This window comes from Xylaria bambusicola (genome assembly GCF_022495145.1).
Source record: "Xylaria bambusicola strain CBS 139988 unplaced genomic scaffold F5B22scaffold_82, whole genome shotgun sequence".
Classification (NCBI taxonomy): domain Eukaryota; kingdom Fungi; phylum Ascomycota; class Sordariomycetes; order Xylariales; family Xylariaceae; genus Xylaria; species Xylaria bambusicola.
This window is the reverse complement of record NW_025953635.1, coordinates 37,523-104,653: the sequence shown is the minus strand read 5'-3', so window position 1 is coordinate 104,653 and position 67,131 is coordinate 37,523. Positions and strand designations below refer to the sequence as shown.

Here is a 67,131-nt window from a genome sequence, read left to right as displayed (position 1 = left end):
TATGTATGTGCACTGCGTATTCGGGTTTTGCTCGACTTGACTCATTGCACACAGCGTTAAATCAATCTTTTCACCCCTCTATTCTCTTTAAGAATTTCAGAAGAAGAAAGGGCAAGATTAGACGAAGATCAGTTCCCTTCCCCCACAATAACTACACTTCATAACATATACATACCATATTAGCAATTCTGCCTTGCGCCCCGCCTCGCCTCATTTCGAGACAGACCGACCTTTCTCCATACTTCGTTGCTTATTGATTAGATTGACTGACCACCAAACAAACTGACCTTAGGCATGAAATATCGTCTCACCTCACTCAATACCGAGATACCCGACATACGCGTAGCCATGATTCACGGCGTCCTCCTCACTCCGTGGTTTAGAGCGGAGCGGCCTGAGCGGACGTGCGCGTACATACATAATAGGAAAGCCTTAAACAGCTGTCGTGGAACCTTGGCGTCGCCGAGGTAGGCGATCGAGATTTAGAGTAAGGCGTACTCACTCACTCACTCACTCGCTTCACTGATTGCCTTGTTCTGGTAACGATAACATGTTCGGTTTGGGGGTGATTAGAACCACATTAATGAGGCATACGTGGAACATGTAGGTGGACATTCGCTCAGATAGTGTCACACTATAATCTCGGAGAGAGGAAAGCACTATCTACATAGTATTGACCTGTAAGATGGTTAAACAGGGCTCCTTGCGCAATAAGAAGAGACGTTTTGCGCCCCATGAAATCGCGACAAACGTAAGATATGTGATTCTCATCGATTTCCTTCGCCTTCTATACCTTAACCAAAGCTTAGTTGCTGCGAACTCCGAAAAGTGACAATAGAGCTGGTATATAGCAGGTGGTAGGAGGGTTAGGTTAGCATAACCGTTTATCTACAGCAAAGGTCTACTTATCACATAATATGCAACGGTGTCTAGAGGAGAGAAATAGGTACTACGATGAACATAGGGGCCAAGACCCATATGTACCTTGCCACGACATTCAAATTCTCACCATCCGCAACTTGCTTTTTTTATCCTCACCCAACACAAACACCAGGCACCTATTGAATATAACCAGCAGCGATGAACCTACAGTCTGATGCCGCCCCTAGAAATCAAAACCAACTTTTGAGGACCAAAGAAGAGATGAGGAAACCATTTTGGCAAGACAAGAACATCATAGGCTCTAGTGGTATCCGCCCTATCCAAGACGCCGTTACATAACCCGCTACCCAACCCCTGCTTTTTGTTGATCCTGAACCCAAATTTTGTATATACACGAGGACAACATGGCTTATTTATGCTGTGTTTGTGAATTTTCCGAATTTGATTGATATGATGCCCACTTCGAGAAGTTAAGACTCTCGACTAACAAATCCGCTACTGTAGACGGCAAGGTCTCTGTATTTTCTGTAGCTGCTGTCGAGAGCATTGATGAGCGGTGTGAGTTCTGCTCGCTCGAATTAGTGAAGAATGTGGCGACTGAAGTCGCTACTGAAGACCTTCTGAGATTGTCGCGGACCGTGCCCCCTGATCGAGAAACATCTAGCTGCGCTCCGATCCCGGAGGTTGCTACATTGCTATGGCTTTGAAGAGGTGAAGGTGTTGGGGGTCCAAGAGGAACCTTTCGGCCATACTTTTCGCGCAACTGATTGATACTCCTCAGTCGATTGCCCCAAGAAGAAAGGTGCTCCCCGCCTTCGCGATTGGCCCAGACCTGAGAGAAGAACGATGCATTGAGTGCGAGCAGTCTGATAAAAATGGGCAATGCCTTAAGGCTAACAATTTTAGTCTCCGAAGCTGGTGATATCTCAGGAAAACCAGGCCGGCTCATGAGTTGAACTTTATAAAAAGAATCCTCGACATCCTTCGGTGTCCTCTGTCTAGTAGCGACGAATGACGCCCGAGATTCCGGGGTAATGACGATGTTGACATAGTTAAACTCTGAAGGAAATGTGTCAAATCTGAAAGGAAGTCCTGAATCATTGAAGATGATGTTAACAAAGTCGTTGCCAATATGCCGCTTCTTCGAAGTGCAATGGGGGTCGTTCTCCAGATCTGTGGGCATTTGAGTCGTGACATGAAATACAAGTTCCGTAACACGGTCTCTCCAACAATAGGTATACTCCCCATCAGTACCATACTGCCTGTCGAGACCCTGTAGATTGAAAGTTGCGCCTTTCAGCTTCGTTAGGATTCCAAGACCATTCAAGAACTCCACATACTCGCTGCTACCAGAAACGTTTGCCAGTATCTCGGTCTCATCCACTTGGTTTTCGCCTATATAGACGACCCCAACTTTGTGTCCATCCACCGTTGAATTACGGTCGAACACCCTGATGGCCATGTCAACAGCTTCACCGTCGGGAAGTGGAATCGGCTTGCTCATAGTGTTATATTGCGGCATTGGTGACAGAAGCTGTACAAGCAAGTGGTTCGGTAGCACAGAGTTTGTGGAGCCTGTGGTACTGTCTCGAGCACTATCGTCGACAGGCTGCTGGTGTGCAGGGGGTGGACGAAATGACTCGCAAATTGTGAATGATGAGGTACCCGACGGCTGTCTTTTCGTGATCTGAGCCCAGCCTGAAGTTACAGCTTGTTCAACAGTGACGATGCTATTGCCAATCAACCATCTCTTCTTGATGATTTTGCCAAAAAGATCAGCATTGAATAGAGGGTCTGCAGTAGACTCATCAACGTCAGCATATGTCACCCTCTGCATGAAGTCAATGGATGTCTGAGCCTGTTCATCGATAACTTGGGAACCATCAACGTCTGTAAACAGATGTTTCGCAATCCACGGAACATGGTTTGCACGATCTTCAAGTTTCACCGCTAAAAACCAAAATATTATAACATGATACGCTAGAGTGTAGACGTATTGAGGAAGGTCATCAGATGCATTTGGATGTGAAGGATTATCAGCCGGAAGGAACTGTTTTCCGAAGTGCGTAGCATCGCCAACAGAACTCGGCCTGTAGCTTTGTTTTTTGCCTCTAACAAATTGCAGATAGCGGACAGAAATACCGAATATGATTCGGTAATCCTCTTCGCGAAAGTTTACGTATAAGGATGGTAGCCTACTAAGGCTGGCCAAGAATTCGAGAATGTGCATTGCCACATATGGCTGCGTGATGATTTGAGCCATTCGCTGTAGTATAGGGATCAAGGCTTTGCCCGCGGATGAGGGAAGTTCATGACAACAGATTGTGAGCGCATGTATGCAGCACTTTGCACTACGCTCCCATGTTGTTATAGCCTGTACAAAGGTCCATACAATTTCATCTTCTTCTGACTTTTTGAAATGTCGATGATAGCTCAGTATCATCGTAAGGGCGTGAAGGAGACAGATTGCAATATCAGCTTTGCGCAATCCAGAAGCGCTTGGAGGTTCCTGTAAGATGCCCTGTCTGATCTGTTCACAGACCACCCTCCGCAGTTCTTGCAGCTGGGGTACAGCGCTGTTAAAAACAGCGTGGTTGCTTAGCTGCGAAGGGAGATGTACAAGAATGAAACAGTATACTTCCCAGTCGCAGCCACTTTGTATTAGGTGTAAAATTGTCTCGAGCCATAGTCCCACAGGTAGAAGGGCCTCACCGCCCTCCGAAGTGGCCTCCATTGAAGTGTCACGGACGCTGGAATAAAGTATACGACTAGCGACTGTAGATGGCGCTTCTGGCAGCGCGTCCGAGTCAGAGGCAACCCATAAGGATTGGTATGTAGCGCCTGCTGCTTTTGTTCCACTCGCTCGGAGTGGAGGAGTTCGGTCCGGCAGCTGTGTTTGGGAGAAAGACACACCCCGGACAATCCTAGCAGAGCCGCCAGCCTCTGATCTCGACAGCCTGGCTTGCGGCGATGCCTCTTCGGACAATTTACGCGCTATGGCTGCTTCTGTGCGACACAGTGCTGTCGCTAAACTATTGCTTTCTGTATATGTAGTGACGAAGATTCGATTCGCCCAATCAGCTCTTACGCGAAATAAGAGTTTCATTGCGGTGAGACGAGCATCGGTTTCGTTGTTTGACTTCGCTACCGAAACAAGTGTGTTGAACAGACGGATTGCTTTAGCAGTATCCGTATTCATAATACGAAGGAAGATTTGTACGAAGCCTCTTGTGACAACATTTGCCGGCGTCTGAGGCACTGATATTCTAGGGGTTGGTGGAAATGGGGCGGCAGAGTTTTGTGAGGGCGAGAAGACGACTGGTCGGGAGCGATTACTACCAATAATGCTGCGTAAGGTGTCTGCAATATAACAGAACCCTGGAAAGCTTATAGTAGTTGCAACCGATGCGGCAAATGACACTATCTCTTGCAAGACAGAAATATCAGCCTCCTCATCTATCCCCGTGAGCAAACGCTTCACGAGGTTTAAAACAAAGTCTGGCTCTAACTCCTGACTCATAAGCTCAACCATGTCATAGACCTCGGTGATCACGCGCAAAGCTCGCAGCCTTACATCTGTAGAGCGCTTCCTATCTTTAAAGAAGGCATCTAAAACCATGTCTAGATTCATTTTCCACTGTGCATCCGAAGGGAAACAACAACGGAACTCCTTGAAATAATCCAGAATCAGGGTGCTCGCCGAGTCCGGGACTACTAGGTGGATCTTGGTGAAGAACAAGACACAGTCTTGCCGTTGAATTAAAGGGCCTTGTTGAGTATTGATGATGTTCTCGATTCGGGAAACTAGCACCAGCAGTTCCCTGATTAGCGCTGCTTCAGTGTGATCGCTATCTTCCTGGGACAACGGAGAACCAACAGCTTGGCTAGATTTTGCCAAAAGAGTAACAGCCCCCGCAGAACAGGCGACGGCAACGTCGAAGATCAGTGACCAGTCTTCATCTACAACCATAGTGTTGATATTACCGTGGCTATCACGAAACAACGCATTCGCTAGTTTCAGAATGTCCAGATAAATCTTCCAGCTTGATGTGGCCTCCACGACGTTAGACAAGCCGCTCATTAGGATATCATAAGGTATAGGTGGGTAACCTTTCTCAGAACTTTTTATCACAAGCTTCTGGAGGACTGAGAGAACACCTCGAATGTGGCGTGTATCATTCTTCTTGCCTTCAGTAGCTCCAACATCAGTCAGAGTATCAAGCAGCACTCTCACGGTTGCTTGACCATTGTGCGACCGACACAGAATGCTAATAGTATGCCATGCATCCTTCTGAGCATCCGGTACCAAGCAGTGTATAGCAGAAAGGACTCGAACACATTGCTTGAGCTTGTTTCCGGGAAATACCCCAAATGTGATGATGGCATTTAAGATGCCACTGGATGCTCGCATATCATCGGCAGTGCTTGTGAATTGACATATATCCAACAAGCTATCTACCAAAGCTTCCGCTGCCCCGTCATCGGCAAGAACGGAATTAAACTTGATGGCATCCGCTACAAAGGAGAAGAGGTCTGCAAAATCTTGGCTCTCCTTCGTGACAATTGATTTGTTCTTTGAGCGTGAGCCTTTCTTCTTCGCTGTAGATCTGGCAGAGCGCACCATATGAAAGCTTGAATGTAGCCATGATGACAATAATGGAAATAGGTCATAATCAAATCCCGAGATATCTCGGCCGTGGCTGGATAGATTGTCCAGCGCAGTGAGTTGTAGGTGAAAATCATCTGGACTTGCAAGAGCTGAAATAGTCTGGAAATACTCTTTTCGTTCCAAGTCGGACGAAGACGGATGCTTCACACACTCGGCTAAGAGCTCCCACCCCGTGACACGAGTAGCTTTGGGATTGGTTGGATCAATAAGATCTTTTGCAGCATGCCAAATACCCAGCACCGGATTGTAAGGATGTTTAGACACCATCGTGCGCAGTGCGTTGGCCGCGGCCACTCGTTCATTAATTGTTCCATCCTTCAGTTGCTCGAATGATGCGATGTACTGAAGTGGTAGAGCGTGCACAGTGGGTGCAGAGCTTAGTTGATCGGCGATTTCGGCGTGGATTGTGGAAGGGCCCGAGGATTGAGCAGTGATTGGTGAGGACTTGGTCAGCTTGGCAGCACCCGCAAGACCTTTGAAGACGCTCGCAAGACCGCTAGCTTTTGAATCTTGAGGTGGCGGATGCCTATCGCCGGGAGACGGGGACATTTCTCGTTCTTCGACAAAGTACTACGCAGTTGGCGGCTAACTGGGAGACACTTCTGAAGCATGGCATCAGCTATAGGAGCTTCAACGTGAAGAAGGAAACGAGAGCCACGACATATGTGCAGCAATAACTGCGCAAAGTAGGAGTAATAGTAGACAAGATAAAAATGATGAACGTACAGGCAGAGGAACTACCGGGTGCAAATAGAAGCCATTCAACACAGCGTCGATACACTAATCAAGCATTTGCGAGTACAGAGAAGATGGTGGAGTTTTGCGCGCTGTATTCGAAGTGGGATTCGGGAGTGCCAAACCCCACTCCCCAATCTGGTATGAAGTTGCTTGTCTGACTATATGGTCCCAAAATTTTGCCCTTATATCCTTCACTTCGAGATCTCCAAGATAGTGGTGATACGGTGGGGTTTATCTCAAGATTCGCTGGGAAAGATATGGTAGGCGGGTATCAGGGGCGCACATTGGGAGACGGAAAAAAGGACGTGACGAAAATCTGCAAGTTCATGAGGAGAGACGAGAACGCAGAGCTGGCAGTACTTCGGAAGCGGCTCGAGTTTTTGTTTCGATAGGATCTAGACGTTGGACGCAGGCGGAAAAAGCACGGGGGAAAAATGAATGAGATGAAGTTGAGATCGAAATCCTGGTAGAGCTAAATGCTGTAGAAGATAGCGGATGGCTTGATGTGGATGAACCCACATCTCCACAACTAGTTGCCCTTTTAGTGACCATGCAGCAGCACCATCTTAGGTACATAATACCTATAAAAAGGCTTGCCCTTACTTCAAGTACCTAGGTACCTACACATACATGTACTATGTAAGGGTACCTCATCCACCGCCGACCGGGTAGGCATGCCCAAGCTATCCCCTATATGCACACCTTGAATAAGTACCTAGATACCTACACCATCGAGATCACGTAGGTACATACTAATGTATTTCAAGCTCTTTCTTGCTCTTCTACACCATTTCAGTACAATCAAGGGTAAGAAATGCTTTGGGGAAACTGGCCATCTGTTGCCTTTATCGTGTTGAAATTCAAGATCGAAACAGCGGAGAGCAAAGGCTCTTGTGTTAGGTAAGATCAACTATCTACCTACCTATCTACTTGAGATGTCTCACTTAAATATTGCCCGGCCTCTGTATGCCCCGGCCATTTATTCACCTTGCACCTTGTACGTACCTTCTTAAGTACTTAGCACAGTACTTACTTAAGTACCTAGGTAGATTGATCTAGGTACTTAAGCTACCTAGCCCTGTCATCTGTACCCCATACCAAGTCATGCTAAGAATAATACCTACCCATGAAGATCTTTGCGCCGTTGGCATCTCCGACAAAACAGGGCCTGGTACAAGCTACATTAATGATGGTAAATTTTTCTACTATAAATGTATATGCAAGGGACAAGTTGAGTGAAAAATTCGAAAGTCTCCTACCTAAGCAGTACATCATGTGACGTTACGCATCAAGTACCTGCTTCCATCAATAGGTATTGCTTCATCCCATGCTTTGATCTACCTACCAATGACGGGACCTGTGTCCATGCGTCCCATCTAACTTACCTAACTATATCTGTCAAACTGTCAAGCTAATATTGGTTTTCTCCCGTAAATGCTTACTACTAGTACCGTAGAGACACAGTTACATGCTTAATTTAATTTGTTATATTACGGAATTACAGGATATATGTACAGTAGGGCACATTACATGTACCGAGCTGCCCCTCAGTCTACCAGAGATTAGGTCGCAACAGCGGGGTTACTGTACCTATTGAGTACCCCACCTAACTTACCTAGGGCACCTACCTACCTATACAAACCTATTTAGATTAGCGTATGCCACCTAGCCCGATGTAGGTACCTATAGTGCGCTATAGTGCGCTATGCACTTCCTAGGGTCCCTCTAGGTAGGCATGGCGTTGCCTAGAGCCTTCTCTCATGTCAATAAAAAGTTGATAGCTGCAACATCATCTCTCAAACAAAACATCAAACCACGTACCTAGGCAGGCGACTCTTTTTGCGCCGTCTCAACCTACGACAGCACCCATCTTCACCCTCCCACTTTGCTGTCTCTCTTGTCTTCTCGGCACAAGGTAGTCAACATGGCTTCAGATATCAGCCAGATTGCCCAACTGCTGGATGCAACGCTGGACCCCGTCCAGCACAAAAAAGGTACCACACGAACGCAGTTCTACCCCGCCGCCTTCGCTCATCGCCTGTCTTTCTATCGCCTACCACAACTCCCAGTCTGGCCGTGATTATTAATTGTCCTTGCAGCCGAAAATCTCCTCAAGGCTGAGGAAAAGAAGCCTCAATTTTCCTTACAGCTTCTCAAAATTGTCGCTACCGAATCTTTCGAACCGAAAACCCGTCTTGCTGGCGCCCTCTGCTTCAAGAACTTCATCCGACACAACTATGTTGTACGTTAGCTACTGTCACCTGTCACCCTTTACTGCAAACACTATGTGGTGATCGCTAACGATGGTGCTGCGCAGGACGAAGATCGTAACTACAAGCTACCCCTTAACGAGGTCAATACGATAAAACAGGAGCTTATTGGGCTCATGATCGCATGTCCCGCTACCATTCAGACACAGCTAGGAGAAGCTATCAGCATAGTGGCAGACTCCGACTTCTGGGATCGATGGGATACCCTAGTACAGGTACTGTGGCTACTTCCCCTACCGAAGATTTTAGATTGTCTCTCTGACATGATTACCTTGATAGGATCTTGTCTCTCGGTTTACTCCCGACAACTACAAGGTCAACAACGGAGTGCTGGAGGTTGCTCATTCCATCTTCGTAAGATGGAGGCCATTGTACCGATCAGATGCCTTGTACACAGAGATCAACCACGTGCTGGGCACATTCGCAGTACCATTTCTCAATCTACTCAGTGTGAGTGTGCCTTAGTTCACGTATTTTCAATCAGACGTTAATCCCCGACACGGGTAGGCAACGGACCAGCAGATCAACGCGAACCAGAATAACAAAGAAGCCCTTAAAGGTTACTTCGACACAATGAGCCTATTGATCAAGGTGTTTTATGATTTGTCATGCCAAGAAATGCCACCTCAGTTTGAATCTAACCTAGAGGATATTTCGACGCTCCTTCACAAGTATCTTGAGTACGACAACCCGATACTAGCAACCGATGAAGACTCGGAAGTGGGCATCATTGAAACTGTGAAAGCCGATATCTGCGAGGCGCTGCAGCTCTACGTTCAGAAATACGACGATGACTTCGGTCGGTACACCCAAGTCTTCATCTCCAAAGCCTGGAACCTACTCTCCAATATCGGGCCCGAAACCAAGTATGACAACTTGGTTAGCAAGGCTCTTCACTTCTTGACGGCTATTGCTGGAACTGCGCAGCATTCAGGTGCTTTCAATGATGAGGCTGTTCTCAGCCAGGTGGTGGAGAAAGTGGTTCTTCCTAACGTGGCACTTCGAGAGTCGGATATAGAATTATTTGAGGACGAGCCCATTGAGTTCATCCGCCGCGATCTCGAAGGGTCGGACACAGACTCCCGACGGCGAGCTGCGACAGACTTTTTACGCCAGCTTCAGGGCAAATTCGAACAATTAGTCACATCTGTGACCGGAAGATACATCAACCATTATCTAGAGCAAGGCAAGTCGAACTGGAAGGACAAGGACACCGCGATATCACTTTTCTTGTCGATTGCGGCCAAAGGTGCTGTCACAGCATCACATGGTGTGAAGACAGTCAATGAATTGCTCAACGTAGTCGATTTCTTCCAGCAGCATGTCGCGAACGATCTGATTGGTGACGGTGATGTTGAGCCCATTGCGAAAGTTGATGCGATCAAATACCTATACACCTTCCGAAGCCAATTGACTAAAGAGCAATGGCAGGCTGCTTTTCAACCCCTTATACAAAATTTAGGCTCTTCCAATTATGTGGTATACACATATGCAGCTATTGCTGTTGAGAGGTTGTTATACCTCACAGATAGCTCTGGCACTCGCATCTTCGGCAGGGCTGACATTGAACCATTCGCGAAGGACCTGCTTGAACATCTGTTCAAGCTCGTCGAGAAGGAAAGTTCACCCGCAAAGATGCAAGAAAACGAGTTTCTTATGCGTTGTATTATGCGAGTCCTTATAGTCATGAATACGGGCATCCTCAACTTTGATGATATGGTTCTTGATCACCTAATATCGATCACCAACGTTATCAAGGCAAACCCGAGCAATCCTCGATTCTACTATTATCATTTTGAGGCATTAGGTGCCGTTGTCAGGTATTATTTTAAATATTCCTCGCATTTCCATTTTAGACCTCGCTAAACAACTGTAGCTGCGACTCACCCTCTGGAACCTCGAAGTTGGAGGAGCGCCTGTGGGAACCTTTGAACCTGATAATTACAGAGGATGTGAACGGTGAGACGAAATAATGCATTTGCGTAGTATATCGCTGACATATTGCCAGAGTTCATGCCTTACGTATTCCAGCTTTTCGCCAAATTGTTAGAGCTGAACCCATCAGGGGCACTGCCTAACCACTACCAGGCTCTCGTTCCCCCATTGATGTTACCTGCTACTTGGGAAACCAGGGGCAATGTTCCTGCACTCACCAGATTATTAGTAGCCATAATACCCAGAGCCACACAATATATTGTAGCCGAGAACCAGGTTCAGCCTATCTTAGGCATATTTCAGGGCCTTCTGAGAGGCAAGAAGACTGAACAAAATGCGTTTGATCTCCTGGAAGCCGTCGCATTGTCGATACCAAGGTATGTCAAATGCCAGTCATTCCACCAATGGGCGATAATTAATGTATCACAGTGCTACATTGGAGCCATTCTTCAAGAGCATCTTGGAGCTCCTCTTCACCAAGCTCCAATCTAATCCATCAGATTCGTTCAAACTACGGTTTGTACGATTCTACCACCTTATATCAGCCAAACCAGAAGCTGGTCTTGGAGCTGATTTCTTCGTCAGTCAAGTCGATCTTGTGCAAAATAACCTGTTCACACAAATTTATTTGACCATTATCTTACCGACATCGGGACAACTTGTGCGCCCGGTAGACCGGAAAGTAGCCGTAATTTCCTTCGCGAAATCGATGGGAGACAGCAGCGCCTTCGCGCAGCGATATCAGAAAGGCTGGCGATTCACATGTGAGGCCATGCTCAACATGCTTATGAACCCCCCCAAGGTGACTATGGGTGCTGGTGACGAGGTTGTCAACGAGGCTGATGTTGACGATATCGGTTTCGGCTTGGGCTTTACAGCCCTCAACACGTGCAAAAAGGCGGCACGTGACGACTTCCCCGAGGTCCAGGATATACAGCAGTGGGTGCGTCAATACCTCATGGACGCTAACACTAGGCATAATGGTGCTATTGCGAGCTATATGGATCGCCTAACAGACGAGGGCAAGCAGGCTTTGGCTATGTATGTGTCTTAAGTGACGCGTATTCCCAAGGCATAGGGCTAGTGGAGTACCTGCAAAATCTTCTAAAAGGGTGTGTAATCATTGATGACAAACTATACGGGGATAGTAAGAGCATAGGTCCTTGAAGCGGCTGTTAGTGGTTTCCAAAATGATAGCTTTCAGCTCAGACTTCACACTACAATAGTCCACATAAGAAACGCCATGTTCGTTCAGAATATACGTTAATGTCATAGACAGTCGTGAGGTGGATCTCGCGAATAGTTGCGATATTTCTAAGATGTAGTTCGACTCTCAGGTCGTAGTTGTGAATCATTCTCTATTGGGGTATCATATAATTAATTTCATCGCTTTGTTTATTCTCCTTTGCCGGTGATCATGAATCGTGCATTCCTGGGATCACCAATGCGTCTTCCTTTCCCATGTCATCATCGCCTGCTCAGACATTAACCTACTACTTGGATGTCTGCTTGAGTTTCGACCCTCTGGCCGTCCGCATCGGTGTGCCCTGCCCGAATGGCGTGCGGGGCGTGACGCTAGCCGAACTCCCGATCTTGCTCCACAATCGCTGGGCAGCGGGCGTCAGGCCGCCGGCCGCGACCCGCGGACTACTCGGGAATTTCGGGACGGGGGTCTTGTCCACCTTGCCCGTGGCACCGAGCTTGGATGAAGTGCGCTTCGACTGCGATATGCGGTCGACCATGTGGTGGTGTAGGGCCTCTCGACGGCTCTGCTCCTTGATCACGAACGGGTTCGGCGTCGCGTCGCCGGGGCCGAGACTAATCTCCGGCACAGTGGGAGCGCGGGGGACTTCATATTCGGGTTCTTCGTCATCAACAAACGCGTAGCCGTTCACCCGGGGTGTCTCGCTGCCTGCGACTGTGGAGGTGGCTTCGCTGTCCGGTCGCCGCCGGCCGGCGATGGCGTCGCGGACCGCAGAGAGCGAGGGAGAGGGAGGGATCGACGCCTCCTCGCTGATTGGGTGCGGCGGAAGACGTGTGTTCTGGTAGTTCACTGCTTTTGGCGGAGCGCGTGATGCCGCCTCGGCTACCTGGATCTGCGTCTCCACGTCATCACCGACGCCATCCGGCGCGAACATAAGGGTGTTGTTGGGCTGCGACTTCCATGTATCGGGCTGCGACGGCCGAGCATCTTTATCCTTGATGGCGAGTCTATCCCTCCTGAAACCGTCGTCTTCTAGACTCCGTCCCGACTCCAGCAGCTTCGTCTCCACCCGCTTCTGCGCCAGCTGCATCTTCGAAGGCAGCTTATTCCCGGCCCAGAGCCATGCGTATTTCTCGGCGCGTTTCGAGTTCTGCTTGTCTAACAGCTTGTAGAAGCTCTCGTTGTCCTCACTCGTGTATTTCGACTGGAATGCACTGAGGCTCATGTTGGTATCAATCTCCGGCTTCTCGTCGTCATCTTGTCGCAGGGCGGCGCTCGACACTGCGGACACGGAGACCGGGGTATCGCCTGCGAATCCGCGGGGTGTCTGGGCGCCTGGTGCCAGCGACGTGCCCCTCCTCGCTCGCTTGCGGCCTGGCGTCATCACATGTTGAAGACGTCGGCTGGCACTCGATATCCACTCGGGATCTTTTGAATCCAGCGCATCGAGATACTCCTGCTGCGTTTCGCTTTCTAGTAGGCCTGGGAAGAAGTCCCGGGCTATGATTTGAGATAGTGCGTCTGTGTAGCTATCCTCGTCGATGACTCTCTTCGGCCGCTTGATCCGTTTTGGTGGTGGTGGCGGTGGCATTAGCTCGAGGTCATCCCTCTTGCGGACAAGGGCGGTAGAGGTGTTTTCGCTAGGCTCCATTATTGTTATGATAAAGGTGAGCGGATCGTTTTTGCAGAGTTGGATAAACAGCCAGACAGAGAGAGTGCGAACAATGATGATTGGATTCGGCATGAGATATGTCGACAGTAACAGGCCGGGGTAGGGGTGGCTGTTATCGATAACAGCTCGCAACCTAGGTAACATTACGAACCAGGTACCCACATCTACTTACATATGAAGTAGGAGAGAGGTGCATACCTAGCTTCCATCCATGTTACCGACTACCTAGGTACATATGTATGTAGGGACTAGGTAGTATCTACTTGATGTCAGGTCTTTTGAGGCAATGCAAGAAGACGAGATATCACTGTTACTTATGTTCATATGCAGAGATTCTGAGGGCGTGGGGGATGCTAGCGCAATACTGAACGCAAAGAGGAGCACGGTATGGAGTCATGCAAATTATGTTGGCTCTGCTTACGACTTGGCAATGGACCAGACATCTTGCTAGCCATAGAATGGTCTTAATAACAGTCTTCTACGTATAGACTCATGTTGATTTTGTCCCTAAATTATTCGCTTCCTGAGAGTGGTCTTGTCTTGACTCAGCCAGCCAACTAGATTCCTTCCCGCTGCCAAGACATCCGTCTCGACTTTCCTTGCAATCGGCTCGCCTTTCCCCCCTCTGCCCCTCATATCCAGACGAAGGAGAACCAATCAGCATCGTTAGCGCGCCTCCCCACAAACGACTTCATCGTGTCAGTCTTAGGTTGCCGTACTTCTGTGTCTCCATATTAGGTTTGTCAACCTCGAGCTCAGTGTATCAGAAGATATCCTAGTGTCCACGCTCAAAGTACCTTTCTATATATCAAAACCTCCATATGGATTTATAATGTTAACACTCTTACAAATCAGATGAGATCTTTTCCTACTTCAGCATGTAGGTGGATAGGCTGGAGCATGCACTCCGATGGAGACGTCCTTGAGAATAAAATGTATATAGGTCGACGATGTTGAGTTTATAGAATAGAGAAAACATCCAGCAGTTACCTTTAGACTCAAGGAGACTTATTAAATACTTTCGTTACTCTTCCTACTAGCGTCCCGAAATAACTATCGCGAGAATGGCGACGAAATCTGTTGCTCTCATCACTATGAGCCTGCGTCCCGCTCGGATCGGAGCAAATGTCGCTGCCTTCGTCCAGCCGATCTTTCAAAAGGCGTTCTCGGCGGGCAACGTGGATTTAGCTCCAGTCGATCTGCGAGACTTCAACTTGCCCATTTTCAATGAGAATGTGGTTCCCGCAAGTGAGTTGCCTGTTCCTGAATGTATCCCTGCTATTGAGAAAAGGGGGGATACGAAGGCAAATTCCCAAGTACTGCACAGAGCCAACTGAACAAGAAGCGATCAACTACATGTCTCGTGGTTTTTACCGTCGTAATTAAAGGATAAATTGGAAGAAGCCCGACTAACCGTATGGATAGTGGTTCCCGCTTTCGCACAATTCGAGCACGAGCACTCCAGGGCTTGGAGCGCTGAGATCGCGAAACATGATGGATACGTGATCGTCATTCCTGAGTACAACTATGGCTGTATGTTGTAATCCCGCAATGATGTGTATACCTTCATTCACCTCGTCCCTGGTTATACTAATACAATCTACATCACGCAGTGGCCGGTGGCACCAAGAACGCAATCGACTACCTCCTCAACGAGTGGAAAGGCAAACCACTGGTAGTCGTGAGCTACGGCGCTCATGGTGGTTCCAAGGCCAGCGAACAGGCCAAGGATATTCTAGGCGGTCTCGGTTTGCGCATCGCCGAGACACGCCCTCAGCTGGCCTTCGCGGATCCTCATGGAGAGATGGCCGGCATCTTGGCCGAGGGCAAAGTGGCGGATGCATCCCGAGCGAAATGGGAGGGCCAGACTGATCAGATTATCAAGGCGGCCGAAGAATTGAAAGAGCTCCTGCTTCAGCCCAACGACCCAGCCAATGCGCCGACGGCGTAGGTGATGGCAGGTTGTGTGAAACCAGTGGTTTCAGTATACAGTGCAAGAGCTGTCTATATCATGTTATAAGGTCTAATTTATTTTATACTGGTAAAAGTAGTTAGAAATTGAGAATATATTCTTTCAGCTTAATTATATTTCACTATACGTCGACCCTCAAGAGGCAGATGACCACCCAACCTCCCGGTTCCTTCAATCATATAGAAATATCTGCATGCCTCGTATGGAGTTCCAATAATTCTGAACGCTTATTACAAGAATTGGTTCAAGTATAAATCTCAATCCAGCTACAGAGTTCTCTACAGCTTGGTAAGATCTTGAAAGAGAACGTTACAGGTTACGCTGAAAGCTAGTTTACTACGTCGTTCCATAGCTCCTTTTTGGGGCTTGAGGTGGAAGCTGAGTTATGACCTGCTGTACATTGCATAAAGTGATTCACCTCTGGGACTGGTCTGTCATCGTAGACGGAATAATCGATACCTATGCACTTCTAGATTAGCCTCTACCTGAATACTGAGCCAATTGATACAACACGAACCTCATAGATTACTTAAGAGATGAGACATCATCGGTTGAGTAACATATACTCACTGGCCACAGAGACCAGGGCTGAAGCTTCGGTTCAAGACCACTTTGGAGCCGATGACCAGGATATGGTCATAGATGCGGATATTTCCTTAGCTGAAATCCGCCTTGCATTCTATTGCAAGGTCTCATATGTGTATTGCTCGTATGCATTATGTTCATAATTTATGCATCTATGTCGCAGATATTGGAGTCTCAGCTAACCAGTCCTCGACACGGCTGCTAACTATCAATAGATTAATCCATGTTGCATGCTTTGAGGAACACCTGTTATCCTCCCTCAACTTGAATTATGAGGTCAAATATCCTCAGTCTCAATGACCCGATGCTGAGTTTCGGGGGGAAGTTAAGAAAATCAATGGTCCTCTCGATTTAATTTTGGCGTAGTCATAGAGCCCCGTTCGTCTTGACAAGGGTCCGGCTGAACTAAATGTGTTTGGTCTTATTACGATAGTGTACTTCTCGAGAATCTAGGGGCTGTTTGAAGTACTGTTAGGCTATACCTCATCCGCCTTCTCGGCATATATTTTCGACATCATAGTTCTCCCGCACTAGTTGTTGCTTTGAATCCCGAAGAGGTGAGTAACCATAAATAGAATCAAGCATACGAAAACGCCCCAGGTTAAGCAAATTCCGACGCTCAACGAGAGTACTACAGTATGCCATGGTGATCGTATTTCTAGAGCATAGTGCTATGACAAGTAAAACTAGAAAAGCGTTGCACGCTGCCATGGGCTAGGCATGAGACCCTGTTAAGTTCGCAAGCGACTTTGACCTTCAGGCTGTATACTGGTCGCATCACATATTGTAGCCTTCTCCAATTACAAAGACATTAGATCCAATCGGAAGGTCTCAACCTCTTCAATTAATGGAAGCAGGCCCGGGATAGGCTCGCCAAGGTGGCAGTGGTATGTCGCCTGTGGTACAGGTTTTCTTCCCTGGTGGGCTTACACACGAATCAGGGTGTCCGGGGACAATGCGCCTTTTCGTTTGCTTACTCGATAAACTTGATAATCGATTAAATGTCACCTAGAATTGATCTAGAGACGTGTTAGCATCCAACAAGACATGTGTCTGCTTGTCAATGTTCGCTCGACCGGGTGAGCGGTGATACGAGACCAAAGTTCGTTAAGAAAAGACAAGTATGCATCCTTACCTAGAGTCATGCTCATGCTCACGTCGGTGTTCTCGACCATCTTTGTGAACTCCTCAAAACTGATCTTCCCATCCTTGTCCAGATCGGCTTCCATGATTGTTTTATCCACGATTTGCTGCAGCTGTTGGTCCTTTAAGTTGCTACCAACCATCATCTTGAGGACAATAAATAACTCTCCGTTGCTGATGTAACCATCCCGGTCGATGTCATAGACTTTGAAGGCGAATTGTAGCTTTTGTTCCTTGTTACCCTTGCTACTGAAGGCACTGAGACCGGAGACAAATTCTTGGAAGTCTACGTCGCCGCCACCGTCCTCATCAAATATAGCTATTAGTCTGTTGAGAATAGAGTTGTATTAGCTGGTGTATATTCGGCGCATGTACAGAGTGTGCCCGAAGGAATGATTGCTGGCACTGAGTCATGAAAATAAAGGTTCGGAATTTGTACCTCGTCGCAAGCGGATTTGATGATATTTGTGGTAGCATTAGGAACTCGTCACGCTCGATTGTGCCATTCTGATCCTAATTCGAGAAAAAGTCGTCTCAGCACCCATCTTAATTCGTAGCATAGTGGGGTTTATGTCTTACTTTGTCAAGCTTCATAAACCTCTTCTTTAGTCGTTCTACTTCTTCGCGATCGACTGCAGACATTCCCATTAGCGTTCGTCGTGAGACAAAGTTCAGGACCTGCACTCACAATTGGTTCCTTGGACAATGTTGTCCAGAGTACTGGCGTTGTTGCCCATGTTGTTATCTCTCTCGGCCTCAAAGAGGTCACACGATCAGAGAGCTGGTTCTCCGGTGTTGAGGTGAGCAGTAAATTCTCAGGCCGATGACAGATAAATATAAAGAATTTCTAGCCAAAGAAGCTGGTTTCGGGTCTTAGCTTTAGTCTTAAGCTCGGATTTGGATAATTCTGGTGTTGTATGATGGTAAGGCTGAGTGGGTTGGAGGGTCTTGGGGGAAATCGTGGGGCAGCTTAGATGCCCGCTCTCAGCGCTTCTCCCTAAGTACTCCGTACCTACTTAATCTAGGCAGCCAAAGCATAGCTACCTAGGTACCTAACCTACCTTAGGCACATTGACGCCACAACGCCACAGCATCCTGCGTGAGCCACAAGTCCGAAAGCAACACAGGTAATTAAGGTATAAAGAATTGCCAGGTATATCATGCCATCTAGGTACACGTATATGTATGTATTTTGTCCTGCCTTTTTGTCTTGTTTAAAGTTGAATGACTAATTGGAGCTGGTTGGCCCCTTAGTGCGATTTAGGTAGAGCAAGTATGGAGCCTACCTCAGGGGCTTCGGGCTCTACCGACTGCTGAATACATTTCACATATCATTAGTTTCGTAACAAGAATGATGGCTGCATATTAAACATGCGAAGGAAGCTACCTAGGTATCCAACGAGTCGTATATTTGAAACAAACCAAGCTCAGTCAACATGGCTGTTCAGCAACCTGTCATCGGCTCTTTCTAGCAGCAACTCCTGTCGCCTAGAACTTATTCCTTTTCAAAGTCTCGTACTTAGATGAGTCGTATATACAGGAGTAGGCAAATGCTTATCAATCTTTGGGTTTAAGGATACTCCGCTTGAACCACTCTACCGGGTCAGAGAAACCTTGCAAAATGTATTCGCCAATACTATACTTATTTGACAAGGTAATTGCTTGTTGATGTAAAGTGCATGCGCACCTTATACTGCGTTCAAATACCGATGGCCTTAGCGACTTCGAAAGGATGACATGATGATTTTATATATAAGAGAGATTGATTATTTAAACAGACGCACAAGGAGGTCTAGAATGCCAAAAACTCAGAGCCGTTGAATATCATAACAAGACAATAAAATGTAAGCGTCATTCTTAAGTCGGTGAGACTATAGTACAAAAACAGTATCTACACAGTATGTTACTGCCATAAGCTGTGTTGACCAATGATAATCTTGCATCTGGTGCACTGCCTGAGTTAGTCAACCGATAAGACTTTCCAAGAAAGCCAGATAAGGTGCCATGCCTTCTTAACCCCACCGCAGCGCTTTGATCATGTTGCAGCGATTCCCTAGTTAGGTATCATGTATGCCCCTTTCTCTCGTACAGTATATTAAGAAACATTGCACTGTGCGTGCCATTGTTTACCTCTCTTTAGGCAAGGCCTCCATTCCCGAGGTCCTTTGCCACCACAAACCTTAGGTAGGTAAGTACCTAGGGATGTAGCCACAGGAGGCACCTACCTACATACCTAAGGTAAGTAGGTACCTAGTAATTTGCGCTACCCAGGCTGGGGAAGGCTTGCTTTTTGCCTATTGCTTGCCTACTACCTCCCTAAGCCTGCTGCACTGCATCTGAACCAACCAACCACGCCAACCACTGCACGCTACCTGGGCAGGTACCTACCTAACTACTGCCTACCTAGCCTATCTCCCCCCCTACAATTCACCTCGCCCTCCCCCAAAGAAACGCCCGCACCACCCGACAACAGAGGAGTCCCCCAGCAAAGCCAGCGAAAATTTGCGCCCCAAACCATATCCAACGTCACGTCGTCAACCCGCGATACTTTGGCCATCGAAAAAACCGCCTCAACACCCCTTAATCAATTAAAAAACATCATAGACATTTGTCGCATGACTTGAAATACCCAGCACCCGAATTTTTTCGGGGTTTTTCCCTCTCGGTCCGCATCTTTTCCGCCTCCACCCCTCAAGCCCTCCGCCCGCCTTCCACCATGACCACCAGGAAAGTGCGATACAAGAAACTCAACATCAAAACACCCCTCCCCGTCCTCCGAGAACACCAGATAGATGCCAACGAATACGAATCCCTTACAAACGAAGCACAAATAGTCACTGGCGTCGAGTTAGGTGAAGAAAATGTGAGTATATGCCCTTTCTTTGCCCATTCCAGGCTAAGTCACGTGCATGGTCACGTGATTAGTAGCTTCCGTGCCTCTGCATGTAGTATCATATAAATCACATATATTGTAGAGATGCCCATATCTCTTCTCGCATCAAGCCCTACTTACCATGTATATCTGCTGACACTTGTCTGCGACAATAGGAGTACCATCTTCAGGCCGCCCTTAAGGGTGTCGGCGCTAGCGTGGACAATGAAATCCCCGTCCCCCCACCACAAAAGAGTGTGGAGGCCGATTATGATGAACTATATCCCACGCCATATGTAGAGCCTCGCAATTATATTAAGTTTTCAGATACGGTCGAGGAGACCTTGAAAGGGAGTCTTTATGACATGACCACTGAAGACGACGAGTTTCTTAGACATCACAACTCAAAGAGACCTGCTAGTGCTCACCTATCTGAGGATGATTTCGAGCGTATCATGGAGGTATTTGAGGATACTGCCGCCGAGAGCGCACCGTATGCAGACGTTGACAACACGTTTGTGCCATATGAACTGATGTCTCAAGCGATAACTCATCATATACGAGAAAAGTCTGTCCAGGGCCATGCCAAGGCCATATATGAGTACTGGAGGGGTCGTCGACAGGCTACTGGCAATAAATCTCTTCATCCTTCACTCAAGTTCGAAACACATCAAGAACATGACGATATGGATCCTTATGTCTGCTTCCGAAGACGCGAAGTTAGACAAACAAGGAAGACGAGGGCACGGGATGTGCAAGTTGCCGACAAACTGAAAAAGCTCCGTAGAGAACTGGAAGACGGACGTCAGCTGGTAGTATTCGCTCATCGGCGAGAAGTTCTCAAGCGCGAGTTGCTTAAGACCGATAAACTGGTTTATGAGCAACGAGCCAAGCTGAAGGAAACCAAGATAAAACTTAACATCAAGGCGGACGATGACGACTTAGTTAACACCAAGCCGCAAAAACGTCCCAAGACGGAGGCTCAACAGCCACCGCGTGTTGCCCCTCACAATCAGCTTCGTATCGCTGTTCGTCCGGATGGTGGTCGTTCGATGGAGCCTGTCGAGCTCAGCCTTTTGCGAGATAAGCAGGCTGAAAGACAACTTGAACTTCTTAACAACATTGAGCTCAAGGTCCAGGAGCACCGCCGGTGGAACTCGAATTATATTGACTTGACAGCTGACCCGCTGCCTCCTGTGAAGGAAGAGCAGGAACAGAAATTCAGACCTGCCAAAACAACATATTTAATGACACCTCCAGCCTCTGCGTCAGATTCAATGGAGACTGATGAAACGCCACCAGCTCCCGAAAAATCAATAGCTCCTTTTGTCTTCAAAGCTGCCTCCGTAGAAGATTCGGAAGAAGAAGAAATGCCTTCATTCCGTCGCCGAATCGGTCGCTTAGGTCGTTTATTTATTGACCGGCGCCCTGGCAAGTCGCGAACCGGACTGAGCAGTCCTTCTCGTGAGGACTCGGTTCAAAGCGATCGTTGGAGGTACGACGATGATGACGATGATGACGAGACACCCGTGTATAAGATCGATACGAATAGTTTGCGCCAAATGAAGTTTCGTTCAACTATTCCACCTCCTGCTAGTCTCCTTAGGCGACCGGGCTTGGATATGGCACAGCTTCAAGCTGGCAATCGACCTGCATTGCCACCAGCACAGGCGGCACTTCTACAAGCAGCGCAGGCTCAGGCACAGGCGAAAGCGCAGGCGCTAGCAGCTCAGAGCCCAAGCACACAGGTAAATGCAGCGCAACCTGTAGTAACTCAGCAGGCCTCTGCACAACCCCCGTAGGCCGCACAGGCTGTTTAACCTAGCGCTGTACACTCACAGGCAACTGGATATCAGTCCAGTGTGAGCCAATGTTCATTCGTGAACACCACCATTAGAGGACATGGCTTCATAACCTGCCAGCTTGCAAGATCGGATTCCTGTTTGATACCCCGTTCTGTCGATCGAGCAATGCGAGGGAAGACCAAGTTACGACTGTATATACACCTCATTAATTGTCCGCAAGGCTTACGTCAACAACGCAGCTTTGGCAAGGGCGCACTCACTGTGTAAATATATATAGCCTCAAAGCTACATCCATGGCATGTGTGGTTAACCGATAACGCAACCACCATAGCGCAAAGCCACTAGGGACCTTCAAGCATGTAAAATAAATAAAAAATTTGAATAATCTCTCAAACCAACATTATCCATCTCTCTTGTAGCTCGTAGTGTTTGGAGATCGGTCATTGCGTATGATTGACTGTGCGTATATCAACTGCCATTTAGGCAAAGGGGGATCGTGTTGTCGCTTGGCGGACGCTTTTATGTCCCTGTTCAGATGCCTCAGAATGTCGCACTCTCAGGGGCCGGAAGAAGCGGCGTAAGCCGAGAACCTTCCAGCCGGTTGACCAATCTCGCGCACAATGTACAACAAGTGGGCTAGGAGCGGAAAAACTTGCTGTGAGGAACAAGATAAATTTGAGTCGCAGGATTGAAGTTACCTCTTTTCGCGATTATTGTGGGCTCTGAGCGCTTCTTCGGGGTTCGTAGACATGCTTGCGGCGAACTGGAAGCAGGATGACCTACAGAGTCGGCTGTGGGGCTAACTCTGCAAAGACTTGAGGAGCATGATGTACCCGCGCTACGCATAGAGAGCGCTGTGCCCGAATACAATAGTAGGCATGTTGGTGTTGTCTCCCCAATATAGATTCCTCTAGTAAAAAAGCTCGTGTTGGCGCTTGGTGAGAGGGCGCAGTCGGACTTTGCACGGTCGGGGAGGGTCTGCTCTATGTATGCATAGGATACAGCATAGGCGCCGGATGTTCATTAAGGAAGGAGAAGAAACGACGAGGAGAAGAGAGAAAAGAGCAAGGCTAGCAGTGACTAGAAACGATCAGCGGATCTCGCTCGAAATCAGAGGATGTCGTGGAACCGGCTCACCATGTTGAAGTCAGACAGAGTATAGTCAGGTGCATAAACATGCACGACCTTACCACCACCACCACGGCACTGCAGAGAGAGAGAGGACCGAAGTACGAGCAAGGAGAGCTCGGGTCGACAGGCGGGAAACGCAAAGGAGGAAGCGAGGAGGACCAATTTGGGCTTTTTTGAAATTCTTGCCAAAAGCAGGGCGGTTGTGAAGGTTGGTGTACGTGGTGAGCAAAGCAGGGTCACTTGAATAATAGCCGTCGGCCAACTTGTGGGACTCCCGGACTAGGAAGGCCGCCGCCTGTTCTGTCTTGACCCTTTGGACTTGACTGGCATTTGACTGGCCAAGAGCCAACAGCTTCAAAGCCCCGCTCCGTCTCCGTCTCACCACCTTACATAAGAGGTACATGGGTACCTAGGTACTTATGTATAAATGCAGCAGCATGTGGGCAAAGATGCTGCATAAGGGACTTTCCAAGGTGCCGACTAACACCTTAGTAGCTTTCATAGCTCACAATTGAAATTCTTATTTTTTCCCCCGCCTAAGCGAGTATAAACCTCGATGGATTTGTGCTGTGTACGAAAAATTTCAACAGCCCATAGTGACTTACTCTATGTGCTGACCTAGAGGGCGCGCTAAGTTTGGATATCAAACAGAGAGATTCAAATATAGATTGGATTTGTGCTGGTAACTGAGCACAGGCCCTCTATGTAGGGTAGGTACCTAAACTGATGTTTGCATCTTCGCAAAAGAATCAGCCTCACTTTCAGCGTCAAACCACCAATGACATGGCTTGTACCTCTAACTCCTTACCTACTTTAACCAACACAAGGACACTTGACCCTATTCTTAGCCGCCTGGCCACGGTTGAAGGAAAGCTTTTTGCTTTTAGCTGTCTCGTCAATAAATACCAGCTCACGAGATGGAAGGCGATGCACATGTGAGTGCGTAGTGAGTGTACCTACAGTATGCAGTAGGTATACTCCATATCACCATACCCTCTGCAACCTGAATGCCCCTCTCAGTGCATCATATGCTTTTGTTGCAATTTCATCCTAGAGCCAATGTAAGTAGTAGATCCATACCTCTTAAACAGGTACCTAGGTCTCATAGATTGCCCCGCCCCCACCAATGACTTAACTCCGACCTCAGCCTCAAGGGCTGTTGCCCCTCCATCCAGCCTGCTTAGATACCTACCTATTCATCATACGACTTTGAGTGGTGTCAACACAAGATCTTGACGTTATCATTTCCCCAGGCCGGTGTAAAGGGGTTAGCCGTGGCAGAAGGTTGATCCTATATTAGGGACATCGCTTGAGTAGTTGGATGATCGGTTGATGAGTGCCATCTCCGCCTAAGGTTCGGGAGTATTAGCCAAACCTCGATATCAGTTTGATATCCATCCCTTCGCCCCTACAAACCCCAACAATCAAACCCAATGGCGAATTCTCCCAACAGCGTGCCCAGCGGGGCGCTCATTTCCCTCGGCTGTGAAGGAAGCGCCAACAAGCTAGGTATCGGTATAATAGCGCACGACCCGACAACGGGCAAATCGGCCATTCTCGCCAACATCCGCCATACCTTCAACTCGCCTCCAGGGACAGGCTTCCTGCCCAAAGACACAGCAAAGCACCACCGCTCGTTCTTCGTGCAAATCGCGCGATCAGCCCTGCGCGCTGCGGGCGTCTCGCCGGCCCAGCTATCCTGTATCTGTTACACGAAGGGCCCCGGCATGGGGGCGCCGCTACAGAGCGTCGCGATCGCAGCGCGCACCCTGTCTCTACTCTGGGGCAAGCCCCTGGTAGGCGTGAACCACTGCGTTGGCCACATCGAGATGGGTCGTACAATAACAGGCGCGTCCAATCCCGTGGTGCTCTATGTGTCGGGCGGCAACACGCAGGTGATCGCGTACGCGGAACAACGGTATCGCATCTTTGGCGAGACGCTCGATATTGCCGTGGGGAACTGTCTCGATCGCTTTGCGCGCACGTTGGCCATCAGCAACGATCCCGCCCCAGGCCACAACATCGAGCAGCTGGCGAAGAAGGCTTCTGGGAACATCCTCCTCGACCTCCCTTACGCAGTCAAGGGCATGGACTGCAGTTTTAGTGGGATATTAGCAGCGGCCGATATCCTGGCAGCGCAGATGCAAGAGCAGGATGCGAGGGAGGCGCGCGGCGAACCAGCCGTCAACGAAGCTGCTGGCGAGATCAGAATCACCCCGGCGGAGCTATGTTATACTCTCCAAGAGACCGTATTCGCGATGCTCGTCGAGATCACCGAACGCGCCATGGCGCACGTGGGTAGCGCGCAAGTTCTTATCGTCGGCGGTGTTGGCTGTAACGAGCGCCTGCAGGCTATGATGGGCTGTATGGCTGCTGAGCGCGGCGGCTCTGTGTACGCGACTGATGAGCGCTTCTGCATTGACAACGGCATCATGATAGCGCATGCCGGACTCCTCGCCTTCGAGACCGGTTTTCAGACGCCGCTTGCCGAAAGCACCTGTACCCAGCGCTTCCGGACCGACGAAGTCCACGTAAAATGGCGTGATTAAGGCCAGCAGTATCCTGGACCCAAGTACCTAGAAAACTCTAGACGAGAGAAACAGTAAAGTGTGTATCGAGAATTTTTAGAGAGGCAGTCACTGCCCGAGCTCATACTCATTTGATCTTACACCTCCCCGCTAGTCCGTGGGGGATTATACGGTCGGGTTCTAGAGCAAGCAGAGGCCCAAAAGAGAAAGCAGGCTGCCATCAACTCCGTGCATTGGCACACAGCATGACGCGCTGCAGTGATGTCAAAAGGCGCACCGTCCCCATCAGGCTGCATCAAGGATACCAATCATGCGTGTCCAGTCACATGCAATGTTGGTATATGCTCCGCTGTCTCTACAATAGCCGGCTGTGAAAGATAGACGGATGTTTCATATTTAAGCTGAGCGGTATGCGTACATAGAAGTATACATGCATATATCTGTAGATCGAAGGGGCGGGTTTTAAGTCATTTAGAACTAAACAAGCATAATATGACGACACCCCGTCACAGCAAGATTTGAAGGATAATCAGCGAGTAACGCAGATAAGTCATCGATGCCTTACAAGGAAAATAGAAGGGTATTTGGCAGCTCAGATTTTGATTACCCTAGCCATCTTATGAAGAGGTGGTCATGTTGTCTCTTTATATAACTTTGAACCTGAGCTATCCTACGTCGGCGAAGTGATTATGACAAAAATCGTTGAGTGTCTCCTAAGCTCGCATGATTGACCCCCATAAACGCCTCCTAGATTTTCGTAACGCCGATGCCTTGTTAACTGCTCCTTTGCTGGTCCAAGGGAATATTGGGTTTCCAAAACGAAACAAGTAATTTGAGACATTCAATTTGTCGAGATTTGATTTATGGGATTGTGGCACAACAACACAGGGAAATGTCCTGTTGTATAGCTTTCTGGAGAAGTTTGAATAGTCTAATTCGAGACCACTTTCCACATGAAGTCAAGAAAGCATATCAATCTCTATGTTGGAAACTGGATGTGGAAGTCGGCCGCTAACGCAAAGCGGTTGTAAAGTACAGAGCATTTCATCGAGATAAGTTATAATTTAGTCGAAACTTCTAATTTTTGGTAGGTTTGTAGATGATAGTCGTCACGTACTAGCAATTATCAGTTTCATAGTCTCTATAAGCATAAGCAAAAAAAAAACTGCTTACCTTATCTTTGTATCGAGTTGTAGCCGATAAAGCCAGTACATTGTTCCTGATACTGCAAGTAGCCAGATGATTGAGAACGGTGTGATTCGGCATATTAAGAACGCTATTATCATCTTTGATCAAGGTAGTATTATTCATAATCGGCTTGCTAAGAAAGCCAGGTAAAGTTGGTGGACCGGGAAGTTTCTCCATAGCGGCAGCAGAGGCTCTGTACGCTTTGGACTCTTCAGGCTGATCGAAGTCTTCCAAGTACTGAGGAAGCTTGCCAGAAAACTGATCAGCTGGAACGATATGCCGCGTCTTAGGTTTGCCCTTTTCCGCGCCCGGAAGGGGGGTAGCAGAAGGCTGTCTAGATGGCAGGTTATGAGCGTCTTCATCCTTGAAAACGCCTTTCCCGATATTTAGCTCTCTAACAGCTGGTGTATCTCCACTAACTTCGATATAATTAACCAAATTGTTACCAAAGTCTACAGTAGTAGGCAGATCTGGTGATGTTTGCATAGTTCCATCAACAAGAAACTTGATATGATGAGTTCCAGGAAACACCCGGATAGTAGTTTCGAGAACACCTTCTTCTTGGCTATATGTAGCGAGTTAACTCTGTTAGCGGCCATGTCTAATGAAGTTTTTTGTCTTTGCCTCCCGGATATACTCTCAGCAGAACCAGCTTGGCCATGCTCTGTTTAGAGATTTCCGTAATAGAGAGTGACTGGTAGTAGGTGTTACTCACGCAGGAACCAAGCGCTGTTTCCGACTCCATTGGAAAGGTGTTCCTGTCACGTAGACTTTTTGACCGCCCCGTAGCCACGTTATGCGGGTGGGAAGCGTCGGTCGAGACTTATCCACACGCAGTTCCTCGGCATCATCTTCATCTGTTACATTGCTTAACCCGGAGGTACGGCGGGGTATGCCGGCCTGTTCGTCGAGCGGAGCAACATCGTCGACATCATGGTTATTGATGTCTTCCGGAGACGCTATAGGCGACCCAGGCGTATGAATCTCCTCCTCGATGGGAAGAGGCAGGCGGGGAGGACGAGGCATTGGATAAGCCATGTCTTGTATGCTACTAGAGGTGGTGCCAGTAGGGAGACCCTCCTCCAGATGTGAACCTGGAGCAAACGGGCTGGTGTCAATATGAGACTGAGGAACAGCTACAGGCTTGGAGGGTGCGAGCTCCTCCTGCTTGACGTCGCTGGCATATCTTGGCTTCTCTTCCTGCGTCCGTGGGTCCGCAACGGGCTTGTCAGACTGTGAAGACGTGGGAGAAGCTTGATTCAGGAGCGATAGGGGCTTCAGCTGTGAGGACCGGTTGGGGATGGTGGACCCCTGGGCCTGGACGACCGAGGCCTCGAGAGAAGCTGGCGACCGGATCTGGTGCGGGTGATGTATCGAGACGAGGTTCTTGTGCTCCTTCTTGGAGGCACGTGGAGAGTCAGCACTGGCATTGGAAGACGCCGAGGGCGTTGGGGTAGCTGGCTTCGACGTGGACGATGGGGTATTGCCCATGGTTGGCACGGGATGGGCGTTGTGGGGGTGTGCGACGAGCGGGCGCCGTGAGGGCGTGAGGGCAGTCAGTCGGGACGCTTGGGCGATGGGTGACGGGGAGATTAGATTGTCGATTGGTCCCGTGGACAAGTGTACAAGCAAGCGGTACAGCGGTACAGCAGCAGCACGAAGCACAGCGCGCGGGCGGTGAGCGCGGATTGCGACTTGGTCCTCTGCTTGGTTAGGCGGGCGGCGGGAGGCAGTGAGTCAAGAGATGCCTGTTGGGAGTGAAACGGGTAAGCGTCGGACAGGCAGGCGGTCGATGTGCAACGTGGAAGACAGGATCATCGCATGAGGTTAAGGTCATAAGACCCTTTTGCCGGGAAGCTGGGGCTCACGAAGGGCTCCGGCGGTGGCCTGGCTCGCCTGGTACTGGCCTGGGACGGGTCCACTGCCCCTCGACTGCCTGTACCAAGGTACAGTCGAGCTTATCCCGGTGGGCTGCTGTAGGCTCTGGTGGGCTCTTGTGGGCGCTTGTGGGGAAGCGGCCAATCACAGCAGCGAGCTCTGCTCTCACCGGTACGATAGCCGACGTCTCACCCCGCATTTGATGTTCAACTGGAGATCTTGGGTCATTTCACAACAATGGCACGAGGTGGCAGGTAGTATCCTTTAACTAATGTTTGCTACTCTTACGATTTACGTATATTGTCTTTCTCTCTCAAATTAATTTGCGTACAGGGGCCTTCCCAGACAGGAAAAGCAAGTCTCCGTGCTGTTACTCCTCAGTCTTATGCAAGTACCTACATACCTCATAGTAAGTTCTCTGTAGATGTCTGCCTCCTGGGTAGGAGTACCTATTTGTGTCCACAACAGTACTAGCAAGCCTGGTCAAATAAACAGGGTACCGTATTATCCTGGGCTTAGCACTACAACTTGGGGGTAGGTAGCTAGCTAAGTATATTCCTATGTACGTATTTTGAATAGTAGGTAATCAAGTTGTACCTTAGGTAACGCACCGTCCCGTGGAGATATCCCTACCTACATATGGACATAATGTATGTACCTAGATACCTCTATTTATATAAGTACCCTCGGTACGTACCTACTCAATTGAGGTAGGTTATACCCCGCCGGAGCGGATTAATAGATCGGATGGACAGATGGCTTACGTAAATCGATCTGACATGCTGTGGAATGCATGGTCTAGATTTGTACTGTAGATGGAATGGGCAGAAAAGGGGGCCCACAGAGGTGCTCATGAAGGCTGGCCAAGGGCCTGGCGAGAGGTTTGTCGTCATTACTTGTCACGCGTACTTCACGGTAATGACACCCACTCGACCACCGGCTCATCGGTTGCCTGACGTTGCATTCCTAATCCCGGAACTAATGTAGTGCATCAACAATTCTTAGCTCCAGCAAGCAGCCGTACCTCAGCCTCATCTGAGGTTAAGCGACAACTTCCAACTGAGCTTAAGTCATTGAACCAGCTTCTTCGAAGGGTGTCAACAACACCGTCAAGGGAGAGTGTATTGTATGATACGCTTATAGTTATGCGGGGAGGTTCAGTCACCTAGAAAAGAATGAGCTGGCTAGAGACACTGAAGACAGTCGGCGCACTGGCACTGTCAGCAATCCAATTCTTCGCACATCTACTGTACATGCTCTCAATACCGCTGCGGTGGCCCCTCTACTACGTCTACGCCTCGATTGTCTTCTTGTTGTCACCGATATGGGTCATTGCTAGTCTCGGGCTCCGTACCGCATCTTTCGCTATCAATCTTGTGGCAAGACTTAAGGTATGTTTTGATTCCATCCTATTCATACGCTATTGTGTATGCCAAACCCTGAAAGATGTATCGGCAGACTTACATCACCTGGCTGCATTTAAACTTCGAGAACTCTATTCAATACAACGGGCTTTACTTTAATGATCACCCAGACTAACCAATGTTTCATCACGCTCACAGTACCTCTACGTCTACGTAAGCTGATTCTTCTGCTGGCTGTTAATGTCTAATGCTCGAAAATGTCCCCAAAAAAACTAACACCTATGTAATATCAAAGCTCGCTTGTGCTGTTTTTATAGGAGCTTGCGTCGGCTTTCTACTATATGGGGCATCGAATTTCATGTTTGTACTGCTAGGCTGGGATGCCGCGTCTGAACGGCAATCTTTTCTAGTTAGGGAACAAGTGAAGGAGAATGAGTATGATAATGAATCAAGTTCAAGCGTTGAGCGGCAGCGTTCTGACAAAGGAGGAGGCCTCGTTGATATAAACCCGAATGACCTGTTTGAGAAACAGTGGAAGTTGGTGAGAACGCCTGTGCAACCCAGGAGACGACGCAAAGGTTTATTGGGACAGACTATAATGGAGGAGAGCAGCGAAAGCGAATTATCGTAAGCTTAATATAATTTTAAGGTTGATAATATGTACTTTACTATTGTCCCTAGCAAGATACCAACTAGATTGTTCACCGCAAGTTTATATTTCTTGTCCTTTCCCAAGGGCTTACATAACGGAAATTGAGACAGACTATAGCCGCCGGATCATAATGTGACTCTTGACTCGCAACTCTGAGGGCCAATTGAAGAAAGGAAGAAAAAAGAGAAAAAGTGCGCGGTATCAAGATTACACTCGTACCCCACCTTGTTCGTAAAGAGGATTATCATGCATCAAAGTTGATAACCTTTGTGCCTAGCACGACAGATGGTGAGCATCCATGGTGGCAACACCATACAATCTAAAGATGGGGGATCGAATGGTAATAGATTTCTTCACCAAAGCAAGCATGAGTGCTATCGATGCTATAACCTCCATATTTGCAATTGCAATCCTTTAGTGATCGGCTACAGCTTTATTTTCGGCGGGCTCCGCTTCGATCCGCCTCAATATTGTAGTAGCCCTGCCATCGCCCTCCTGATGATATAGGCTCTCTCATTCAGAATCTCTTGGCGATGGGCTGCGACCTAATGTTCGACTGGTGCTGCTTCGATCATCATAATCCCTATCACCATCGTCCCTCCTTCGACAATCATCCTTTGAAGGTCGTTCATCGCCCTATCGACGGTACACCTCCCTCTCACGTTCACGATCTCTTGGCGACCGACTACGGCTACGTGTTCGACTGGCTCTGCTTCGATCCTCGTAATCCCTATCCCGGCGGTCCCAGTCATGTCGTCTATCATCTCGATCATCCCTCCTTCGTCGGTCATCTCTTGGAGGCCGCTCATCTCTCGCACCACGGTAACTGGGGATATAAGTGTCAACGTCTGGTCGATTGCCGCCGCCACGATTCCTCGGCGCTCGGTCTCTATTATAAGCGTCATGCTGATCCTTCACTCCATCCCATCCATTCGGAGGATTTTCGGGGGGCGGTGGACGAGGTGGCAACCGGTGTTCATGGCGGGGCTGTTCCCTTGCCCAAGCCGGCCGGCGGCCACCATCACCGCCATTTCTGTGTCCGCCATGTCTCCCATTCGCTCTGTTGCCGTATCCATCTCCGGTGGCGAAACCGACGTTAGGCCCATCAAAAGCACCCCCAACTGTGCCTCCTTTGGGAGCTGGAGGAAGTGCCGCCTTCCGGTCATGGAACTTTCTACGATCTAATTCATGACTGTCTTCGAAAGTTGGAATGTCCTCAGGTCGCGCTGGAAGAGGGTCGGATTTAAAATAAGGATGCTCCAAAGCGTCAATCGCATTGATACGAGTCCGCCAATTGAGTTGTAACAGCTGCTTCAACAAGGATACGGCGGCAGCACCATGGGAACGGAATTTTGATGACAATGACTCCGGTCTCGGTCGTGGGGTTAGTGATTCCGCGCCAGGCAACTGTTTCCACCCAGGCATATTCTCTTCATTCGGCGATCCGACGAGATCAAATATAATCTCAAGTTGATGTCCATCACTTTCGCCAGCCAGAATTGGTTTGCCGACTAACATCTCCCCAAAGACACACCTGATCAGGCATGAGCTAATGTTCAACTGGACAAAAGGGCCAAAACTTACCCTACACCCCACATGTCAATTGCAGTGGTATATCTCTTGAGATGGAGCAGCAGCTCGGGGGGGCGGTACCACCTTGTGACTACCAAGCTCGTGTATTCTCTCTTGCTCTCTCCACCCCCTTGCCCAGCCTGAGGCACGCTTCCATCATAATTTCTTGCGAGACCAAAATCGGCTATTTGAAGTATACCCTTGTTGCTGATCAGAAGATTGGCGGCCTTCATATCGCGATGGAGAATTTTGCTTTGGTGAATGTACCGGAGGCCTTGAAGAAGCTGAAGCATGTAGCATTTGATTTGTGGTATGGTAAAATTTACAGCAGGGTTGTCAAGAAGGCCAGACAGGTCATGGTCCATATATGGAGTTGCCATGTAAATGATTGGTCGTTTTCGTTTGTCAACTCAAAAGAGGTTAGCATACATGCCAAAAGACCAATATGCATTCAAGGTTTAGACGTACTCATCTTAGAATGGTGCTCGACGGCCATATCTTCCAGGCGTAGCACATTCTCATGTTTCAAGAGTTTTAGAAGTCTAATCTCGCGAAGAGCGGTGATGGGAAACTACGAAACAGGTCAGCGACTAACGAAGTGGCGACATGCCAAACAGCTAGCCACATACCCCGTCTTTCTCGTTGTGCATAATAATCTTTTTTAACGCCACTAAGGCGCCGGACTTGCGTGATCTTGCCTTGTAAACCTCACTAGGCGTGGAGTTTAGCAACCAGGGAGAACAAAAAAGGCCAAATGATCTCACCCAAAGGTTCCTTCACCTAGCTTCCCCAAGAGCTCGTAGTCGTCAATGCGAGAGCATCCCTTGAAGCTTTCTCGAGGTCGTTGGTGCTGCTGGGCGAACGAACGAGGTGAAAGCGCTCCATTCTCGCCGCTATACATCGTGGTCGTCATGGTCGGTCGTTGACAAGTTGAGCAGCGGAAAAGGATGGAAAGGAGAGTAGCTTATGCGAGGTATCGGCGCGCCTGGTGAATATAGACCGTGGCGGCGGCAAGAGAGCACAGTCGGTTATATCGCCGATATCGAGCGCTTCGGCGTTCGCATCGCAAGACGCGGTAGGATCGAAGTATCACGCGTAGTAATTTTAAGCTGAAGCAAGGCAATACTCTAATATGGATAAAATCATTGCTTGCGCGAGGTGGATAAGCTGCAAACAGACGAGCCTAAATGAACTCAGCGATAAATCTCGTAGACGACGACTGAAGTTGCTATTGGATATGGCAACCTGTACCCAGGTACGTAGAAGAGGCGTGGCAATGTGTGGAAACAAAGAACTTTGGAAGTGGGGATGGTGATTGCTGGACTACCTAGATCGATGCATGGAGCTACTGCAGTGTTACAGTACAATCATTTACTTAGGGAGCCCAGAGTCTGGGGCTAGCAGAGGCTAGGTAGGTACTGGAGAGCACTACGCTTTACAACACTCTAATGCGCCACATATTACCTAGATAGGTAAGCTGAATACTTAGTAATACGTACCTACTAAGTTGGAACTCAATTCGGCAAAATCTCGGCTTTTGCACTGGTCGAGGGGATGGTACAGTTGAGTGGTACCTCCGTGAGCTCCATCAATCCGGTATCAGGTCATCTATTCGACGACAATCTTTGTCTATCAACAACCGCAATTCACCAGCATCGCCCATTACGATAATCAACACCAATCTGTCCGTACAATTTCCCACTCGACGCACGACCCTCGATCGAACACTGACTGACCGCGATTCAGCTTGTCGCAATGGCTGGTGGTGGTCCTGGTCACATCAAGGCGCCTGGCATCTACAAGTTCACGGGCACTGCTCTAGGCGCTACTATGTGGTTCTTCGTAAGTATCGACTAGATTGAAGACGGCGGATACAGTGACTAATTATTCTTTGTAGCTGATGTATCGGGCGAGGAAAGACGGTATTCAAACTCCAGCTGAAATATGAACGAACGAGCGAATTAACATGTCAGCTAGGGCCTGTTCTGATGGGCTGGAAGCACCCATGGGACCACTAGACGCAGACTTCACCGCCGAACGACTAATTATGCGACTGGGTTGGGAGCTTTATAGGTGATGATGGGGGCATGGAGGGACTCCGGAAAGAACTTCATACTCGACAACGATTGGGGTTTTTTGTTCTAGTGAATACCGTCAATTTGAGACAATTGCTACAATTAGGCTTTAAGCCTATACTAAAAACGCTCATTGATCTCTACCCTTCAAGGGTAGGACAGCGAGCATTGTCAAGCAGTTCACAGAACATATTCCCTTTTACTGTACCACATGCCATTGCTATATATGGAACCTATAACATTCAGTCGAAAGCATTTCTTACTCAATATTTTGCTGTGAATTCGCATCCTTTATTTCACTCACGCGAAATCGTTTAGAGGCATTCATAGATCAGACTAAGAGGCTCTGATAACCTACAGGCTCTGTGCTGGAAACTGCTCTTGTCACATTGATGCTGTAATTGGACATTTAACCATTACAAGACTGGGCCACGAGTCTCCCCATAACCGTGCCACGCCCCACTGTTTTTCGGATTGCAGATTGCACACCTACTAAAGTAGGTGCTAGCCACCAAAATAACCAATCAGCAAAATAACCACTTTTTTAACCTTCATAGCTAAAATTTATATAAAAAGCGCCTATTTCTATTGTTAAAAATAACTAATGCTAATAATAGCCTATTAATATACCTCCAATTGTATATTATTTTAACTATTTTTAAAGGTATATTAAGTAGCTTTTCTATAGCGTTTTTCTATAGCCTCAATAAGCCTTTAAGCCTTCTTAAGGTTGTTTTTAATTAATTGTTCAATTATATAGCAACCTTTAATTACAATTAAAACTCCGCCTAACTTTAAAGGGGTATTCTTAGTTACGGTGGCTGGCCTGGTGACCCACCTGGGGCTTGGGGCCCAGATGGCCACACTGCCATGCGTATCGTAATCACCATATGACCATCGCTTCGCTGTGCGCACTAAAATACTTTGCTATACTTTTTATATTTAAAATATTTCCTCTATTTTCCATCTTATAATAAATATATAAATAGTACCCTAATATAAGCTTTGCTTTATATATAACACTTTAATTATAATAATTATAAAATTAACTTAATAGTTAAAAAGCTTTATATTTATATTAATTAAATAACCTTTATTAACCTTATTAACATTTAATAAAAAGACTTATTAATTAAACTCTCTCCTAAACCTTATAAGTAATTTATATTAAAATAAATAATCACTTTTTAAAATAAAAACTAATATAATATAACCCATTTAAATAAAGGTATAAACTAATCTTAAAATAAACTTACTTTATTAATTATATTTAGCTTATTTACCCTAAGCAGGTTCCCGAAGGATAGGCCTATTATATTTAAACTAATTATACCTACTCTTAATGGTAAAAAAAAAACTATAAGGTTTAACCTTAAAAATATAATAATGCTATATATATATTATAAATAATTCCTTAAAATTAAATTAGGTTATTACTTCTTTAAAGCTTTAATTATTAACCTATTTAAGGATTCCTATATTAATAGCCATTTTAAATTTAAAAATAATAACTTTTTAAATATTTAAAAAAAGCCTACCCTTATTTATTAATAAAAATTTTAAACTATTATAAAAAGGAATATATTAACTTTAAAATATATAGTTAATATAAATAATATTTATTATAAAATAAATATATATACTTTATAAATAATAATTAAATATATATAATTAAAAGAAAAAGATATTATTAATTATTACTTTAAAGTAATTATTCCTATTAAAAGAATTACATTTTTTATATTTAATAAAATAATAAATTAAAAAATATTTAATAATATATATAAAATTAACTATAAAGCCCTATTTTAAAAAATTATATTATAGTTTTATATTATAAAAGTATAAAACCTTATTATTTAAAACCTTTATTATTAAACATTTATTAAAAGCTTTAACTTTAAAGTTATAAAAACTTAAATTAAAAATATTTATTAAAAAAAAGAATAATAATTAAATAAATTAAAAATAATGCTTAACATTATATAATAAAAAATTAAAAATAAAAAAGTAAAGGTAAATAAAGCAAACTAATTAATTATTAACCTTATTATATAAAGCTATAAATAATCCTTAAACTTTAATAGCAATTTTAATAATAGATTTAATAAACTTAATTTAAATAGATTTATTATTAATTCCCTTAATAAAAATGGTTAATTAAAAAAAAAAGTTATTAAAAATTAATATATTTATCTTTTTTAATAACCTTATAATTAATAAGGTTAATTTTACAATTTAATATTATAATTAAATTAACCATTTTAAAAATAATATAAATTAGTTCCTTATTAAATAGTTTAAAATATTTAATATCGAATTTTATTTAAATAAAAAGGTAGTTAAGGACTTTATACCCTATTTTAAAAACGGCTACCTAAAGCAATTAAAGATGCTTAAGGTATTTATAAAATATTTAAAGTAAAAATATAATAACCCTAATAAAAAGTAAAAGGCAAATGTTAAATTTAAAAAATTAAAAATGGAAACCCTTATTAATTTTTAAACCTTTAAAAATTTATTTATTTACTTTATTAAAAAACGTTACTTTATTAAAAGAAATTAAAAGTAGGAATTTTATAATAGGTTAAACTTTTATATTAAAAACCAAGTTATTTAAAAATATTTTAATAAAAAAATTAAATTTAAAGTATTTATTTTTTAATATAAATAATTTATTTATAATATAATTAAAACTAATATAATAAATAAATTATATAAAATAATTAAAAAGAATTAATTTAACTTTAATATTAAGAATAATAATATTAATAACCGTTAATAAAATTAAAGTTAATTTATAAATAATTTTAATAAGCTTAAATTAATAACGAACTTCTTATTAGGATTCCTTAAACTTAACCTACTTTATAATAAGTTAAAAAAGCTAATTAAGTAAAGGTATTACTTTATATATAAAGAAAAGGAATATATTATTAAGGACTACTTTAAAAATGGATAAACGTTAAAGCTGGTTAAAGTTAATACTAAATATAAAGCTTATATCGTAATACTATATACCTACTTTAAAAATAGAAAGGATAATAATAATAATATAACTAAAAGTTTTAAAAGTAATAAATTAGGAAATGCTTAACCTTAAGATTATTAAACTTCCTTTTAAGGATTATATTAAAAATTATTAATATAAAAAACTTTTTAACTTTATATATTAAAGGAAATCTATTTTTTATAAATTATATAATAAATATAAATTAATATAAATTTAATTTATAAATATTTATTAATATAGGAATAAATAAATATTTATTTATAAATTTAATTATTATTAAAAAAATAATATTATTTATTAATGTTAAAGTTATAAAGAATTTTATAAAATAATTAATAGTAAAATATAATATAAAATCCTATTAAAATATAATAAAAGCTTTAATAATAAACTTTTATCTATAAGAATAAACCTTTAAAAAAGTACCTTTAATAATAATTAATATAAAGCATTTAATCCTAATTAAAAAGGTATTCTATTAAATATATAATATATTACTTAATATTTAAAAATAATGTTATATATTTTTATTAAGGTTATTATTTAAAAATAAAGAAAGGGGTAATAAAGATAAAAAAATATAATAGAATTTATAATATATTAATATTCTAAATTTATTTAAAGATTAAAGGTTAATAAAAAGGAAAAAAATAAAAAATGCTTAATGTATTAATATCCTAAATTTATTTAAAAGCTAAAGCTATTACTATTAATAATAGAAAATATATTTAATAAAACCTATATCTACTTATTTAACTTATTAATTAATTTATTAATTAACTTATTACTTCCACCTTTTAAAAAGTAAAAAGTACATTAAAAAAGCCCTTTAATAACTTTTAACCCTTAAATAAAAAACGTAAATAAAATAAACCGCTAACTATTAATAGCCCTTTAAAATAAAAAGCCCTTACGGTATAACATTTAACTATTATTAAAGAAGTAGAAATATAATATATAAGGTCCTAATTAATTAAAAAAAGATATAATAAAATAATATAAATATTAACCCTTTATTAATGTTTTTATTATTAACGCTATACCTTTCTTTTATAATATAATATAGGATAAAGTAAAAGTATAAATAACCTATTTAAATGAAATTAACTTAATAATTTATATAAAAAGGAATAAAAATAAACTATTTAAATTATTCCTTAATAGGAAAAGTAAAAAGTTATAATAAAAGGTATAGGATATAATATTTAAGGAATATTAAAATTTATTATATATATTTAATAAAATAAACTTTAATACTTTAACTTTAAACTATTTAATTAATTATTATATTAAATTCTTATTAAAAAAAGGAATTAAAAATCTAAACAATAGCCCTTTATATTAAATATTACTTAAAAAATTAAAAGCAATAAAGGAATATATCTTTAATAACCTATATAAAGGTTTTATTATATTAAATAGTATATTATACGCTGCTCCTATCCTAATAGCTTATAAAGGAAACGGTAATTTCCAACTATACATTAATTATAAATATATTAACGCTTTAATAAAAAAGGATAAATACCCTTTACTATTAATTAATAAAACTTTAATAAAAATTATAAAAGTAAATATCTTTATTAAAATTAATATATAATAAATATTTTATTATATTTATATATATTTAAACTATAAAGATTTAATTATATTTAAAACTTATATAAATATATTTAAATATAAAGTATTATTATTTAATTTAACTAATAGCCCGGTTACCTTTTAATAATATATAAATAAAATTATAAATAAATATTTAAATAATTTCTATAATATATATTTTAATAATATTTTAATTTATTTTAATAATTTAATTAAATATTAAAAGTATATTAAGAAAGTTTTAAAGCAGCTTTAATAAGTAGGCTTATAAGTTAACTTAAAAAAATATAAATTCTATATTATTAAAATAAAGTATTTAAGATTTATTATAAAACGTAATAGGATTAAAGTTGACCTTAAAAAAACCATTATAATATATAATTAAAATAAATTAATTAATATAAAAGTAATATAATTATTTCTAGGATTTTATAACTTTTTTTAATAATTTATTAAGGAATATAATTAAATTATTAAACTATTATATAACCTTATTAAAAAAGATATTATCTTTTATTAAGATAACGCCTATTAAAAGGTATTTAACTAACTTAAAATCTAATTAATTAAAATACCGGTACTTATTTACTTTAATTTTAATAAAGAAACTAAAATGGAAATAAATACATTAAACGGAATTTATATTAAATGCTTCTTTTAATGGAAGGAAAATCGTAAATAATACCCCATTACTTTTTATTTTAAAATAATATATAATGTAAAAATAAACTATAATATCCCCAATAAAAAATTGTTAATAATAGTTAAAGGATTATAATTTTAAAAACTAAAATTAATTAATATTTAATAAAGGAACCCTTTCCTTATTATTACCGATCATTAGGCCTTAAAATACTTTAGCATTAAACAATAGCTAAACTTCCGCTAAGCTAAATAGGTTAACTTATTTACCTAATATAATTTTCTAATCATTTATTAACCAAATAAGGAAAATATAATAATTAACGCCCTATTATAAAAATAAAAAGACCTTTATATATAAAAGGCTAAAAAAAAGGAATATTAATATATAATAATGTTTCGCTTAATAATAAAAAACCCTAATACTAACCCTTCTATTAATAAACTATTTAATTTTAATAACGCTATAAAGGCTATTAATACTATAAAAATTAATACACTTTCCCTCTTTATATTATTAATAAATAAAGTTCTTTAATATAATTAAAATTTAAATACGCTTACCTTTTATTATAAATGTACTTTAAGTTATAATAAAAATTAATATATAAATAAAGGATTAATCATTTATAAGGGTAAATTAATAATGCTTAATATAAACTTTATATATATATATATTATTTAAAAAGTATATAATTGGATTATTATAACTTATTTTAATTAAAATAAAATAAAATAATTAATAGCCATTTAATATTAATAGCTTAAATTAAAAAAAGATTATAAGACTTATATTATAAACTATATAATTTATTAACCTATAAAGGTCCTTTATAATAAAACTTTAAGTTTTTTATAACCTATACTTATACTATTAAAACTATTCCATTATATTATAATAAACTTTAAGGAAATAATAATAAATAATAAAAAAGAAAAGAATGTTTTTATAATAATAAATAAGTTAAATAAAGTATTATAATTAATACCTTATATTAAAGAAGTAACCATTTAAAAGGCAGCTTGTTTATATTATAAAGGTTCTTTTTAAGTATATAAATTACTTAAATAAATAAATTCTAATAAAGGCCTATAGTTTATTTCTTTATTTATAAATAAAATAGTTAAAATATTAAGCATTAAATAAAAATTATCTTTAATAGAATATTATAAATTAATAGGATAGGTTAAAATTGCTATTAAATATTTAAATTAAAGGTTATAATTATATTATAACCATTATTAAAATAATTAAAGTAATGCCTTACTTATTATAGATTTTACTATTGCTTTATTATTATATAAATCAATTAAGTTATAACCCCACGAAGTCTTATTTGGGTTCCTAATACTAATACACTATAACTGGATAAGTTATACTGTAAATATAATTAAACTTCCTATAAAGGAGTAATTAAATTATAAAGAAGCTTAATAATAATTTAAAACTATTAAAAATATATTAATATAGCTTAAACGATCTTTAAGCAAATATAAAATAAGATAATTAAATAGGAAAACTATTACTATAAAAAATTAAACTTTAATATAAGCAACCAAATATTCATCCTAAAGAAAAAGCAATTATAAATAACCAATCATCCTTTTAATAACGCATCTCTCACTTGACCTGGCCACCCAATTGAGCTGGCCACCCCCCTAGCCCATACAAAAAAAATCGGTGCGCTAATCACGTGATAATTTAATAACTCTACGGATATTGGTCGTATAATATAGTAAAATATACCATTAGATTCGTAATAAAGAGAGCTATTTAACGGTACCCTCCATTAATTCATACGACTTATATTCGTGGAGTTATCAAGCAATACGCTAAAGTAAGCGCTAAAATAACCCTTAGCTAGCGCCCTTTTAGCGTATTGCTTAATATCTCGCTCAATAAATTTTATAAAAAATAGTAAAGAATACCACTGGATTCGTCATTAAATAACGGATCTAATGGTACTAATTATAAAATCATGGGACCAATACTGGTCAAGTTATTACAGATTGAAACATTGGATTTTTATATAGGTTAAGGGGGTGGCCAGCTCAATTGGGTGGCCAGGTTAAGTGGGAGATGCATTAAGCTTAATTATCCTATAATATAATAATACTTTAAAATTATTAAATAAACTAAACTTACTACTTACTATTTTAAAGTTCTTAATAATTAATAATTAATAAACCTTTATTATATTAATTAATTATAAAAATACCTTAATATACCTTTATTAAAATAAGTAATTAAATAACTTAATAGTAAAATTATTAATCTTAATATTAATAAAAAAAATGGAAAGTTAAAAAAATTAAAATATCCTAACTATATTATAAAAAAACCCTTTAATATTAAATTAATTAAAAGAGTTAAAATTTTAATAATTAATAATACTTTATTAATAATTTTAAAAATTCCTTAAAGTTACTATTTAACTTTTATAAAAAGAACTTAAAATTTATAAAACTATTAAAAAGATTAAAGGATTAATTAAAGGCTATAAAGGAAAATAGGTTTAATAAAGCATACCTTAACAATAATATATTAAAGGATATATAAAATATACTACTATATAAATTAAAGAAAAGGAGTATAATAAGCATTATTATAAGTAAACTTAATAGGTATAACCTATAATGCATTATAAAAATACTTAAAGCGTTCCTATAAATTAAAAGCTTATAATATAATAATAAAAGGGTAAAAACTTAAAGCTATCCCTTTTTTAATTAAATAATAATAACGTAAAAGCTATAAATTTAATTCTTAAGGTAAGAATTTTTTAAAGGGGGGGGTAGTTATAATAGTTAACCTAATAACCTACTTAAAGCTTAAGGCTTAAATAGCTATATTATTATACATATTATAATTATTATATAACTATTGCTTTATTATATATATTAAAATACTTTGCTATACTTTTTATATTTAAAATATTTCTTCCATTTTTTATTTTATAATAAATATATAAATGGTACCTTAATATAAGCTTTACCTTATATATAACACTTTAATTATAACATTTTTTATTGATCTATAGGCTTAAAAAACCTTTTAAGCTAATTATATCCTTAAAAGGTTAGCTTAAAGTTAAACCACTTTTATAATATTTAAAATAAACCCCTTTAATAAATTAAATAATAACATTAATAAAGTTATAATTAAAACCTTTTATTCCCTTTAAAGCTTTAATAATATAATATATTATTTTATTAATATATTATAAAGTTATAAGGGTTAATATAAAAGAATTAAATAATAAATTAAAGGTTATAAATTAAAGGGGTATTACCTTATAAAAGATTTATTATTTTAATAATTAAAGGACTTTAAATAAATTAAAGGGGTAAATTCTAATCTTTTTAAAAGCTAAAAAGATTATTAAAAGCTTAAAGGTTTAAATTTTAACCTATTAAATATACCTTAAAAATTTTAACTTTATAATATTAATTATTTTATTTTAAATAATAATATTTAAAGCCTTTATATAATAATACTTTAAAAGTTAAAAAACTATTATATTTAATAATTAAAGTATATAAATTAAATAAAATAATAAATTAAAAGGAATAATATTATAAAAGTTATAATAAGTTATAAATTTCTTTATATAATAAAATTTATAATTATTTAATATAAATAGCTATTTTTAATTAATTTATAATAATATAATATACTTTTTAAAGTATTTAATCTATTTAAAGCTTAATTAATTATTTAAATAACCTATTAAGTTAATTATAATAATTATTAATTTTAATATTTTAAAGGTTTAATATTATTAAACTATATATATTTAACTTATTAATATAAAAAAGCTAAGTATAACCTTTTTAATAGCGGAAATAGCTTTAATATAAATAATTAACTTTTTATTTTTAAATAAAGTAAAATAATAAACCTAAGTTTATTTAATAATAATAAATATATTATTAATTATTTTAATATAAAATCTAATTTTATTTATATTTTATATATCCTTTATAATAATATCTTCGTTTTTTAATAAATTTTATAACTTTTAAAAATATTTATTAATAGCTTTTATATTTTTAAATATTATACAATTTAAATTAAGCTTTTTTTATAACCTTTAAAAGTAGCTATACTATTAAATAAAGCGCCTTAATTAAAATTAATTAACTATAGGTAAGTTAAAATCTTAAAGGTAAGCCTTTACCTTTAATATATAATTAATAGTATTAAAGATAAATTTAATATATATAGCTAGGTTTATTTAATTAAAGCAATTAATATAATTATAAATAACTTCTTTTTTAATAGGTTTAAGCTTTAAGTTTAAAGGTAGCGGTTAATTAGGTCCGCTATAGCCTATGAAGCAATTTTAAAGGATTATACGTATAATGTTAAAGGTTTACGCAATAGCCGTTATCTTTGCAAATAGGAAGTCCTATAAGTAATCCAATACTTTTTAAACGTTAGATTCCATTTTAAAGCTTGAAAATCAACTATAAGGGTGTTTTTTTAATGTTAAAGGTAAAAAGGTTAAAAAAAGTAGTTATTTTGCTAACTGGTTATTTTGGTGGCTAGCACCTACTTTAGTAGGTGTACAATCTGCAATCCGAAAAACAGTGGGGCGTGGCACGGTTAGAGTCACTCAAAGGTGCTTTCCATTCTGGGCGCTATACGGTCTGGCGGAATTGTAAATGCCTTTATAAATGTTCTTTAAGCTGCAACTTTTAGATAGTATAGCAATCAAGAGTAGCTGGTTCAGCTCTGTTATGACTGCTTATAGACTGTTCTTTGCTTGGTCTGATCGAAAATGTCAATAGAGGCTAATCTAATTCAGTTCACAAGCCTTACGCCCACTATCAGGATAGTCATTGATGCTTTTGCATCGATAGCAACATGCCAGACCATAGACAACTGCCTACAGTAATAGCAGCACGCGTAGTTAATTCAGTCGATGTGCTATCAAATTGAGTATTCATACCACCACTAGAGAAGCAGCGACTTGTTCCGGGAATTAGAGGTATTAAAATGAACAACGGTTAGGCAGTAAGTAATGTCTTTGGGCATTCTTCGCCTACATGTAGCAACGAATCTTGGTTTACCTAGATGCGCTTTCTATCCTTGTAGCCTGAGATAAAATACAATCCTCCTCACAGACAGGAAACAGTCACCTATGCTCGAGTCAGGTTTTAAATTGTTATTTAAAAGAAATTATATACTCATTTATCTATATTTCTACCCAGTAAGGCACAAGCAGCTTTCCTGCATATACCTCACAAGATGATAGGTACCATGTCGATACCTATTGAAAAGAAGTGGAGAATGACGGGCCAAGGTCCAGGCTAGGCAGAGGCTACAGCGACCGAGCTAGGGTGGTGGCGCTATTGTTGGAGGGGGGTCCTGCTAGATTCTAGGTAGGTACCTCCCAGAAGCTTGAAATTCTTCCCATGTCGGCCATGTTGGAGCTCTCAGCCTCGTCACTTACCCAATGCGAAGTTAACTACGAAACCTTGAATCGGTCGCCCTCTAGCCTCAAGTCTAGAGCTTTAGCCGTGTCTGCGCATTACCTTTGGGCCTAGCTTACCTAAATATCGGCTCGCCGTCTTGTCTCCAAGACTAGACCACTACAAAGGGAGATGTCGAAGAGACAAGCCTCCGAGGCTCTCGACGATTTGTACGGCGTAGACTCGCCTGCTTCTAAGAAGTCACGGTTCGATGAAGGCCCCGATCTTAATGGGAATGTTACTGCAACACCGTCGGAGAGGCCCGAAGATAGCGTCGCGGACATTGAAAGCGACAACGATGATTTCGATGATGAACCCGCGAAGGCACCCATAAGACAATCCGCGCCAACAGAAGGGTACAGCGACTTGTATCTTGACACGATAGATCGTAACGTCCTCGACTTCGACTTCGAGAAATTGTGTTCCATCAGTCTATCCAACATAAATGTTTATGCTTGTTTAGTATGCGGAAAATACTTCCAGGGAAGAGGGCCTAAATCACACGCGTACTTCCATGCGCTCGAGGACGGCCATCATGTCTTCATTAATATGGAGACGCAGAAGGTCTACGTCTTGCCCGAGGGCTACGAAGTCAAGAGCAAGTCGCTTGACGACATCAAATACGTCTCTGATCCTAGATATACGAAGGAGGAGGTTATGCAGCTGGACCGCAAGCCTAGGACAGCGTGGATACTTGGTGGAAAACCGTACACTCCGGGCTATGTGGGCATGAATAATATCAAAGAGAATGACTATCTAAACGTGGTAGTTCAGGCTCTGTCTCATATCGCGCCATTGCGGAACTTTTTCTTGCTCGAGGATTTTTCGTCACGCCCAGAACTCGTCAAACGCTGCGCCATCCTTTTCCGGAAGATCTGGAACCCTCGCGCCTTCAAGAGCCACGTGTCACCTCATGAACTTCTTCAAGAGATTTCTCTGAGATCTAACAAGAAATTCACCTTAACAGAGCAATCAGACCCAGTCGACTTCCTATCTTGGTTCTTGAACAATCTACATCTAGGTCTAGGTGGGAGCAAGACGAAACCAGGTAGCAGTATTATACAACGCATATTTCAAGGCAAGCTCAAGGTCGAGTCGCAAGCCATCACAGCCAAGGCTGATGTTGGTGACCGGTTACGGTTCGAAGAGGCAGCTGAGGTCAAGACGGATATCACGCGATTCTTACTACTCACTCTCGACTTACCTCCAGCGCCTTTATTCCAGGACGAAATGGAAGGCAACATCATCCCCCAAGTGCCTTTGACCACCATATTGTCCAAGTATGATGGGGTAAAGGCGCAGGAACACCTAGCTCAGAGAAAACGCTATCGACTAATGCACCCTTTGCCCCCATATCTCATTTTCCATATCAAACGCTTTTCCAAGAACAAATTTGTCTCAGAACGCAATCCAACCATTGTTACATTCGATGCGCGTGTTGGTCTGGACGCCTCACCCTACGTAGAACCAAGTCCGGCAGACCACCCCCCTGGGGAGCCAATCTGGTATGACCTCGTGGCCAATGTCACACACGAGGCTGTGCGAGCTAAGGAAGACGTTGCGGACACTGGTGAGGAGCGCAAGACATGGAAGGTTCAGCTGAAAGACAAGGGCCGGGATGAATGGGTCGTGTGTCAAGATTTGTTTGTAGAAGATATTCAGAAGGAACTCCTGTATCTTGGTGAATCGTACTTACAAATCTGGGAGAGGAGGCGAGATTCTAGGGGGAAGCAAAAGAAATAAGTCATATGAACGCCTCAGCCTTACATTAACTCAAATCAGAGCCCCTAATACGATACCACATGTACTTACAAGAAGCATATGCTTCAGCCTGATCGTTGCATCGTTCGGCCCTTCATGCAACTCGGCAGGTTTCAAATCCTCGGTATAGTGTGTTATTGACGATGACATACTATGTATAGTGAGTTCGTGAGACTTATTTTCATACCCATGACTGGGCTGTTCATGCGAACTAGTGTAGGAGGTGTATAAGCGAGGTTTCGGATCCTCAACTCGCCAGAACTACCGTACTACTTAAGTATTTGAAGGCATACTCGGCCAATAATCTAACTTGTAACTCCTATGTATATATTTTCCACGTGCTTATTAGCAACTTTCTTTTTGGCTTCCAGCTTTTGCGACATGGTCGATTTTCGGGCTTGAAACTCGCCCTTTTCGACGGCACACAGGTGTATGCCTATACAGAGAGAGTCTAGGCTCTTACTCATTTGTACTGACCTTTCCCATATTCATTCGTACAGTATACACAGCAGGACAACAATCCTGGTTAGGCGAATCAGATGCGCCGCTATTCACCACATACAGTATCTCAAGATGTAACGTCGCTGGATTCACGGCACGGGAAAGGATCGCCTAGGGATCGGAAGCAGGTTGGTTCACTCTTGTGGCAGATGTCACATACCAGTCTCGACACATTCAAGTTCTAGATTTGGTGTAGTGTATGTTATCCTTTCTTGCTATTTTGAATGTACCAGGGTGCCATATCCCTCCCTTCACTTTTTATCCCAACAGTATGCATCATACCGAGGTTGAAACCACCCGACCAGTCAGTTCATCACATGGCTCCCTACATGCCCGCCTCCCGCGTAACACGTTGCCGACCATGCACACCGGATGCTACCTTACAACTTCCTCTCCGTCTATTCCCGGAATCCGGAGAATGGAAGCAGAGGGAGAGAGGATCCAATCGGCTTACACGCAGGGTATCCACTCCCGACCTCCCGTCTTTTTTTTACAAGATGATACATGGTGGTTCATTCTTCGAGTCACCAAAGGTAAGGCTAACCTCTTCATCCTTGGCCTTCGGGCTTGGGCCTTTCTTGGGTGCTCCGTCGTGGCGTTTTGAATGATTGAGCGCCATGGTATATAAATGTTACTTGTAGGTATGTTTGAGGACAATATATGATATATGTGTTGTTTTGGGAATATAGATGCACGTTCGTGACGGCGTTGCTGGGTGTGCTTAAGCGAAACCAATATGAATTCTCCGAGTTCACTGAGTAGACTGTGGTTTCTCCCACGCACGTTCCCCAACGGCTCCTTTAATATGCTCGATGTTCTTTCACCTAAGAGGCGAAGACGCAATGGGGGTTATCGCCCCTTTATTCTAGGAGAAAGAGGTACTGTATCCTTTATCAGGATGTCAATGACAATTTCACCCTACGCTCAATGAACCTTGACTGGTATGTAGATACTGAAATGAAGGTACTATAGTCTTCGCATTCAAAGGTCCTCCTTCAAACTGAGAACTAGGCAACCTGTGTATGTAACATCATACACACGTCTAGACTCACATCTTGCGCGAAGAAAGACAGAGGGGAAAAGGGAGGGGGGCTCGCTAGGATTGCTTACAAAACATGTGAATGTTGACCCTCCTAAGTATGCCTAGCATCAAGCACGATATGAAATCATCCAACCGACATAGTAGCTGTCCATGCTCATTTATCAGTAACTTCGCCTCCCAGTAGCTCAGGTCTAATAATCGAATACCTGCGATGAACTCCCCTCTAAGCAAGCTAATCTAAACAACCCATCGATATAGATTAGCACAACATTGCAACTATCTGTGCTGAAGATGTGTATATTAGCTCGAGTACTGAGTTTTATGCCAGGCTCAGTGCTGTCACAGGGTCACGCGGAGCGCAAAACGAAAGGGGCAGCGGTGGCTTGGTATCACAAGTTTTACTATTTTTTCATTCACAGAGGTATAGCTAGACAGCGATAGGTCATCATCCATCACTCCCCTCCCGTTTCATCCATCCCTTTTCCATACCCATTGGACATAAATTCATCAACGCGTAATCATGTCACCTAGGCTGAGTCATCGATTATTTGAAGACCTTTCCGTCAGCATACTTGTATTCTTTGTCACCAACGGTGACAGGCTTGTCCATCTTCCATCGTGACTCAACAATAGCCCGATCCTCGGGGTTGTTGGGGTCTAGCTTCTTGAAGTCGTAACTCTCATAGTCGGGAGCGACATCAAATACGGGTAGATATTCGTCACCTCGGATAACGAAGGCACCCGAGATAACCGAATCGTGGTTCTCGCCATAAACGTTGGCTGCGCCAAACAGGTACTTGCGGGAAGCCTCTAGACGGTTGTTAAAACCACCAATCAGGTTGTTGGACATGAAGACCAGCCTTAGCTCGTCATTGTATTTGTAGTCTACCTGCCAGATAGAGTAATCGGTGAAAGGAACAGTCTTCCAGAAGTACTCCATAGCCTCAGCAGGAGGGTTGTTGGAGTAGAATCGTTTCCACTCATCGAGAGGGTACTCTGATCTGGGGAGAAGGTCAATGGGGTGCTTGGGCTTGGGAGCGGGAGCAGGCTCCTCCTCCGCTGCTGCTGCAGCTGGGGCGGCTTTAGGCTGGGCTTTAGCTTGCTCGGCCTTCTTAGCCTTGGGCTGCTCGGCCTTCTTGGGGGGGATGTTGACTAGCTTGGGCTTGTCGAGGAATTCCAAAGGCTTAGAAACGTCGAGGTAGATGGGCTGGTTGTAGACAGTTCCATACCATCGAGTGATGTTAGGATTCTCAGCGCGCCAGTCCTTGTCGAAGAAAAACTGGAAGCCACGCGAGACGATGCTAGTAGCAAAGAGATCAGCGAGTGTGAGACGCTCGCCAACGAGGAACGTGTTGTGGAGAAGGTGCTCCTCGACGATAGAGAGAGCCTTGCTCGAGGCCTTAATAGCTTCATCGATGTTCTTCTTGTTGTAGGGGTCCAGGCCCAAGAGAGGGCGGTACCAAGCACCCAAGTTGGGAAGGAGCTCGCTGTTGAAGAACGACATCCACTTCAGAATTGAGGCATAGCTTTAGACCATATTAGTGGGTGCCGCTTAGGCTGGAAATGGTTTGATGAACTTACTCCTGCTTGGTCTTGCCGAGAAGGGTGGTCTTCTCATTCTGAGAAGTGACTGGAGTTCACGTTAGCAGCTGCAACTTCTAGACTTGAGCAATTAAGTTTCGAGGTGAGACAAGCACATGGGATCAGAAAGTAGAACGATATCAACAAAACATGATTCAGTCAGGGATAACTGTTAGAAAAATGGTCTAGGTCATCACATCAGGTGCTGAGGGAAGCTGGGGCGAGGTGCAGTAGAGACATGAAACAGGAGTCGTCCTTACTGTAGATGTTGATGGCAATAGTCTCGGAGAGAACGTAGCCATCGCTGCCGATGAAGGTAGGGACCTTGCCGAGCTTGTTGGCCTTCAGGAGCTCATCAGAGGGCTTTGCGGGATCGACCTCGACGACCTCGAGTTCGAGGCCATTAGCCTTCGCAACCGCGAGGATGGCGGTGGTGCGGGGGTTGAGCTGTAGGGCAGAGCTTGCTGTCAGCTCACTCGCATCAATAGAGCAGCAATTCGCAGCAAACAAAATACAAAGGAATGCTATTCTTGCTGCCGCTGCTTACCTCCCTGGTGAAGATCTTTCCGAAAGGCGCCATGGTTGACTGTGAAGCCTGGTGCTGGGAAAAGTTGGGAGGGGAAGAGAAGATGAGAGAAGGTGCAGTTGTGGCCACTCCCTGAGCCACTGTAGTTTTTTTCGCTTTCATTTTGAAATTTCTTGGGGAGGCGGGGCAACAGCAATGTACCTGCCCACCTTTACCCTAACTGGGCTAGCAGCCCGTCCAGGTGCCCTTCCAGGTGGCCTTCCGACCCCTGGCCTTGGCGCTTTCGGCACTTCGGCGTATCTTAATTGCGAGGCTGATACCCGAAGAGTCTGAAGAGTCTGGCTTGGTAGGCGAGGCTCCACTCGCAACCGACTTGGCCCCAATCAGATTGCACGTTCTCAAGGAAAACTTCAGAGCGCATCACGAACACTGGGAGCTGTACCGCCGGCCTGCTGCTCACAGCCCTCGGCTCTCCGACACTAAAACATAGCTGGTCATGACAAGATAGCGATTATGGCTTCCCTGCGTTACGGTATACGCTGTTTGAGGACCTCTGCTGTATCGGCTCCGAAACAATGGCCGTCACTCAGCTCTACACAGCCAGCGGACACCGCCATAACGAAGCGAGCTATTGCGACTTCGGCCTCTCGCCAACAAGATGATTCGGCCCTCATGAGTGCGCTCGATGCACTAGACACAAAGAATCAGGAGGTCATAGCTACATATGCGCGCCCCATGCCTGTTTCGCCTTCCTACTTCTCGCGTCACCCTCAATTCAACGACAGCTTTGTCCATGTGCAAGATCTTGCCCGCAAATATGCACGCCTACCAATGCTACACCCGAGTCAGGTTGAACGAGTAGCTTGGAAGACGAAGGAACAATACCGGATAGCACTTGGCGAGCATGTCAAGGCAAGGGATTACGCAGCTTGCCTCGGTCTAGCGAAGAGATTAAATCAGATACACCCAGAGCTGATGCCCGAAGAAGTAAAAACCGGTCTCCGACCGTTCCGGCGAGATATTAATATCTTTCTCAACCGTCCCAAACCGATGCCGGTGGACAAATTTGGTAGATCACATGGCGTAGGGAAGCGGAAGACTTCGGTTGCACGAGCTTGGCTTGTTGAGGGGACTGGTGAAGTTTTGATCAATGGCAAGCCTATGAACGAGGCGTTTGGCCGAATTCATGATCGCGAGAGTGCTCTCTGGGGATTAAAAACTACAGACAGACAAGACAAGTACAACGTCTGGGCATTGGTAGATGGTGGTGGTTCCACTGGGCAGGCAGAAGCGTTGGCTATGGCCATTGCCAAAGCACTCGTTGTCCAAGAACCACCGTTGAAGACGCCACTTAGACGAGGTAAGACCACATCAGTCCACACCGAGATTAACACACGAAGCCAGACTTTGACACTTGTTTTTAGCCGGTTGTATTACCCGAGATCCAAGAAGCGTGGAAAGGAAGAAGGCAGGTCATCTCAAAGCAAGAAAGAGTCCTACATGGGTCAAGCGATAGAACGGCTGTCATCGTTTATTTCTGTGCTGGGAATCAGCCAAGGGACTGGGCTCTCCGTGTATGTGTGCTTTGGCTCCTATCCTCCTCGTTGTCAACATTCCAGGACACGTGGACCGATCAACTCTAGAGCATCTCAAACCGCATCCTGTGAGATGATCCAAATGTACAAAATTGTATTAATGTACCTCTTATCATGTCTGGGCTATTCGAAGACCATCAAACACTTTGCACGAGGTGTCCCTATACCAGGCACAGTCATTACGAAGCCGAAACGACCGAGTTGTGTTCGTGACAGATTCTGGCTTGTGCCAGTTTCCAGTAATCATGAAGCAATCGGCCGCGTTGCTCAGCTTCCTAGCCTGTATCGGCGTCCCCGCCCCAGGTGATTAGCACCTTGAACTAGAGCGAAAATCTTTATCCAATGCTCTTTTAAGCACAGTTTGATGAGCTTTCTGCTGAAATCGGTTCATTTTCAAGCATGGTAAAGGGTGAATCACGAGCCCATACACCATAAAACTCGGCCATGCCACCTAATGCCTGCCTAGTCTGTGGAGGTGGCCGTCTTGGCGACCTCGTGGGCCTCCACTAGGCGATTGCGAGGCGAGTCATCCCGAGATAGAGCGGCCGTCACGTTTCAGGTACTTTACTTGGATAGCTAGGCGCTTTACCAAGGTCAATTACAGCTTAGCTCTCTCGAGTTTGTAGTCCGACATCTTCCCCAGCGTCAACGCATGTGGGTAATGACGCGATTGCCCGGTACTGACCGGGACCCAGTAGGTAAACCGCTCACGGGGGCCCAAATCGTAAGAGCAATCATGACACAATTGAGCCATGCTAGTACAATCTGACGAGCGATCTCCGATGCGACATCCTACCGTCCCAGATATCTACCTAGGCTGAGAGGGAAAGGGTAAGGCGCAAGTAATTCCGGAGGAAGAAAACAAAGCACGACAATTTCCACTGTGCCCATATGTAACATCATCCCCAGGCGTATATGTACAAGAAGCGATAAATAGTATGCCATACTGTGCTCCTGCGTAAATAAGTATACTTATGTGAGGGTTTTACTGTCCAATGGGACCTCATATTATAGGTCTCAGGCATAATACCTATCAATACTAATTACACGCCTTGTTTATTTCATACTTACTACCGCTACACTATGGACAAGCAAGTAAAGAAAGAACGCTAGGACGAAGAATAGAAGCCAGTGACTTGATATTTACGTCTGTAGAAAGGTTTGTTGCACAAACCTGATCTTTAACTTTCGCTCGGACCCTTGGGTAGTAGCAGTTGTTCGCATTATGTACGTGCGTATGTATGTACGTATATGTGTGTAGTGTACACCACCACAACTTACCGATTACCTATGTAGGTATTTTCTTAAATAGGTATTGTTTACCTACTTACTGGCTTACTTGCCTCCTGTTAAGGTACTTCCAGGTTACGATGCGTGTGGGATAGACAGTTGCTTGGTAATTCCGCATGGCCTAGTGCCCGAAAAACCCCCGGAGGGAGCACTACCCATAGGGCATGTAAGATGGCGGATGAATGGATGAATGGATGGTAGCATTGGTGCACATGCGAATTGCTTATTTAGCTAGATCGTGTAGCAGCTCAGACGTTTCATTTCAGATTGTGTAGCCAGGAACAGCAGATTCTTCATGCGACACGGGGGAACTTCTGCTGAAACCTGCACCTACACCTTAGTGTAGGTATGTGTGCATACCACATACGTCCTGAGGTTACATACATTAGGTAGCTTGCGTTGTGTTGCGCTGCATTAGCTGGTGCTCAGTTCATCGTGCACGAGTGACTGTAGCAAGTAGCTTGGGATGGAATCGGGACTGCCGGAACATGGGCTATAAGTAGGATCTTTTTTTCCTAATTTTTTGCTGTGTTTTCTCTTCCTTTGACTGGGGGCTTATCACTTGTCAATGCGAGAGGGTACCTATCCTATTACCTACTCCATATGTATATACATAGAGCGTATGGGCTTACCTAATAAGTGGGATCAAGAGACGTCAACGGCCGATTGGTAATAGATGACCGGTTGGACAATGCCGCGTCGTTCAGGTATCCGGCTAATTGCCGTCTGACACTTCGGCAGCAGGGACACGCCTGGTTTAAGGAGGTAGAGTGGTGTATAATATGGATAGATAGGTAAACCCTCAGAAAGGCTGGACCCAGTTCAGGCTGGGTATGCGACACGTGGCTGTGAAGGAAAAGATTCTCGAAGACTTCCTATTCCGGCCTAATGTCCAAGCGCGCTCGTCAACTGATGAACCATCCTGTGCTTAATACGGGTTCTGATTAGGGATTCACATTCTCTACTTGGAATCTGAATCGTAAGTTCCATCTTCCCCAGCTACGGTGGTCTTGGATAGTCTTGGGTAGTCGAGAATTGGCAACTTCGATATATTAGTATGGCCATGGACATTTTTATGTGTATGTATGCCCTAACCTAGCTACATATATGTTCCGCTATTCAGGGCATACTCAGGTCAGCCCAGATGCCTCTAAACTCGTTCGATCTTGACAACTAGGCTGGCGCCGTCAGGCGGCACGTATGATGGCGTACTACTTACTTCACACATATACTTACTGATCTAGTGTACGTTGTAGGTTGTAGCTCAGTCCGTTGCCGGTAGAAATGCCGTTGCACAGATGGTGAAATCAATCTAAGTGAGCGCGGGTGGAGACTAAGCGCGCTGTCCCCTGAAATTACTACGTCGTAGTCTCGTAGATGGCTTCTAAGCTAATGCTGGACTAGCAAGAGAATGGTGTGGCCGCCGCTCATACGCCATTGCCACGAGAAAACGAGGAATGTCATGCAGCCTCATTTCTGAGATCTGCAATCTTAAATCATACCTGCGCTAATTGTTTTGTTATTGTCCGCATCATGTCTGTTCCGGACAAGGCTGAACAGAGCTTGAAACATCGAGAACCAATCGACCAATCCTGCTGTTCATTCCCAGTTTACTTTGTTGCGCCTGTCACCCTGGGGGGTTGCATTGCATCCGAGCACCAGGTAACAGATACGACGCAGGAACAAGTAATAGAATGCGGCATAAGATCGTTTTGCTATGATCCTTGGCAGGTACGTACCCTCGCATCTGCCAAGTAGTGCTACTTATTGGAAAAAAAAAAAAAAAAAAAGGTTGATGTCACTCACGTCGATATCCTGCTGATCTCGGGCTTGAGATGCCAAACAGCAGATGATTAAACATCCATGCTAGACAGAGTTGATGACGCCACTTGTTGTCAGTAGCTAGCGCACATTGTTTCATGGGGAAAAAGCTTTGGTAGTTAGCCTTTTTTAGATTCTTTAAACATCACTCATGGGAGGGCCATGATGCTAATCTGCATGGACCCCTCACATCGTCGGTGGCGTTGAGCACCAAGTAGTTGCTGCCGAGACCAGTGGTAACTAGTAATCACTTGATCATGCATAGAGTATGAAAGAAGACGGTCAAAATGCATACAAATAAGGTGTAACTTCTGCCAAGCTCAAGAGAGTGCCTACTCTTGATCGGCCACCGCCAGTAGGAACTACCCAAGGAGATATAACCCTTCCCGAGGTTGAATGCCCTTCAGAATCATGTGGTTTCTGGCACAGGCAAAACAGCCATTCTGTTACCATCCCTGCATAACGGTCTGCAGGGGTCAAGCATTTAGTATAGCTCCCTGTCATGCGGCTTCTAGAAACTGGTTAGAACCACTAATCGGCGGCGAAGGCAGATGCGCTGGGGTCATGGGCAAATTATTGGTGTAGTCCCGAAATCCTGACCTTGTTGGAGAGGTGAGTACCGGCTGTTGCATCTGCCAACGAGAAACTTCAAAAGCTACTTGACGAGTATCTGATCGCATTTATCCCCAGCAACTTGGAAGCGGAGCCAGTCTCGCCAGTGACCATATTGGGGTCTCTCGGATGACGGCTGGCACGGCCACAGGCTGCTCCTCGTATACCCAATTTTCAGACGAAAACCTCACTATTCATTACAAGCTCACAGAAAATAGGGCCCACAAGACTCAAATTTGTTATGTTTTTCCCGATGCAAAATAGAAGGCTTTGTGTTCTCATGATCAGATCATGCGCAAGAACTTCCTAGCCACTCCAGGTGTATATTTTCGATATCCATCCTAGGATGAAGCCAGCTATCTGGGCACTGATCAGGTGTCGTGCTCAGGCAAACTAGGTTGAAATAATGGCATGATGTTGATGGTCGACGAAAATTTGATGCATCATTCAGTATGGCTAGATCAGAAGCTCTAGGATCGACTATGACATAGCGCCGGCCCAGAGCGGCTTAGTTTGTTTCAGTCCGTTCTCGGGTTTGACTACCACTGGCAGACACTGGCTATTCGGGGAGTCTTCATACTCTCTACATACATGTAATTGTCGTAGTTGCTACCTACAGTTACATCAGCTCCTTTTCGACGCCAGACCAGAATACATAGAGCGAGTACTTACTTGATTGTCCCAGCCAGGTTGGGCTGTATCTCGTTTTTGTTTTTTTGTGTTTTTCGTTTTTTTTTTCGTTTTTTTTTCTCTTGTGAAGGAGGGAGGGGAGGAGGGATTAGACACTTTACTTGCACAGGTACTCATTCAGCTGGTGGAGATCTGAGTGACGACTAACAGTGAGGCGAACGAGACTAGTACTAGTCGCAAGAACGTCGAGGAAATGATCATTGGCGAATTACGTGTAGCTGCCTTCCATTCCATACCGCGCCTTGTGCCTGTTTGATGAAGCAGGAGACAAGTTTGCCCAAATTTGCTGCTTACGTGCGATGGGGAACCGAGGGCGCCGGACTCAGCCGAAATTGAAATTGTTGGTCTCCGAGGTGGAGGACGTCGAATGAGGCGCTAACGAGTAGCAAGAGACGCGTCGTTTCATCCAGCGAACTCAACCTACCAAGTAGGGAGCCCGTATGTAAGTATGCGGCAATGCGACGATGGTGGACTCTGATAGAATATCTACCTACCTACCTAGGTTGACCTAGCGATATAGGCAAGTACTTTGTATGAGTTTGCAGCAATCTGAGGCCCGGCTAGCTGGATACCTATACGAGATGTTGCTGACCATCCTTCTTATCCAGGTTGAGCTGCCCAGGTAGGTAGGTAGGCATTGTAACCCACAATTTCTCTCAAGTCACCAAAATAAAAAGCTTGTAAGTGAAGCTTGTTGCTGGAAGAGTGGTAGTGGTAGTTTAGCCCAAACGAGTGCTCTGGGTGAATCATAGCATGTGCTCGTTGATGTGTTCCGCACGCCATCAGGTTAATATATCGGTATTCACATATGACATACCTATAGCAGATACAGCTCACAGTCGCGTGAGTGTCTGTGTATAGGTGGGTGTACGTAGTATAACTGTCTGGATACCCAGGTCGGCTTGCCTGTTGCATGGTACAGGCAAGCATATCATATCAGATCTGGTCAGGTATGGTAAGGCGCTTATCCACTGAGTCTAACCCACATACTATCTACCTAGGTAGATAGCTTCGTCCCAAGGGTTTAATGCAACATAACCACGCTACATTCCTACCTACCGGTACATAGCTACCCACTCATTATATATGAATCTAATGTGATGGTATAGCTATAACCTATGGAGTGTATGCCGTACACGCCACATCAGGGGTGACCAAGGTGGAAAATATGCCCAAAAGCTTAAGTGGTATGAGCTAATACTTTCCTACCAAGGAAATAAGCTGATTCCAATGTCAATCACACCCATAGCATCGGGTATACCTACAATGTGCAAGATGCAAGCAAGAGGCGAGACGAGGCGAGGGTGGGGGTTGAGGCGATGACGAGGGTGAGCTAGGTAAACGAACCGGCAAAGGCTCCTCGAGTCTTTCTAGACTGCAGACCTTGGGACGCAGACCATGGCGTTGTCAACAACGAACATAGCCCGCCGCGTATTCCTACCGCATGTATACAGGCGACAGGCAGCATGCATGCATGCACCAGCGCTATAGGTAACATTGCTGGATGATACAATGCTGCTTGCGCACGTACCGTGTTTACGTGGAGCACAGCCTGCCACTATCAAGCACCGCATCCATGGATCTTCAAACACAGCGGCGTTCACCACCATCAGAGACTCACTTGCAATGGGCTGCAATGGGCCAATGCCTCTCGACGAAACAATGGTCTTGACAGGCCAGATCAAATACCAAACAAGCAGAGGTCCCGGTAACACAAGAGAACAGGCCTGCCTGAGACAACCTTTAATGCCCGCTCCAGCTGGCGTACTGTCATGTCAGCCTGCCCCAGCTACCAACTCCAAGGTAATAAATAGTATGCTCGCTCTGTTTGCGCATTAATATGCAATATTAGCAGCCACACGAGACATTGTTCTGCGCACAGAAGAAAAAAAAAGGAAATTGGTCCTGTGTCACTGGGTTGTATTACTATTTACCAATGTACAACCCGGACCTCCACAGTCTGCCGAGAGCATTTGCGTTTGACGTTGAACACGCTACGCTATAACTGTAAACCAGCCGGGGGATGAAGGGAGGGGGGGGAGAAGCCCGCCAACGCTCTCTCACGCACGCATCAATGATCAATGCATCAGCGTAGCAGCGTAGCAGCGTCGCAACGTGCCAGCAGCAGCAAAGGCGCAAGCGAGGGACTGAGCGAGCAACCTTGGAGATTTCTAGAATGCTTCTCTCGCCCTCTCTAGGGCTGAGCGAAGAAGACTCGACATTAGCTTCACGCTGGTAGGGTTGTCGTTTGTCGTCACATCAATATGTTGTTCCACGGAAGCCCACCCATGGAACTACGACACTGCCTACCTATCTCTAGGTACCTCTAAGTAAGTAGGTATGTACTACCTAGGTAGGTATGTATGTAGGTAGATCTGCACCAGGACTTGCCCATCAAATCGATCTCTTGTACGGCAAAGCGGACTACACTAGCTGCATCTGCACCTGCACCTGCATCTAGCGAGCCTCACTCATAACTGCTGTGGTACTGTCCATTGTTACCTCTGCCCGTACCTGACGTACTGTACCTTGGACTGTGGCTACATATGGGTAGCAGATACCTCTTCCTTCGTAGAAGTGTCGCTAGAAATGAGGTACCGTCTACTCGGTAGCTGGGTACTGTATCTACCAATAAATACAAGGGTAACATCAATGATTGAACCACGCAACTTACTTCATACATGGAGTAAAATACAGATATTATAACCATTGTTAAGCCTTGTTTTATCACGATTACCTTTGGTACCATCAGTTATATATATTAACTTATTACCTATACACCCAATGCCAATGTCAAGGCTACCGGTAACACTGTTGACCTATATCTTCTTATTACCTTATGTACTCAACAAGATGTTAGTGCATTGATAGGTAGGTAGCATAGCTGGTTTTATAAGGTTCCCAGGTAATTAGGTACTTAGTAGGTAGGTAGTAGCATATACACCCACGTAGCATTCCCCATGCTTTTTCTTTACAATCATCTCTACCTAGCTATCGTCCCTAATTTTGATCAATATCATGATCATTATTATCATCATCACTATTGCTATTATCTGCTATGTGCGCTTACAGTACCATCTGAGGATCTATTCGGCTGCCCAGGTCGCCTACTCTACAAACCCCTGCCTCAACCCCCCATACAGTATACATTCATGTAGGTAGGGAGGTATACTACCCACTAACCTGGCCATCCCAATGTCAGCCCTCTTGCGATATATATGGAGCGACCGACTATAATATCATGACATGAGCGTGTCAAGGATCCTAGCCCGTACTCTGCCCGTACGTACCGCGCGGTACATGCTACTAGTACTGGTACGCCAGCCACAATACACGCACGCCCCGGCGTCATCCCGTCATCCCATTACACGCCTCATTGTTTAGGTATTGTGTGGACACTCACGCAGATCTCCTCGAAATAAATGACCTGCAACATTGTCCCACCTAGGGTAGTTAGCAAGCTCGTTAGCAGCAAGCCCCATCTCAGGCCCTGGTCTGCACCACGATGCTGCTCGGCCAAGGCGTTGGTGCCGATGCCAAATGCCTTGATACGCTACCTACACTACCGTCTTCTGTCATCGTCGAGGCCTTGCTTTGCTTGCCTTGCTTGCTGTCCAATGCTCATACTGTCGGTCCACCCCTTCCATAATTTCCCATGCTCCCTCGGGACCCTTGTTTCCCGCGCTCTGTGCCTGGTGCTACGTGACTGGTACCGAAGTCACCCACCTACCGGTGCCCGCCTGTGTCTACTTCTACTCTACTATGTAGGTGGTAGTATCAGTACTGCTGTTGCTAAGTACACTTGCTCCATGCTCCATGCTCCGTGCTGTCAGTCAAGTCAGGCAACTCGCCGTAAGCTTCAGCTCCAGCTCCGGCTCCAGCTCCAGCTCGTAGGTAGGTCATCTAGGTAAGAGAGAGGGTTCGTGCGAGCATAGAGAGCATTCTTCAAGGCTTTCCCTTCTCCACAGCTGAGACTAGCTCGCCGTTTCTCTAACCCTGCTTCTTAGAACGTGCCTGATAATGCCAATCGTCAGGCCCAGGTAGAAGGTACTTATGAAGCGTGTGCTAATATCCCCCAATCGTGAAAATCTTCCGTATGCTACCCGCCCTGTTTCTTATTATATCTCCAGGTGCCCTGCCTTACTTAGACCAGGTGCCGTCCGCGTTTGCTGCTCCTCATGGTTACAGTACGAAAAGCAGCAAGTGCTAAGTCGAGTTTTCTTATAATACCTTGCCCTTCGAACGTTGTGTCAAAGCTTATACAAACAAACCTTTGACCTGCAATCTCTCTCTCTCGCTCGCTCTCTCACTCACTCGCCAACCCAACTCTATTTGTTATATATCGACGCTTTCGATACATTGGGAACGACATCGTCGTGGCTTATAAGGTGTGAACTATCAAGTTTGCGACAAAAGACGCCAGATACGCCCGACCAATAATTGATTCGGCTGTCGAATTGCAGCAAGTTCGTATCACTTATATGTTGAACATTCTTCGATCTTTGTTCGACCTATAATAGGGCGGCTTACCACTCCATCGCAAAAAGCAGGGTCATCGTTGGTTGGCTTAGCCAGTCATTGTGGTGCTGGCAGGGTCTTCCCGGCAATCTTTGGCTGCAACCGTTGAGCAAGCCCATCATATCGCATCAGCCTTTTCGCGGCAGGGTTAGGGAGTTTAGCGCGTGTAAATCGACAGGCGCGATTGATACCTGACGGCTTGCGCCGTGTTATTGTTGTCGCTGCTATCGGCATCGTGTTGTTGTTTCGTTCTTGTTGGGCTGGTGCTGTTGTCGTCGTCATTCATTCATTATACGACAGAGACAGCCGAGGCATACCGCTCGGCACCTTCTTGCACGGCACTCACATATAATTGGGTGTGCTTTGCATCCAAACCTTGATACGGTTCCTTTGGCCTTCCCTCTCGAGGCCTATCAAGCTCCAGCTTTCGTTTTCGCAACCCTTCCCCTCCAACGCAATTTCGCACTCCCGCGTCGTCCCATCACATCCGAAACACCATACATTATTACCCCATCTACTCGCTCATCCGTCGTTCAATCTTGCGGGTCAGTTCTTTCAGCCAGCGATTCCCGTTCTGGCTCCTTTGGCGTACCTCGAGACTTCATTCCTCAGTACAGGAACCCCTCCCTGCAACCCCTAACTTTCTTCTCACTATCGACTACACCGCTTCCTCACGAGTCTCAAGCCGCTCTCTCATCTACCGCCATCCTCCTAAGTGCTCTCTCACTAGAGAGGTTGTGGGCCGGTCGATTCTCGACGCGGCCAGCGCAAGGCAAACTGGCTGCCCTTTACGCCCAGCCACCTCCGTTGCCGGGGACGCATCGGCTGGGATCACCGTTCCAACCAATTTCAAACATCATTTTCCAGGGCATGGATGATAACGCTCGACGTCGTAGGCAGGAACAGGCCGCTAGTTCTTCCAACCCAAGACATACTCTTCACGATCCCAATGCATCGCGTAGGTCGTATGGTACTGGGGGTTTAGATAGGTATCGGCCTGCCCCTGTTCAAGCTGACCCTCCAGGCTCTCGAAGTATGGCCGCCACGACGTCGTACAGCGGGTACTACCAGGAGCCTGCGGCAGCATTCTCCCATTCAATACCACAAAATACAATAGCGTACCCGACCGATTATACACAAGACAGCAGGCAAACGCAAGGCTATAGCACATATAATACATCTATGCTATATAACGTATCGCCAGCTGGTACACAGAGCACCGTTTATGATACAAGTCAACAGTTCCCGTCACGGCAAGCTGCAGGTTTGCAGATGATGCCGTCAGATGTTGCCGGTCCATATTTCCCGAGCGAGCCTACCAACGCAGCTACGGCAGCCAGCCTACAATCGCAGACGGGATCCTCAAGCACATCGGGCGTATATCAACAGAACCCTGCGGATCAGCGGATGCTTCAACAGACTTATGGTGGTAACATGCCATCAATGAGCGGAATGGCACAGGCAGGGGCGTCTGAGCAGGTGGTCGAGGACCAGGAATACGCCACTACCGCAAATGCACCTACAGCTGCAGCTGAAACGGCCATGGGTCAGGCCTACGAGCAATACCAAGGTGCCCTAAGGGAAGTGTTCACGGGCATTCAAAACGGTGTGCTACAAACGGCCGCAGAATCGCTGCTAGGGGTTTCGGAGTGGCTTCTATCCAAAGTGGTAGAATTAGGTTCGCGTTGGTACCCCCCAGTCTACCTTTCTACGACTAATAGCTGACTCTAGGCCTTACTGGAGATGACGAATCTCTCTACCAAGACCGAGTCAAACTCTGGCGAGATTTTAACCACGCCTGGCTTTCACTATTGCAGAAGCAGAGAGACATGGTTGAATCGGGCCAAGCCCTGCAAAGAGGTCAAAGTCTGGTCGGCGAAGAGTATCTACGGAAGATGGGCCAGGATATTATACGACTATGCAACGGTATCGAGCGACACGGTTTGGTTGACTACGAGTGTGGCGTGTGGGAAGAACACATAATTGATAGTAGGTCCCTTAAGATGAATCTCCTTTCTTAACTTGATCTACAAGATATTAACTGGTTACTCAGTCCTTGGGCAATGCCTCGACGTATACGAGAATAGTCGCAACGAAGCCAGCTCATCTGTCTCTAACCCGTCTGGGGTCGGCCATTCTTCTCATCATGGGTCTCGATAGGATGTGGGGTCTGCCTAACCTCGGACAACAATAAATCACGGTTTACAGGTGGCAGACGAATAGCAGGGATTAATCATTGTAGCACTATATACATTGATAGGCGTTTCACCAGGCGTGTAATGGTCTGTGTAGACTTAGCTAGGCCGCCACTCATCGTCGGACTGGAGACTGTCGGTTGCCATTACACCGCTACAAAAGTTTTCAGGCATCAGGAGTTGTGGGTGCCGGCGTGGCATCGTGGGTGGCGATCTACCCCCCGTTCCGGATTGTACTTTTTTGCCAATGTATCATTTTACTCAGTTTTTGGGGCATTGGGACTCAGCAGGGCCACAGAGATGGCGGGCTAGGGGTGTTGGAGCATGTCAGACATTGGGAACTGGCGAATGATAGACGCAGCTATGCAAAGGACAAAGCATCGAGCAAGGACATGGGTTGAAACATAGAGTGGAGGCGTATGGCTGTACGAATGGAGTTTGAGGATACCCAAGCCTGACTTTAGAGGTAATGAGGGAAAAGGGAAAAAGCATCATAGACGGAAGCAACAGAAGAGACTGTTTGCGCTCTCGCGAGCTAATTTTGGCAATTAAAATTATTCAAACGTTATGCTCTCTCATGGTCGTCTCAAGGAGCTGCTTAGAAGACAGGGATAAGGAGATGTTTGGTAGGGCTTCATTAGAACGATGGCCCAGAGTGGTGGTTGACCATGAAGGCCAACCAACCCCCTGGCCTTGGCGAGTTAGCATCGTCCCTGGGCAACAAAGGTTGGGTTGTAGCGCTAGCGATGGCGTCTGAGGAGTATTTCGTTCTGATGCCTGTATGTACAGAACAGCTCATTGAAACCCGTGATTGCTCAAGTCCAGGAAACCACGCACAGCCCACAGTTCATGGCCAGACCGGTCATCGTCTATTAATCTAGGGTACGGATGCCCAATTAATAGAACAATTACGTAGTTATCTTGGATCAGCCTTCCTCATCAACTACGCTAGCGCAACTATATGACACAACAGTCCCCACGGTCAGGTACAAGAACCCTCAATCTCATTGCCATCCCTAGTCGGCACCCCTGCTTGGGTTGGCTTGTCTACTATGTGCTATGTATATGTATGTCTCCAAACGACTAGGATTGCCTCAGCCTTCTCCCACGCAGCTGGGTCCTCGTCGGGGACTTAATAGCCGGGAACCCAAGCTTTACCCTTTACCTATCCACAGTACCGAGTACACACAGAGTAGGCACACTACTGCCTGGGGGCTTGGATCTACGGGGATCCTCTCTTCCCCTTGTTCCTACTGTTTCCATGCCATCGCCAGTTGGGCATCAATCTGAATTGCCGCAAGACCGCCTTTGCACATTGAAGCGCAGGAACGAGGTTTATGCAACGTAGGTATTCAGCACTTGAAGCACGCGACCCGGGGGTTCGAGCATGAGATGTACATTCTGATCTGGTACGTTGCGGTACCTGGCTGATTGGACATTTCGTTTGACGCAGCGGATTCCACAAAAAGATAGAAGCTGCTTCACCAATCAAGTTGCTGCCCAATCGGAAAAAGCAAGCCACTCTGACTCGGCCCAGGGTGTAGAAAAGGCGTGTCGTAACTCTTCAGCTTACTTGTACCGGCCCTCTACACCATCTATAACTACTGCAAGGATAAATGACCAGCGCGTTCGCTCCCGGTATTTTGGTAGAGCAAGTCGTTTGCATGCCGCCCTTCCAATGTTGCTTCATGCCTTGTCGCCCCCTCCTCGCTCTGCGAACCCTCTTAGGCAGGGCTAACTATGATCATTGACCTTGCACACACCAAGGATACCAAAGATCTACCCAACCCGGCCATTATTGTGCGGCCCGCTCATGTCAACCGCGTGCCAGGTCTGGATCCCTCATTCCTGGCAATGGAGCAATCTGCTAGCACGTAGAATACCAGTTTCTGATGATGACGATGACAATGAAAACGCCAAGAAAGAAGCAAAAGGATGAGGGTAATACCATCCATCGTCGCCCACAAGTGAAAAACACTACCCTCGCGTCCATTGACGTACCCCTCACGTGGCGTCGAAAACGTGCTTGGATAGAAGCAGAGATCTTTCGCAAACACCTGCCCCAATGTAACCAGTCGGCATAGACATCATGCTGTATGCTACACCACTCGTCAGGAAGCGCTCGACCTGGTTCCCCGAAGCCACCTACCTGGTCATTAGGATGTAGGTACCTACACGTATTTCTAATTTGAGAACGAGTTACTCTTAATGCAATAGGGGTCCCATTTGATGGTGCCTTTTCACCACTGGTCAATGGCTTGGGCATAGTTACACACTGTCTATATTTCTCGGTATGGAGCAGGGCGCGGTCCGCCTCTGGGGTGGTTAAATGAAATTTGCCCATTCAGGGAAGGAGGCCAAGCAGGCAAGGGGCGCAAGGGTACACATTCTCATACGTTATTCCAATCGTATCCAGTGGCAAGTCTGTCGGTCGTCAGAAACACACGTTCATCATCATAAGGAGATCCATTAATGAAGTAAGCTAGAGACGGCGAGGCGAGGAAGGGGAGGAGGGTAGGTGAGGCGATTGCTGCTCCAGCAGGTTATTGGCTGCCAGGCCGCAGTGGCAGGAATAGCAGCAATTACCATTTCAGGCTATAAGCCGATACTGATTGGCCCAGCAGCGGCCAAGCATGGATGCAAGCCAGGCCCGCGGCGCAGTTTAGCCTCGACCACTCAGCGCACGGAAAGGGGATGGCTCGCACGTTGATCGCCCGGCTCGGGTTGAAATGACGCACATGAATTCCCTAGCGATCGGACCCGACACCTTGGGTAAGCTACCAGTGGATGGACGATGGAGGGATGGGAAGGGGATGGATGGCATGGATTGGCTGGTCCGGGTTAACGTGTGTGTGTGTATCTGGTCAGTGGTGTATACAAGCCAGAGGCGTAGAGTCTGCCTAAACACCTGCCTATACCGTCACGGCTGCTGACTCCAAAGACACAGTGGCCGCCAGCTCCAACAGGCTTGATATGTAGGTGGTATATGCTGCCAATTTGACCGTTGTCCCTTCCTCCGCCCTTCCCTACCCCGGCCGAACTGGCGTTGAGCTGGGATGAGCTAGGATAAGCTGATGGAACAGCTGATCTCGAGACGACAAGGGACGTTGCACACTGCCGTCATGCGCAATGCGGGACGTGAGGTAAGGTCAGGCCAGGTCAGGTCACCACGGGATGGAGCAGCGTCGGCCTTCAAAGAGTGTCACCTCGTGTACGTATCGCACGAGGTAAGCTGGATGCGATGAGCGTTGGCCCTACCTCTCACCTTTTATTCTCACCTAATGGGCTTGACACCCTCGACCCCTACCTCTGCCCCTACCCAAGGAACCCAGTCGAGCCAGTGTCTGCCCAGCGTGAGACGAAGCTCGGGTCCCGCGCGACCTCACCCCCAACCAGCTTAAGCGAGCGGATAAGGACATGGATTGGACGGCGATTCCAACTGGCACCCCAAAACCCAAATGGCATCTCCAGAGTACCGCATTCGACCGAGGACACATCCCAAGAAACCAGACAGCTGGGGGACGGGGAACAATTGGAGCATCCAACGGGCACATTCTATAGCATACATATGCACCAATGTGTCGTACCCAGTAGGTACGTTTACATCATTCGCACTCAATTTAACCTTTTTGAGTCAAGAGACAGTTTCTGATGTCTCAGATCAACGTCGCCATGCGCAGTATTAGCTGTGGGAATGTGGAATGTGTAAACACGACATATCTTGCCGGGATCCGACGGACCGTAACAATATCTATTCGTGTGCTCGAGCCAACATTCCGTTCCCCCTCTCGCAGGCCCCCAGCCAGTAGAAATCCGAGGCGGCGGCGCCCCGCGAAAGTCAATCGCAACCCAGGTGCCAGACTATTGGAAAAGGAGGCTGAATTAAAGCAACGTCGAAGAGCACATACTAGCCAGGTAGCGGCCCTGCGGTAGCAGATCTCTCGCTTGATGCTTCAGTACCCGTGTGCGTATTGCTTGTTTATTCAACATTTGTCATTTCCTTTTCCTACTACACCCCGTCACCATGCCAATGAAGAAGGGCACAGCAGCTGAGTTGGATTAATTGATTTCGGCGGACTCCCATCTGGGAGCTACCTACTCATCACGGGCCGAGCGTTCCATGAAGACA

At 44.4% G+C, this 67,131-nt stretch overlaps 15 protein-coding genes across 15 annotated transcripts; 9 read left to right on the top strand and 6 right to left on the bottom strand.

Annotated features, from left to right (window-relative positions):
- Positions 1-1,194: 1,194 nt before the first annotated feature.
- F5B22DRAFT_552900 (tuberin) lies at positions 1,195-6,418 on the bottom strand. Its single transcript, XM_047972983.1, has 2 exons — positions 6,278-6,418; positions 1,195-6,153 (listed from the first exon to the last, which is right to left on the bottom strand). Exon 2 carries the CDS (start codon positions 6,098-6,100, stop codon positions 1,292-1,294), a length of 4,809 nt encoding a protein of 1,602 aa, XP_047825257.1. The 5' UTR covers positions 6,101-6,153; positions 6,278-6,418; the 3' UTR covers positions 1,195-1,291.
- A 1,651-nt stretch (positions 6,419-8,069) lies between these two features.
- F5B22DRAFT_629462 (CAS/CSE protein) lies at positions 8,070-11,817 on the top strand. Its single transcript, XM_047976481.1, has 8 exons — positions 8,070-8,283; positions 8,389-8,531; positions 8,607-8,774; positions 8,839-9,009; positions 9,067-10,379; positions 10,436-10,518; positions 10,568-10,871; positions 10,924-11,817. The coding sequence occupies exons 1-8, from the start codon at positions 8,214-8,216 to the stop codon at positions 11,546-11,548; spliced, it is 2,877 nt and encodes a 958-aa protein (XP_047825256.1). The 5' UTR covers positions 8,070-8,213; the 3' UTR covers positions 11,549-11,817.
- F5B22DRAFT_629460 (nuclear protein Es2-domain-containing protein) lies at positions 11,818-13,865 on the bottom strand. The gene has a single exon (XM_047976480.1). The coding sequence runs from the start codon at positions 13,512-13,514 to the stop codon at positions 11,988-11,990; it is 1,527 nt and encodes a 508-aa protein (XP_047825255.1). The 5' UTR covers positions 13,515-13,865; the 3' UTR covers positions 11,818-11,987.
- A 467-nt stretch (positions 13,866-14,332) lies between these two features.
- F5B22DRAFT_552605 (NADPH-dependent FMN reductase) lies at positions 14,333-15,458 on the top strand. Its single transcript, XM_047972981.1, has 3 exons — positions 14,333-14,618; positions 14,796-14,903; positions 14,984-15,458. Exons 1-3 carry the CDS (start codon positions 14,435-14,437, stop codon positions 15,319-15,321), a joined length of 630 nt encoding a protein of 209 aa, XP_047825254.1. The 5' UTR covers positions 14,333-14,434; the 3' UTR covers positions 15,322-15,458.
- A 1,334-nt stretch (positions 15,459-16,792) lies between these two features.
- On the bottom strand, positions 16,793-18,197 carry F5B22DRAFT_552580 (calcineurin, beta subunit). The gene is made up of 4 exons (XM_047972980.1): positions 17,759-18,197; positions 17,650-17,702; positions 17,510-17,583; positions 16,793-17,397 (listed from the first exon to the last, which is right to left on the bottom strand). Exons 1-4 carry the CDS (start codon positions 17,805-17,807, stop codon positions 16,947-16,949), a joined length of 627 nt encoding a protein of 208 aa, XP_047825253.1. The 5' UTR covers positions 17,808-18,197; the 3' UTR covers positions 16,793-16,946.
- Positions 18,198-19,786: 1,589 nt separating this feature from the next.
- F5B22DRAFT_640208 (enhancer of polycomb-like-domain-containing protein) lies at positions 19,787-21,744 on the top strand (the record flags this gene model as incomplete). Its single annotated transcript, XM_047977821.1, has 2 exons — positions 19,787-19,933; positions 20,119-21,744. 2 exons carry the CDS (start codon positions 19,787-19,789, stop codon positions 21,742-21,744), a joined length of 1,773 nt encoding a protein of 590 aa, XP_047825252.1.
- A 2,318-nt stretch (positions 21,745-24,062) lies between these two features.
- Positions 24,063-25,849, top strand: F5B22DRAFT_552486 (glycoprotease). The gene has a single exon (XM_047972978.1). The coding sequence runs from the start codon at positions 24,312-24,314 to the stop codon at positions 25,425-25,427; it is 1,116 nt and encodes a 371-aa protein (XP_047825251.1). The 5' UTR covers positions 24,063-24,311; the 3' UTR covers positions 25,428-25,849.
- A 516-nt stretch (positions 25,850-26,365) lies between these two features.
- On the bottom strand, positions 26,366-28,271 carry F5B22DRAFT_552492 (5'-AMP-activated protein kinase beta subunit, interation domain-containing protein). The gene is made up of 3 exons (XM_047972979.1): positions 27,310-28,271; positions 26,580-27,159; positions 26,366-26,522 (listed from the first exon to the last, which is right to left on the bottom strand). Exons 1-3 carry the CDS (start codon positions 28,083-28,085, stop codon positions 26,484-26,486), a joined length of 1,395 nt encoding a protein of 464 aa, XP_047825250.1. The 5' UTR covers positions 28,086-28,271; the 3' UTR covers positions 26,366-26,483.
- A 1,282-nt stretch (positions 28,272-29,553) lies between these two features.
- Positions 29,554-30,620, top strand: F5B22DRAFT_552480 (uncharacterized protein). The gene is made up of 3 exons (XM_047972977.1): positions 29,554-29,863; positions 30,035-30,049; positions 30,132-30,620. Exons 1-3 carry the CDS (start codon positions 29,648-29,650, stop codon positions 30,465-30,467), a joined length of 567 nt encoding a protein of 188 aa, XP_047825249.1. The 5' UTR covers positions 29,554-29,647; the 3' UTR covers positions 30,468-30,620.
- A 439-nt stretch (positions 30,621-31,059) lies between these two features.
- Positions 31,060-33,068, bottom strand: F5B22DRAFT_552412 (kinase-like protein). Its single transcript, XM_047972976.1, has 5 exons — positions 32,825-33,068; positions 32,690-32,771; positions 32,529-32,631; positions 32,073-32,469; positions 31,060-32,022 (listed from the first exon to the last, which is right to left on the bottom strand). Exons 1-5 carry the CDS (start codon positions 32,971-32,973, stop codon positions 31,125-31,127), a joined length of 1,629 nt encoding a protein of 542 aa, XP_047825248.1. The 5' UTR covers positions 32,974-33,068; the 3' UTR covers positions 31,060-31,124.
- Positions 33,069-44,780: 11,712 nt separating this feature from the next.
- F5B22DRAFT_629428 (uncharacterized protein) lies at positions 44,781-47,003 on the top strand. Its single transcript, XM_047976479.1, has one exon. The coding sequence runs from the start codon at positions 45,003-45,005 to the stop codon at positions 46,611-46,613; it is 1,611 nt and encodes a 536-aa protein (XP_047825247.1). The 5' UTR covers positions 44,781-45,002; the 3' UTR covers positions 46,614-47,003.
- A 1,540-nt stretch (positions 47,004-48,543) lies between these two features.
- F5B22DRAFT_629423 (uncharacterized protein) lies at positions 48,544-50,434 on the bottom strand. Its single transcript, XM_047976478.1, has 4 exons — positions 50,303-50,434; positions 50,016-50,202; positions 49,756-49,804; positions 48,544-49,700 (listed from the first exon to the last, which is right to left on the bottom strand). Exons 1-4 carry the CDS (start codon positions 50,333-50,335, stop codon positions 48,719-48,721), a joined length of 1,251 nt encoding a protein of 416 aa, XP_047825246.1. The 5' UTR covers positions 50,336-50,434; the 3' UTR covers positions 48,544-48,718.
- On the top strand, positions 50,435-52,926 carry F5B22DRAFT_629421 (uncharacterized protein). Its single transcript, XM_047976477.1, has one exon. It carries the CDS (start codon positions 50,795-50,797, stop codon positions 52,181-52,183), a length of 1,389 nt encoding a protein of 462 aa, XP_047825245.1. The 5' UTR covers positions 50,435-50,794; the 3' UTR covers positions 52,184-52,926.
- Positions 52,927-59,581: 6,655 nt separating this feature from the next.
- Positions 59,582-60,532, top strand: F5B22DRAFT_552251 (uncharacterized protein). The gene has a single exon (XM_047972973.1). It carries the CDS (start codon positions 59,712-59,714, stop codon positions 60,198-60,200), a length of 489 nt encoding a protein of 162 aa, XP_047825244.1. The 5' UTR covers positions 59,582-59,711; the 3' UTR covers positions 60,201-60,532.
- Positions 60,533-61,383: 851 nt separating this feature from the next.
- F5B22DRAFT_552259 (uncharacterized protein) lies at positions 61,384-63,148 on the top strand. The gene is made up of 3 exons (XM_047972974.1): positions 61,384-62,485; positions 62,539-62,796; positions 62,861-63,148. The coding sequence occupies exons 1-3, from the start codon at positions 61,678-61,680 to the stop codon at positions 62,965-62,967; spliced, it is 1,173 nt and encodes a 390-aa protein (XP_047825243.1). The 5' UTR covers positions 61,384-61,677; the 3' UTR covers positions 62,968-63,148.
- Positions 63,149-67,131: the final 3,983 nt, after the last annotated feature.

Excerpts from the sequence above, each read along its gene's own strand:
- F5B22DRAFT_629460 (XM_047976480.1), bottom strand. The coding sequence starts at position 13,514 with ATGTTACCTAGGTTGCGAGCTGTTATCGATAACAGCCACCCCTACCCC.
- F5B22DRAFT_552605 (XM_047972981.1), top strand. The coding sequence starts at position 14,435 with ATGGCGACGAAATCTGTTGCTCTCATCACTATGAGCCTGCGTCCCGCT. Across the intron at positions 14,619-14,795 it reads TGAGAATGTGGTTCCCGCAA|TGGTTCCCGCTTTCGCACAA; the intron begins GTGAGTTGCCTG and ends CCGTATGGATAG. Across the intron at positions 14,904-14,983 it reads TCCTGAGTACAACTATGGCT|TGGCCGGTGGCACCAAGAAC; the intron begins GTATGTTGTAAT and ends TACATCACGCAG.
- F5B22DRAFT_629421 (XM_047976477.1), top strand. The coding sequence starts at position 50,795 with ATGGCTTCCCTGCGTTACGGTATACGCTGTTTGAGGACCTCTGCTGTA.
- F5B22DRAFT_552480 (XM_047972977.1), top strand. The coding sequence starts at position 29,648 with ATGAGCTGGCTAGAGACACTGAAGACAGTCGGCGCACTGGCACTGTCA.
- F5B22DRAFT_552580 (XM_047972980.1), bottom strand. The coding sequence starts at position 17,807 with ATGGGCAACAACGCCAGTACTCTGGACAACATTGTCCAAGGAACCAAT. Across the intron at positions 17,703-17,758 it reads CATTGTCCAAGGAACCAATT|TCGATCGCGAAGAAGTAGAA; the intron begins GTGAGTGCAGGT and ends GAATGTCTGCAG. Across the intron at positions 17,584-17,649 it reads GGTTTATGAAGCTTGACAAA|GATCAGAATGGCACAATCGA; the intron begins GTAAGACATAAA and ends TTCTCGAATTAG.
- F5B22DRAFT_552900 (XM_047972983.1), bottom strand. The coding sequence starts at position 6,100 with ATGTCCCCGTCTCCCGGCGATAGGCATCCGCCACCTCAAGATTCAAAA.
- F5B22DRAFT_629423 (XM_047976478.1), bottom strand. The coding sequence starts at position 50,335 with ATGGCGCCTTTCGGAAAGATCTTCACCAGGGAG. Across the intron at positions 49,805-50,015 it reads TATTGCCATCAACATCTACA|TCACTTCTCAGAATGAGAAG; the intron begins GTAAGGACGACT and ends CGTGAACTCCAG. Across the intron at positions 49,701-49,755 it reads CTCGGCAAGACCAAGCAGGA|CTATGCCTCAATTCTGAAGT; the intron begins GTAAGTTCATCA and ends TATGGTCTAAAG.
- F5B22DRAFT_552492 (XM_047972979.1), bottom strand. The coding sequence starts at position 28,085 with ATGGGCAATACCCCATCGTCCACGTCGAAGCCAGCTACCCCAACGCCC. Across the intron at positions 27,160-27,309 it reads AAACAGCGCTTGGTTCCTGC|CCAAGAAGAAGGTGTTCTCG; the intron begins GTGAGTAACACC and ends CGCTACATATAG. Across the intron at positions 26,523-26,579 it reads CAACTCGATACAAAGATAAG|TACGTGACGACTATCATCTA; the intron begins GTAAGCAGTTTT and ends GATAATTGCTAG.
- F5B22DRAFT_552259 (XM_047972974.1), top strand. The coding sequence starts at position 61,678 with ATGGATGATAACGCTCGACGTCGTAGGCAGGAACAGGCCGCTAGTTCT. Across the intron at positions 62,486-62,538 it reads ATCCAAAGTGGTAGAATTAG|GCCTTACTGGAGATGACGAA; the intron begins GTTCGCGTTGGT and ends AGCTGACTCTAG. Across the intron at positions 62,797-62,860 it reads GGAAGAACACATAATTGATA|TCCTTGGGCAATGCCTCGAC; the intron begins GTAGGTCCCTTA and ends CTGGTTACTCAG.
- F5B22DRAFT_552486 (XM_047972978.1), top strand. The coding sequence starts at position 24,312 with ATGGCGAATTCTCCCAACAGCGTGCCCAGCGGGGCGCTCATTTCCCTC.
- F5B22DRAFT_552251 (XM_047972973.1), top strand. The coding sequence starts at position 59,712 with ATGACCTGCAACATTGTCCCACCTAGGGTAGTTAGCAAGCTCGTTAGC.
- F5B22DRAFT_629462 (XM_047976481.1), top strand. The coding sequence starts at position 8,214 with ATGGCTTCAGATATCAGCCAGATTGCCCAACTGCTGGATGCAACGCTG. Across the intron at positions 8,284-8,388 it reads CCCCGTCCAGCACAAAAAAG|CCGAAAATCTCCTCAAGGCT; the intron begins GTACCACACGAA and ends TTGTCCTTGCAG. Across the intron at positions 10,872-10,923 it reads GTCGCATTGTCGATACCAAG|TGCTACATTGGAGCCATTCT; the intron begins GTATGTCAAATG and ends AATGTATCACAG.
- F5B22DRAFT_552412 (XM_047972976.1), bottom strand. The coding sequence starts at position 32,973 with ATGACGACCACGATGTATAGCGGCGAGAATGGAGCGCTTTCACCTCGT. Across the intron at positions 32,632-32,689 it reads TGCACAACGAGAAAGACGGG|TTTCCCATCACCGCTCTTCG; the intron begins GTATGTGGCTAG and ends CCTGTTTCGTAG. Across the intron at positions 32,023-32,072 it reads ATTGACATGTGGGGTGTAGG|GTGTGTCTTTGGGGAGATGT; the intron begins GTAAGTTTTGGC and ends ATGCCTGATCAG.
- F5B22DRAFT_629428 (XM_047976479.1), top strand. The coding sequence starts at position 45,003 with ATGTCGAAGAGACAAGCCTCCGAGGCTCTCGACGATTTGTACGGCGTA.